At 43.5% G+C, this 72,089-nt stretch overlaps 1 protein-coding gene and 1 long non-coding RNA gene across 2 annotated transcripts; both read left to right on the top strand.

The window, feature by feature from the left end:
* The first annotated feature begins 27,236 nt into the window (after positions 1–27,236).
* Positions 27,237–28,896, top strand: LOC310776852. Its single transcript, XR_014552710.1, has 3 exons — positions 27,237–27,344; positions 28,396–28,500; positions 28,801–28,896. It is a non-coding gene; the product is annotated as an uncharacterized lncRNA (long non-coding RNA).
* Positions 28,897–29,079: 183 nt separating this feature from the next.
* LOC310776315 (adhesion G-protein coupled receptor G7-like) lies at positions 29,080–58,139 on the top strand (the record flags this gene model as incomplete). Its single annotated transcript, XM_083636517.1, has 13 exons — positions 29,080–29,106; positions 29,155–29,295; positions 31,130–31,206; positions 37,984–38,132; positions 39,500–39,613; positions 42,190–42,374; positions 44,141–44,293; positions 44,758–44,870; positions 46,957–47,306; positions 48,282–48,363; positions 49,203–49,361; positions 51,489–51,657; positions 57,602–58,139. The coding sequence occupies 13 exons, from the start codon at positions 29,080–29,082 to the stop codon at positions 57,701–57,703; spliced, it is 1,821 nt and encodes a 606-aa protein (XP_083492643.1). The 3' UTR covers positions 57,704–58,139.
* Between the last annotated feature and the right edge of the window lie 13,950 nt (positions 58,140–72,089).

Here is a 72,089-nt window from a genome sequence, read left to right as displayed (position 1 = left end):
TATTTTATTATTTTTTGAGATGGACGCCCTGAGCATACTCTACTCTTTCTACTCTTTTTACTTTTGATTTATTTCTTATTTTTTATATACTTCTCCCTTTTTTTTCTCTCTTTTTTTTTTTTTTTAATCTTATCCTCCTATATGGACTTGTCAGTTGCTCATCACCCCCCATGCGACCTATGCCTGATTTGTGTGTTATTATGTAGACACACTGTTTTGTTAGTTTTTTTTTTGTTTTGTTTTGTCTGTTTGTTTGGTCTGTTTGTTTGTTTCATTGTTGTTTTAGTTTTCTTTCTGTTTGTGCCTTTGTCAATTTGAGATTGTATAAGAAAAGGTTGTGCTCCAGTCTGTGACTGGTGCATCCCAAGAAAAAGAGAGAGAAGAAATATCACTGCTCTGTGTGTACCTTGTATATAACTTTGCAAAATTCCAATCTCAAATAAATATATTATAAAAAAAAAAGGAACACCATACTAATAATAAAAAGGTATCAGCTTTCAACTCAGTCTCAAACCGCTACCAAAGTGACATCTCGTTTGACGTACGTGTTGCTTTCTGAGATACTTTTCTGCTGACCAAAGTTGTTGTTTTTCGCACCCTTCTGTGTAAATTCAGCAGTTTCAGAAGGGTTGGTGCTAGACGAGCATCTGGTCACGGTCAAAGTCACTTATGGTGTGAGGTGCATATGTACAGTAAGTCAGTTTGTTTGGCCATAGTAACCACCCGCAATGCCAGCATTGGTAACATTCAACATAATTGCTATAATCAGAGCGAAATAAATTAGAAACAATATAAACACATATTGCATTATACCACGAATTGGGTCAACAAACACTTTGATGACGTCATCTTAGACAAACCGGCGCTCTGAAATGATTCCCACATTTCCTACCTGTAATTCCGACCTCGACAACCATTCAGTTCACTTTTTTACAAGAATAAGCTTGTTTTTTTCCCCGAGTTCCAAGGTGTCTTGAACGGAGCAAAAAACTGAACTTGTGTGAGCTTGTCAAACATGGACTGTGCCGTTAACCCGGGGAGAGTGGGTTTGTTGAGCAATTAGATAATAATAATAATAATAATAATAACAATAAAAATAATTATTATAATAACAATAATAATAACAACAATAATAATAACAATAATAATAACAATAATAATAACAATTATTATTATTATTATTGTTATTATTATTATTATTAATAATTATTTTTATTATTATTATTAATAATAATAATAATTATTATTATTGTTATTATTATTTCTATTAGAGGACAGTTTTTGTCCTATCGACTTCCATTCAAACATGCTATCTTTGGGCCTCCAGCTATTTACACAGAGCATGCATTGCCAAAAATCATGCTGTCACCCTGCAAAGACTTGGCATAGAGAAATCATGCTGTCACCCTACAAAGACTTGGCATAGGGATCTCATGCAACCTACATGAAATGTGAAATGGACATGGATGCTTACTGAACGGACCAATGATGATGCTGTGACTAACGTTACATTTACTGCCCTGCAGTCAAAGCACTTTGTCATTTATATCATTTGCCCTACAATAATGCCTATAATAAAAATAAAAAAACACGATTTCAGACGGCAGCCCGTCTTTATTGTCACACGAACACACTACAACACATGCATGCGGCCACTACACACACTCATGCTGACGGTGGCCGGTGAAATATGTCCTCTGCATTTGACCCATCCAGGTTTGTCCTTTCCTCCAGGGGGCAGGCCAGGAGCAGTGGTCGCTATTTCTTTCCAGCGCCCGGGGACCTTCATTGGACCAACTTCAGATGTTGTCGTCACTGGTCGGATGACGATGTTCTGCATGTTTTTAGTGGGGGGTTATGTACAGAGGAACCCCCTGGGGGGTACGGGGAGAACATGCAAACTCCACACAGAAAGGCCCTTTCGACAAGATAGCCCACCTGGGCAGTAGGCACTGAAGATAGCCCACCTGGGCAGTAGGCACTGAAGATATGGGGGGGTCACAACTCCAGCGCCCACAGCATCCCAGGTGGGAATCGAACCCAGGACCTTCCGAGCTGTGAGGCGACAGCGCTTACCACTGCCCCACCGTACCTACATACATGTAAGCTTGCCTTTACTTGATGCATTGTCGTGTGGGTTGGGGAGCATTTCTAGGAAATGCCTGCAGGCTTCTATGAAACAACAGCAGGTCACATGCTTTATTATACTTCTGTGTTTCTCTAAGAAGTGTGACACCACGAGCTCTGATACTGCATATATGCATATGAAACCTCATCCTGTTGTTTAACACCATTTCTCCGTATCGCTCACTGGTTTCTCACGCACGCACGCACACACACACACACACACACACACACACACACACACACACACACACACACACACACACACACACACACACACACACACACATCACACACACACACACACACACACACACACACGCACGCAGTGTGTGTGTGTGTGAGGTGGGCTGTTATGAGGTGTGAGGTCTCCGAGCAGCCGAAGCTGGTGAGTTGTGCCTCTGGCTGGAGGGTTATTCTGTAGGCCTTAGAGTATCAGTCAAATATTTTGGGCCAGAATCCCATCAGTGAAGGGCAGAACCAGAAGGCATGAGACAAAGTGCCCTCCGACACCTGTGAGACAGAGGTGAAGAACGTGTGCAACTTAGGCTGCATGCTTTTGATATGCGACAAATCATGCTAGTTGAAAATCACCTTTTCAGTGAGCTCAGAGAAACGTTCCACTATCAGCAGACAATTGTGGAAACAGCCTTCTAGAGAGGGGAGAGACTGAGGGAGAGAGAGAGAGAGGGGGAGACAGACTGAGGGAGAGAGAGAGAGAGAGAGGGGGAGACAGACTGATGGAGAGAGAGAGAGAGGGGGGAGACAGACTGAGGGAGAGAGAGAGAGAGGGGGAGACAGACTGAGGGAGAGAGAGAGAGAGAGAGAGAGAGAGAGAGAGAGGGGGAGACAGACTGATGGAGAGAGAGAGGGGGGGGGGGAGACAGACTGAGGGAGAGAGAGAGAGAGAGGGGGAGACAGACTGATGGAGAGAGAGAGAGAGGGGGGGGAGACAGACTGAGGGAGAGAGAGAGAGAGGGGGAGACAGACTGAGGGAGAGAGAGAGAGGGGGGGAGACAGACTGAGGGAGGCAAGGGCAATAGGGCAGGCAAGGCCACACAGCAGCCGGGGGGCATGGTGGCGCAGTGGTAAGCGATGTCACCTCACAGCTAAAAGGTCCTGTGTTCAAGATTCAAGATTCAACATTTTTATTGTCACTCCGTAGTACAAGTATCACATGTGAAATTCTTGTGCTGCGGCTCCGTTACAACATAGTGCAAATAACAGTATAACAGTGCAAAAACAGGGCATATAGATGCAGTAAAACAAGAGAACAACAAGCAATAACAGTAAACTTTTCCTTTTCTTTTCTAGCGTAGACACCTTGTTTAAACATTCTGTTTGCACAGGTGCAAATAACATAGGCATAATTATCATATGTAGCCTAATGGTAGCAGCTGCTACATGATTGTTTATTTGTGTGTGTTAAGGAGTCTCGTGGCCTGCGGGAAGAATCTGTCCCTCAGGCGATTTGTTCATGCTTTTGGGACCCTGTATCTCCTCCCTGAGGGTAACAGGGAGAACAGGCTGTTGTGGGGGTGGTATGTGTCCTTGATGATCTTCAGGGTCCTCCTGAGGCACCGCTGATTGTACAGTTCCTGCAGTTCTGGTAGCTCACATCCTGTTACGTGCTGGGCCGCGCGCCTCACTCTTCTTAGCGCCCTGTGGTCCATGGTACAGTTCCCGTACCAGGTGGTGAAGCAGCCAGTCAGCATGCTTTCAATGGTGCCTCTGTAGAAGTCCCTGAGGATTTTTGGCCTTAGCCCAAATTTCTTCAGGCGTCTGAGTCCGTGTAGTCGCTGTTGGGCCTTTTTGACAATTCGATTCCTACCTGGAACGCTGTGAGCGCTGAAGGAGTGCGTGCCCGTCCGCATGTCCTCGAGTGCCCACCGCCCGGGTGGGGTAGTCAAAAGGGCCTTTCTGTGTGGAGTTTGCATGTTCTCCCTGTGCCCCCCTGGGGGTTTCCTTCATATAGGAACCCCACACCAAAACATTCAATATCCTGGTTGCTGAAGTGGTGCCTCCTCTGGTCGTTCGGGGCGCCTGTTCGGAGGGAGGGGAACTGGTTGGAATAGCGAGATCCTCCCACGTGCTATGACCTACCGGTGAAGCTTCCCCTGTCAGGTGAAAAGAAGCGGCTGGCTACTGCCCATGTCTCGGAGGAAGCATGGAGCCAGTTTCGGCTCTCATCAGATCAGCAGAGGGTGGAGCAGCAACCAGGATAAATAAATTAAATTAGCACAAATTCGCACTAATGGGGGATAACAATGGAATAAAACAAATCTGGGGGGGAATACAAAAAAAAAGGGCCGAGCTGCAGGCAAGGCAAGGAAAAAATGTTGCTTTTGCCTTTCTGAGCTCGACCCTGTTCCTCAGTGTGGTAAATAAACACCTCTCATGGTCCACCTTATTCTTGAGAGCATCTTGAGAGCATGGTCCCTTTGCTTCAGAAGTGAGCATATTTCATCATTTAACCATTTAGTCACTTTGACCTGGTCCTGACTAGGGATGTTCATTTTGAAAAATTTCCATAATCGAAAATCGGGGAAAATGAACAATCAATTATCGATTATCGATCATATTAATAATAATAATAATAATAATTTAATTATTATAAAAAAATAAAAATAATATATATATATATATATATATATATATATATATATTTTTTACAAAATGAATGCCTATGGCAGAAAATACGAAAGACAACGTGTTCTCCTCAATGAACTCTTTATTTCAATGTGTCTCCTCTCCAACACTCTGCTGTCCCCGGCGCATGCCGGTGTGAATTCTCCATGTTTAAAACAGTTTTGTTGGCACAAAGGCCCATGCCCAGGCAGAAAACTAGAGACTATATGAAGCTCCACCTCACGTTAGTCGGCTGTGAAATGGAGTGGGGCGAGGAGGAACGAATTCCACCCAAACCTAGTCCGCAAAAAAAAAAAAAAAAAAAAAATTAACAATAACAAAATCGATAAAAATTCCACATGATCGATTCCATTCTTTAACGATCAATTATCGATTTTCGATAACTGATGAACATCCCTAGTTCTGACGGCTTGCTATCTGAGTTCTATATGACTTCTCTATTTTCCCCATACAATAGCCTAAGTAACTCATTCAACTGTCAAATCCAACACATGTTGACATTTATTATGTCTAATGGTGTGTGTGTGTGTGTGTGTGTGTGTGTGTGTGTGTGTCTCTGTGTGTGTGTGTGTGTGTGTGTGTGTGTGTGTGTGTGTGTGTGTGTGTATGTGTGTGTGTGTGTGTGTGTGTGTGTGTGTGTGTGTGTACTTCACTGAGCTGTATTATGATCAGTTAGTGTCTCCGTTTGTTGACCACAGAAGTGCAGACAGTCAACAAGTTCCTCTTCAAGATGACGTCCTTCCCTTCTGTCTCTTTGGTTCAAATCGAACCAAACAAGGCAGGTGTGAAATGTTCTTAAACTGGGTGACTTCCCAGCATGCATTGTGTCATGCATGTTAATGATGTAAAGAGGAAGGAAACCTGGCCCTTATAATCAGTTAGTGTCTCTGTTTGTTGACCACAGAAGTGCCAAGTTCTCCCCTTCAGGACGACGTCTTCTTCTCTCTTCTGTGAGACTCTTTATATTGTATTGTATATCCTAGTTTAGATCAACTGATAGACTTCTCATGTTACAGTATGTCCAATCTGCCTGCTGATGTGTTTGAACGTCTCTGCAGCCTGGACAGAGGAGAGGACCAGCTATGAGTGTCACATCAGCATATAGTGGATTTCTTCTCTTCCTTCTGTCTGTGTCAGGTAATTATATCATTACATTACATCAGTGGAATAATCTTCACAGTAGTCATGTCAGCTGTTCAGAAAGATCATATCTTGTGCGTCCTGGTAGCTCACCTGGTAGCATGCATACCATGAAGGCTCGGCCCTTCGCGTGGCCGACCCGGGATCGAATGCGACCTGCGGTTCTTTGTCATCCCCTTTCTCTCTCCCCACCTTTCCTGTCTGCCTACTGTCCTATATAAAGGTGAAATGCCCCCCAAAAATATAAATATAAATATCATTGCCTGATGTAATACGTGTCAGAACAAGTTCTGAAGTTATGGACTTTAAAAAAATCCACTATTACTTGATACGTTTTGTTGTCAATCAGGTGTTTTTTCTTATGCTGGATTTCTCATTGTTTTTATGGTGTTTCGAGGGCTTGGACCCAAATGGACATAAGTGTGATTTTGGGCAATATGAGTATTATATATGTCAATTGAAAGGTCTTGATGAGATATTTTCTGTGTCAAAAGGACACAACTGAAATCATGACCCATAAGTTTTAATTACACCAGAGCGTAAAGCCGTAACAGTAAAAGTAGGGTTTTGTTTGCTGCTAAAAGTAAGTAAAGTAAAGTAAGTAAAACTGTATTTATAGAGCGCCCTTCACAGCACTAATGCACAGAGTGCTTTACATCGGTAAGAAAAAGCAATACAGTGCAATAAAACAATAGATTAAAAAAACAACAAGGTAGAATAAAAGCATGGGATAAAACAACAAATATGACAAGTAAAACGTAAAAGCAGTGATTGTTTATCGATTGCCAAAGGCCTGTCTGTAAAAATGTGTTTTGAGCTGTTTTTTAAATCGCTTTCTGATGGGATGGTCCGCAGGGCCAGGGGGAGGGCATTCCAGAGCCTTGGGGCCGTTACCCCAAAAGCTCGGTCCACTTTGGTTTTGAGTTTGGTCCTGGGGACCAGGAGCACCTGGTCGGATGACCGGCTGGAGGAGTATGGGAGGATGAGGTCTGAGATGTAGGAGGGGGCGTGACCATGGAGGGCTCTGTGAGTGAAAATGAGGAGTTTTTGTATTCTGAAGTGTACAGGGAGCCAGTGCAGGGCGGCAAGGATGGGGGTGATGTGACATGATTTCTTTGACTTAGTGAGCAGTCTGGCAGCGGCGTTTTGAATGAACTGGAGTTGGTTGACAGATGATTTGTTGAGACAGGTGAACAGTGAGTTACAGTAATCGAGTCTGGATGAGCAGGCCCGTATCCATCGGGCGCCGCCGGAAAAAATGTGAGGGTTTTTCCCCCCCTTTTTTAGCCATATTTAGAGTAATATATAATTTTGTCATTATTCAGTATATTCTCTTTCATGTCACCACCTGCTCAGCTCTCCTGTCAACATAATTGTAACTAACAAACACAAACTGTTTTAGCCAAATTCATATCAAAATGACACCTACAAACACAGGTGTACACAACCCAAGCCGTACACAACACACAAAGTCATCATCGATAATAAAAAAAAAACATACAGAGGGACCTGTTGGCTGGCAAGAACATGTATTTATTTTCATTGACCAAAAACAATAATCGGAAGGGATGAGAAGGATGTGAGGGTGTCTGAGTGTTCTTAGGCTTCTGCAGTCAGTCAGTCAGTCATCATCTGTTGGCCCACTGAAATTAAATAGAACAAAGATAAGTTATAATGATCATTCAAGTGTAATTGTAACAGTATACAAATAACATGAATTACCTTTTCTGTGTGAGTGTACTTTGGCTTCTGCAGTCAGTCAGTTTCGAAATAAAAGTGATCCCGTGTTTTTCATGCTTTTCCATGGAGCTTTTTTAATTTTTTCTCTGAAATATTAGGGGAGGTCCGGACCTCCCTGTCCTCATAGCTAGATACGGGCCTGTGGATGAGATGAAGGCATGTACAGACATTTCCAGTTCGGTGTGTGATATGATGGACCGGAGTTTTGCAATGTTTCTGAGGTGAAAGAAACAGGTGCGGGTGAGGGATTTGACATGCTTGTCCAGGTGCATTGATTGGTCAAAAATGACACCCAGGTTTCTGAGGTGGGTGCCCACGTTTTCCTTAAAGGCCCCCAGGTGCGTGGAGACTCTGGAGGCGATGTTGTCGGCGGCTATGATTAACACCTTGGACTTTGCAGCGTCTAGTTGAAGGAAATTTCTCCCCATCCAGTTTTCAATGGCGGAGAGACATTCCTGTAAAATTGTGAGTTTCCCCAAATTGTCGGGCTTGAAGGAGCAGTACAGCTGGATGTCGTCAGCGTAGCAGAGATACCAGGGGATTTGCTGATGAGAAAGGCCAGGGGGAGCATGTATAGTGCGAAGAAAAAAGGCGCAAGGACGGCACCTTGAGGCACGCCACATGAAAGGGCAGAGGGGACGGACTTAAAAGGGCCCACAGCCACAGAGAAGCTTCTCTCCCTGAGGTAGGAGGCACACCAGATATGCCCACCCCACTCCCTGAGTCTATCCAGCAGGGTGGCATGATTGACCACGTCGAACGCTGCGCTGAGGTCCAATAGGACTAAGATGGAACATTCACCATTGTCAGCTGACATCAGGAGGTCAGTGCGTAACTGCACTTACAGTTGTTTGACACCTACAGTGTCAAAACCTCACTTTTGACACTGATCAAGCCTTACGGGCAGAGGATTCTAACAGCACTTAGGTCAGCTCAACATGCAGGCTGACATAACACCCACCTATAGGTGATGCACAGCAGCCATGTGCAGAAGGCTCAGCACACCTCAGATATGTAGAGAGGACATGTATGCTGACATACGTAATAATAATAATAATAATAATAATAATAATAATAATAATAATAATAATAATAATAATAATAATAATATTGGCATATGGGCTCATCCACTCATCTCATACACCCCCAAAGTGTAGGTGGTAACAGCAGCTGATCTAGGTGTTGTGGCTCTACTGTAAAATCTACTATAACAGACTTAACCCCTCTGGCTCCATGCCCTCAACCTGCTTCACTGGAAGATAGAGGGAGAGAGAGGGAGGGAGGGGAGAGAGAGGGAGGGAGAAAGAAAAGGGAGAGAGAGGGAGGGAGAGGGAGAGAGAGGGGGGATGGAGAGAAAGAGGGAGAGAGAGGGGAGACGGTGGAAGAGGAGAGAGAGGGAGAGTGAAAGGGGAGAGAGAGTGAAAGGGAGGGAGAGGGAGAGGGAGGGAGAGAGAGCGAGGGACGGGGAGAGGGGAGAGAGAGGCAGGGAGCGAGAGAAAAAGGAGAGACAGAGGGGGAGAAAGAGGGAGAGCGAGGAGGAAGGGGAGAGAGAAAGAGGAGACAGTGAGAGAGGGAGGGAGGGGGAGAGAGGGACGGAGAGAGACGGGGGAGGGAAAGAGATAGAGAGGAAGAGGAGAGAGTGTGGGAGGGAGCAATAGCATTTTTGGGTGCGCTTGTGCCCACCCAAAAACCATCTGATCCCACCCACAAAATACTCGACATCCAGACGAATCCATAGGTACATGTTGTGCTAGCTCGCTGGGAAGTCTACTCAAGACTACTAAATTGGGTCCCTTGACCTCTCACATCAAGATATCTGAATGAAACTGGGCTAATTAGAACCACATGAGTCTTACTTTACAGCCATGTCTGACATATGTCAGCTACATAGGTTATATGAGCTCCAGGGTCCTAAAGACAGTTTCTGCAAGCAGTGAAAATATGTTATTCTTGCCTTTTTTTGTTTCCCTATTTCTGCACACTGTGGTGCCAAAACAGTCATGGAATTGTATAATTTGGGTATGAGTCCTGTGAATCCAAAGAGCCCAATCACATGAATGTGTGGTGCAATATGGACTTACAGTAACCATTTCAAAATGTGATGATACAATGTTTTTTACTTCTGTGTTTTTTTACTGTGAAAAATGACCTATTGTGAGCTCTAGGATAATTTCATCCTGAATATTTACAAACAAAGTTAGGAAATTCCCCTTTTGTTATTTTATTATTTTACTTTGGTTTATGCCTACAAAGCAAATGTTACTTTGTACTTGAGTTCTCCCCTGGAAGTGAGTTTGGTATAGTATTTTATATTGTATTTAAGCAAGCAGTATTCTATCTACCATTATACTTGTATGCAGAATATATATAGCGAGACGATTATTTTTTCATCATTGTAAAGCAACAGAACAGTAAAGAGGATATTAATGTGATGTGTGTAGTTCTTCAGAGATGTAGCCTCTTCATTTTGCTCTCAAAGTTCACCAGATGGATTCATTTTTACTTTAAAATGTAAAAGATTTTCTCCCAGGGGGCATGCCCCCAGACCCCCCTAGGGCAGTGATACTCAACTTGCGGCCCGGGGGCCAGATGCGGCCCGCGACAGGGTGCAGAGTGGCCCCCCGGCCATTTTCTAATAATTTCACGTTAGTTTTCATTGTGAATTTGAATCTAATTCACAATAAAAACTAACGTGAAATAAAGTTTGACTGAGCTCCAGCTAAATTGTCAAATACCGCCGTCTGCTCACTACCCAGGCACATGTATGTACTTAACCTAACTAACTTAACCTAACTAACTATCCGTGTGCACAACATTATCAGACTAAACTCCAGCTGACACTAGGCATGGGTCGATTTCCGGTTTGACCGGTCCGGTCCAGTGTACGAGCCGGAACCGGTTTGATTTCATGCAAAAGGCTTCAGACGGAGGTAGGGGAGGAGCTTCAAGGTTTGAGTGACAGATTGAGGGCGAATGGCATTACGAGAATGACTCACAAGCTTGTTTTAATGCTTTTCCATTGGTTGCATTTTGTAAAACCCACACAGAGACGTGAAGGGTGACCAGTGGCATTTGTTTCATTCTGCTCCGTCTTGTCTCTATGACCCTACAGAATGGACGGTTAAAGCTCTCTTTCTGACTTTAAAACTGTTATCAACAACATATATATAACATAACATTCGTTCTAGTCTAGCTGGTCTAGCTGCTGATCATGAGGATATCCGACTTGTGTCACACTGTTATTGTTCCCCGGAACAAACTAACTAGCCCCCCCCCCCCCTAGCCTAGGCATTGGACATGTCATTTCAAAGCAGCAGCAATGTCCTTTACACTTTAATTTGTTTATTCATGCAGGCTACAAACATGTTTTTTTTTTTTTTTTTTTTTTACTTTTTATTGACAGATTATTATACATACTTGCATTGTATACATTGTAGATATGTACTGCCATAGATTTTTTTTTTGTAGACAAATAAAATAAAAGACAAAACCACAACAGCAGCAACAAAACAAACAAACAAAAACAAAAGACAAACATACAAAACAGGGAGTCGACTTTTCATTATACATTCATCTTGGATCCAAAAAAATAAAATCTGCCCTAATGGGTATTATATATTGAACCCAGCATTCCCATCTTGAGGTAATTGTTCTACTTTATGATTGATAACAGCAGTTAGTCTTTCCATCTTATATATATCCATCGTAATATTCATCCATTCTTTCACTTTAGGGCTTTCCTGTGATAACCACTTCCTGGTGAGAACTTTTTTACCAGCTACCAGCAATATATTAATCAAATATCTGTCTTCTTTCAACCAGTCTTCCCATATACCGAAATACATTGTTTTACTCTCTAGGGGTATTACACATTCGAAAACATCCTGTATAGCTTCGTGAATCTGTTTCAGATAACCCATGATAACAGGGCAGTCCCAAAAGACATGATAGTGATGTGCTATTTGACTTCCACAGTTTCTCCAGCAAGAAGATGAGTTATTATCATAGTGAGCTTTCTGAGATGGTGTAATAAAATATCTAATGATGCATTTCCATATGAATTCCCTCCATATTTGTGATCTGGTAGACTTCCATTCAAACATGTTGTTTTAATGTGTAAAGGGTGAAATAAAGATCAATCAAGATATTCTTATATATATATATATATATATATATATATATATATATATATATATATACATATACATATATATATACATATACATATATATATACATATACATATACATATACATATATACATATATATATATACATACCGTATACATATATATACCGGTATATATATATATATATATATATATATATATATATATATTAGAATTGTCGAATTAGAATAATCGTATTGGACAGTCGAATCCGAGTCGACTTGCAGAATCCTGAGTCGAGGACAGTTACGTTATGTGACAAAGGTCCTGGGTCGGATTCAAACCCACAACCTCACAAACATTTTCAAAGCAAAGTATTTAACTCTGCTTTCTCATATCAACATGATGATGTTATTATTGTGTATCCATACTAAACCCTACCAGGTCACTTTATGATGCTCTCACATCAGTGTGCCATCTCCATATGATGATACTACTGAGCCTTGGAGTCCTCTGTACTGGGTGTGATAGGTGTCACCTGATCAGCATCTATTAACAGTTGTGTTTGACACTGCGCTCAGCAGCAACATGTGTTAGATGTGTAACACGACCAGCATTATGGCAGCTGGTGATCAGCACTTGTCATTCTGAGGAGTTTGAAGCTTAACCACAAAATCCACTTTTCCTCTTGGTACTAATATCCTCTCTGTTTGACTTCACAGTGGAGCTGAGATGATGCAAATGTCAAACTGGTTACAGTATGGGAAGTGTAGTCCAGGGGCCATATCTTCCTAACTTGAAAATCCTATCTTAACTGTTTGGCAACCATGGTAATTAGAGTTGGGACCTGATTTAGGAAAATACCCATTACAGATGAACAGTTCGTAAGTCAATATCCCCATCCTAATTTAAGATAGGAAGAATGTTTTACAGAAGCATCCTAACTCCCCAAAATCTTCAAAAAGCTCTTCTAACTTTAAGATACCCGCTAGGCCAGGGATACTCAACTTGCAACTAGCGGATTGTAGGTGTCAGACAGAGTTTAGTCTGACAATGTTGTGCACACCGGATAGTTACTTAGGTTAAGTACATACATAAGTGCCTGGGTAGCGAGCAGACGGCAGGATTTGACAATTTAGCAGCTAAATCATAGATTATTGAAAGGTATTCCATATTCCAGACTGAAATGCTATAACAGAAGTGGAGTATTGGCCAGAATTACATGAACATTTGGACACTTATTCAGCGGGGTATCTTCCATGTTGCGTTCAGGTGCACTGTAAAAAAAATGCAATTCCATCGCGGGCCACACAGGGGGCACCCGCGGGCCGCATGTGGCCCGCGTGCCGCCAGTTGAGTATCACTGGGCTAGGCTGTCCTAACTTCAACTTGAGCTTTATAGTTAGGCTAACTGTTTGGCGTTTTGCTAACTTGAGTCTCTAACGTTATGGCTGTGCTTTTATTACATTTACAAAACCAACAAAATGTCAACAGGCGTAACTTGCCGAAAGGCTCATGCTGGACCCGAATGGTGTGCTGACAAAACGCTCGTTAATAGATACTTACACCGCTAGCTGGGCGCTTCTTGCTCATACTGAGCATTAGCGCCCGGCGACCATCAACGCATTTCCAATCAAACAATCGTGCCGCTCTCACGTCTAGGTATAAAAAACAACCCTTACCTGAACCAAACACGTGAAGTGAAGATGCTATCCGATGGCCAACATCCTCTTCTTTCAAATACATATAGTTGCCGCTTCCAAATTGTTGCATAAAATCCACTTTTCTGTCTTTGAAAAACCAAAAATCATTAATCTGGAGCAACCGGAAGTGTAGGGGGCATTAGTGAGTAAACAGTGAGTCGTATTTCCGGGTTGCTCCAGATGAATGATTTTCGGTTTTTCAAAGACAGAAATCCACCAGTTGAGAAATAAGGAAGTGGTGCCTGTTGCTAGGTAACAGGCATAAAAACTGATGTTGGATTGGGTACTTAGGATTTCCTAACCAGACATAAGATAGGATTTAGTAAGATAAGATAGGATTCCCTTTTTTATCAATTTTTCATTGAGTCTGTTTTTTTTACAAGAAAAAATAATACAAATAACAAAACAAAACAAACATTTACATAAAACCTATATAACCACATACACAACCAGATTCACTCAGAACCCCCCTCCCTGCAGGATGCCCCACCCACAAAACCAGCAAAGATATTAGCTCACAGTACAGTATAATATATTAGATAAGATATGATTATATTAGATAAGATAGGATTCCTAAAGTTAGTTAGGATTTGCTTCTGTAATACGAAATCAGAAAAAATCCTATCTTAACACATTCAGTGCCAGCGACGCCATATGGCGTCATTAGAAATTTACCGTAGAGTGCCAGCGACGCCAAATGGCGTCAATAACTCGAATTTTTTTTTTTGACGGGGGGGTGTCGATCTATGCCTCTTACATCGCCTCTTACAATATTCAGAGGTATTGAATGTGTCTAACCTATTTTACAGAACCCTTAGGTGGCGACAGCGCTCTCCAGATGAGAGAACGTGGAGTGAAACACACAGAAGAAGTCATTGGGGGGAAGGAAATCGCATCGCATCCGTCCGTATGCAGCGGCTTCATTGAAGCAACGTTTAGCTGTGCCCCTGCAGCAGCCAATCTGCTATCACAATTGAGCACCTCGGTGTCCGCTGCAACAGCCTCCGTGTCCGCTGCAACACATGATCAGCCGTGGATTTGTTATTATTCTCAACTCGAAGCATGGGAGCTGGTACACGCGGCTGTAAAAAAGCAGGATCTAGCGGACTTTTTCAGTGCTGAGCACAGGCAGAGAAAACAGCAGAGCAGAGAGACACTCCTCCCACAACGGGGGGGGGGGGGGGGAGGAGGAGGGGGGGAGGTGGGCACGCAGAGCCAAGTACACAACACAGACCCAGACAGCAGGACAGGGTTGGCAAACGCAAGCCAGAATATCCGATGCCCACCAGCAGCAAAAGATCAGCAAGAAGCTGCAACCAGCAGCGCATGCAGGCGCCAGCGCTGCTGGTTTCAGCTAAAAATATTATTCTTCCAAACAAAATTCCCTTGCCTTCACTGTTTTATTGAAGGAAATTATTTTTGAGGTGTGACTACATCAGAAAATTAGCTTCAGAGTCAGTGATGTGCTTGAAATGTTTAATTTCACAAAAGGCTCATTATCTCAGCTCGTAGAAAAAAAGCTCTGTTTTTCGTTCAATCAAGCTATCTTCTCCGGCTCATAACTAAAGAACGGAAAATGGGATCAATAAACTTTTTTTTGCAGGTGATAGAAGAGAGTCTCATCGTTATTTGTGCGTGTTCAGTGTTTACATAGTAATTATTAAAGAAATTATATGACTGTTTTAAAATGCATTGCGGCCTATGTGGCACAGCAAGCAACCTTTTGCCCAAGGGCCGTGGCACTGAAAGTGTTAAAGTAGTCCTATCCTAACTTAAGACTTGTTTCTGTAATATGGCCTCAGGTCTCTAGCAGCTTTACATACTGCAGCAGTTACACTGCAGATGAAAGTCTGTCCTGTCATGTGAATGTGATGTGGTTTGTGAAGTGCTCTGTGTTACAGTGGTACAGCCCTATCCTGTAATGTGTTTGTGAATGTGATGTGGTTTGTGATGTGTTACAGTGGTACAGCCTCAGGATGACTGGGGAGTGACTTACACTCCTACTGAGATCTGTGCCATCAAAGGATCTACAGTGGACATAAGCTGCTCCTACACATACCCAGCCTACCTAGATCACCTTAATGTCACGGTTAAGAAGACGCTGTGGTTTAAAGAGGAGGGTGGTAAACCTGTGGATGTGACAACAGACTCAGAGTATGCCGGTCGTGTGGAGTATGCTGGTGATCAGAGGAACTGCAGCCTGAGAATCACAGACCTGAGAGAGAGTGACTCAGCTGTGTACAAGTTCAACTTCACAACAAACCATCCAGCTGGGAGCTATACTGCTTCACCTGGAGTTAATCTGACTGTTACAGGTAACTCTTTGATCACACCATGTGTTACTTCAGTTACAAACAGCTCCACAATCAAGTGACTGAGGGGACAATTATTTCTATATAGGAAAACCCTTATTGTAAATATAGGAAAGCCATACTGTATATCCCCTGAATGCCCTACTGTAGGTCAGGGAATACTTTATCAGAGGTTTTCAAAGTGGGAGGCAGGCCTCCCCAGGGGGGCTCCAAAAAGTTTCAGGGGAGGCTCAGTGAATGAATGGAAGTGAATAAATATTACTTTAGTTATTACAAAAGGAGATGACTTAGAATAGCTGAAATGACCCCTTTGAAAATGGCTATGGCAGTTTTTCCCTCGCTTAGCTTAGCTTCACTCTAGCTTTCAAAATGTGCCCGGTACAGACCACCACCGCTGTGGTGCCCCCAGTTCCAAATGTTTGTGTTTGAGAGAGAAAGTAAGTAAGTACATTTTATTTGTATAGCACTTCTCACAGAGAGGACTCACAAAGTGCTTCACAGGTTAAAATACACACAAAAAAATCAATGCAAAACTAGTAACAGTAAAATACAGAAGACAGCACTGTAACAGTCAGAGTTACAGAAATTCAGCCAACACAAGTCTAAACAAACGCCTGTCTAAACAGAAGCGTTTTTAGCTGCTTTTTTTTTAATGTCCACAGAGGCTGCAGCTCTCAAATCCCAAGGAAGAGCGTTCCACAACCTATAGGAGCTACAGACTCAAAGGCTTTGTCACCTTTGGTTTTGATCCTGGTGCGGTGCGGGGAACAACCAATAGGCCCTGGTCAGCAGACCTCAGGGACCTGCTGGGGACATGTGAGTGGAGCAGGTCACACAGATATGTGCCTGACCATGCAGGGCCCTCTATGTAATCACCAGAACCTTGAACTGGATCCTGAAGTGAACAGGAAGCCAGTGCAAGGAGGCCAAGACAGGAGTAATATGACATGTCCTACTTGACCTGGTCAACAATCTGGCAGCAGCATTCTGGAGCAGTTGGAGGCGATCCAGAGATGCCTTGCTGAGACAAATAATAAAAAGAGAATTGCAGTAGTCCAGACGTGATGAAACAAAGGCATGTCTGATCATTTCCAACTCATGCTGGGATACAACAGATTTGAGCATTGCAATATTTCTAAGATGGAAATAACACGTACGGGACGAGGACTTGATGTGTTTGTCAAGGTGCACATAGCCTGATGGAAGATAACAGCAGGATTTATCAGGTTGGAGCACATTAGAGTTAAGGGACCCAATGCACTGCTATCAGCAGAGACAATCACAACTTCAGTTTTCTCAGCATTTAGCTGAAGTTACTGGGCAATCGGCATCCAATCCTTAATTGCAGACAAACAATCATGCAATACCTAAAAAATCTCCAGTCCTGCCAGGTTTAAAAGAAAAGTACAGCTAAATATCGTCAGCATAGCAATGGTATGAAATACCCTTAAATTTGCTGAGAGAGAGCGAACGTTTGTCTGCTCTATAGGGTGAACGAGCACTGCACTCCTAAATGCTGGAGGTGTGTGTTTGTCTGCTTTATAGGGTGAACGAGCACTGCACTCCTAAACGCTGGAGGTGTGTGTGCAGGGTTCAAGTTATCATCTGAGATAATTGTGAGGGCCCCTACAATCTGTGGCCATTTTTCTCAAAGTGTTGAAGCCAGATTTAGAGCAATATCTCGTTTTAAATTAACAATAGGATTAGATTAGATTAGATTATTAGTGATGTCATTATTCAGTCTTACTCTTAACCATCAATATTGGCTCCTTTTCTCACTCACCTTCTTTCAAGTATAGTGCTTTAAAAGTGCTTTAAACAGGCTATGGCCAGCCTATTCTCCAACAACAGATGTGAACACATCACATGACATGTTTATGCGTTCCAAACACAATAACAATAAAGTTAGTTGTCTTAGTTGTTAGTTGTCTACTTGTCTAGTAGAACAAATATACTGAACCATAGTAGGCTGGCTACAAAATGACTGGCTGATCTGAACAAAACATGATGTTACAATAAGAGCACTAAGGAGAAATAAAAACATTGGATTGATAGCCTAATTTAATGTTCTTTGTAATAGGCTATATAGCAGCAGAGTGTTTAGTGAAGACTAAATAGCCTATCAAAGACTGGATCCTGCTGAGAAAGATTTGAGGCTTCAACTGTCTTCAATTGTGCCAATTAACATCTGATAGCTTTGTGCAAAGATGCAGGCTGTCAGAGAGAGAGAGAGAGAGAGGGGGGGGGGGGGGGGAGAGGGAGCGCGCGAGAGACAGAGAGAGAGGGTGCACGCGAGGGAGAGAGAGAGAGAGGGTGCACGCGAGGGAGAGAGAGAGAGACAGAGAGAGAGGGTGCACGCGAGGGAAAGAGAGAGAGAGACAGAGAGAGAGGGTGCGCGCGAGGGAGAGAGAGAGAGGGTGCACGCGAGGGAGAGAGAGAGAGAGGGTGCGCGCGAGGGAGAGAGAGAGAGAGGGTGCACGCGAGGGAGAGAGAGAGAGACAGAGAGGGTGCACGCGAGGGAGAGAGAGAGAGAGACAGAGAGAGAGGGTGCACGCGAGGGAAAGAGAGAGAGAGACAGAGAGAGAGGGTGCGCGCGAGGGAGAGAGAGAGGGAGCGCGCCAGGGAGAGAGAGAGCGTGCGAGAGACAGAGAGAGGGGGGAGGGAGCTCACGAGAGAGGCTAATTACACCCCCCCACACCCCCCCCCCCGCCCCATAACTCGAACCGTGTGTCGTGTGTGTGTGTGTGTGTGTGTGTGTGTGTGTGTGTGTGTGTGTGTGTGTGTGTGTGTGTGTGTGTGTGTGTGTGTGTGTGTGTGTGATTGAATGTTTAGTCTATATGACATTTTTGTTCCATGTTCCCATATCAGATCTCCAGGTGGACACATCAACAGTCAGAGGTTGGGATGTAGATGTGAAGTGTGTCAGCAGATGTCTTCTAGCTGCTCCTCCTTCCTACGTCTGGTACAAGAATGGACGCAGACAGAGTGAAGAAACTTCTTCTGTAACAGTCCTCTTTCATCCTGCAGACAGCTATTCCTGTGCTGTAAAAGGACTTGAGGAGTTCCGCTCTCCTGCAGTGTGTGAGTTTACTCCACAGTGTGTCACTAACATAACACCACCTGCTGGACACCTTTACCTAATTCACTGTAGCATGACTGCACGTATTTAAAAGATGTCATTCTAACAGTGATGTTTAAAAACTCTTTCATCTTTCAGGTGTCGACGGAGGTCAAACTTGCGACAGAGTGACTTACAGCAACACACACATCTGTGCCTTGAAGGGCTCATCAGTGAACATTTCCTCCACCTACAACAGTTGGCAGGATGTTGAATCTACATTGTGGTTCAGTCCCTCACATAGTGATCGATGGCAGGATTCCTCAGAGCCTGAGGACCTTAGTGAGGACTCAGAGTTTGCAGGTCGTGTTCAGCTGATTCACACAGAGGAGACAACAAAGAGAGGAAGCTCCACTCTGACAATCACTGACCTGAGAGAGAGAGACTCACACCAGTATCGCTTCACATTCATATCACAGACACAGTACAGTTCTCTTGACTGGGGAAAAGATTTTCCTGGAACAACTCTGAGCGTCACAGGTATGTTGAACACAAACTGATATATACAACAGCATGGTACATTTAAACTAACTGATGACATCTGAATGTGGACAATACTGTTGAATATGGTGAGAACACTTTCATGTCAAATTGATAGAGATTATATGAATTTGTGTTCAGCTCATTCAGAGATTAGTTGGACGATCAATTTAACTCACTAACACTTTAAGCCCAATTTATGCTTCGTCTGCCGACACTTTTGAAACGGTCGCCGACAGAAATGACTTAAACGACACTTTCAAGTGTCTGCGAGCAGCAGTGTCTGCTACCTGGTGAAATGTCGAGATACATCTAATTGCAGCGCCGCAGAGCCAGCTGGCTACGCCTCTTGACACGGTCTGGCTACGCCTCTTGACACGGTCTGGCTACGCCTCTTGACACGGTCTGGCTACGCCTCTTGACACGGTCTGGTATACACATCACCCTTCAAAATAAAATACTCGTTATTTTTCTCTTGATTTAAAGAATTACAAGAACAATTATGCTTTCTATCTTCCACACTGAGCGTAGTTAGGCTCGTTTTCAACTCACCCAACACATTTTGTTTTTCATACTGTATATTTTATGGATTTGGAAAATGTTTCTAAATCATTTTTAAAGGTTGTAGACAGAGTAGAGTTTTGCTATACAGTATTTACATTTCTGTATAAAATATTTGGTCAAAATAATTACATTGTTCATTAAAAATTTTAAAAATTTACCTTCAATGAATATTCAAAATTTGACAGTTTCAAGTATAAATGGTGGTAGTGCATCAATGCTATATTTAATCCATAAATAAAAATAAATAATATAAAAATAAATAAATAAATACATACATAAATACAAAATAAATGAATAAATCAAAATAAATAAATAATAGGCTACAAAAAATAAAAAATAAAAATACATAGCTAAAAAAAAATCAATAAGGTCTCTGCCTTTATACACTGTTCTCAAACTTTTTCATGTCAAGGTCCCCTAAACTAAAACAAATTAGACCACATGGACCCTCATTCGATCATATTTGATCAGGGTCCCCCATCTGATATTAGATGTTTTATTAGGAGATAGTGTGTGGCACCCATGGCCAACATTCTGTCATTGTCAACACAAAAACAGCCCTATATTGCAGCAGACAGACAGACAGACAGACAGACAGACGGGGATCACAGACAAAGCTGTCTGTAGCAGGGCTGAGCAAGTGGACCTGGCTGAAATATCAGTTCTGGAATGAAGGTGAGTAACGTTATTTCGGTATGTTTTATGTTTGTCATTTTTATGTTGTCCTCTCCATGTGGCCATGCTTGCAAACTTATATCAGCTATAACAGATGTGTATGTACATTAATGTGCTTTCAACAGGTAGACAGACAGTCAATATCCTACTTTCCGACTTTCTGTCTGTCTGCTCGACTGTCTCACTGTCTGCCTGTCTACCTGACTGACTGTTGTCAGACTGACTGCCTGTCTACCTGTCTGTCTGTCTGCCTGACTGTCTCACTGTCTGCCTGTCTACCTGACTGTCAGTGTCTGAACTGACTGTGTGTTTCACTGTCTGTCTACCTGACTGACTGATGTCTGTCTGTCACTGACTGACTGACTGTCTGTCTGTCAGACTGTCTACCTGACTGACTGACTGACCAACCGTCTGTCTGTCTAATTGTCTGCCTGACTGTCTCACTGTCTGCCTGTCTATCAGACTGACTGCCTGTCTACCTGACTGTCTGTCTACCTGACTGACCGTCTGTCTGTCTCACTGTCTGCCTGACTCTCTCACTGTCTGCCTGTCTACCTGACTGACTGTCTCACTGTCTGCCTGACTGTCTGCCTGTCCCACTGTCTGTCAGTGTCTGAACTGACTGTGTGTTTCACTGTCTGCCTGTCTACCTGACTGACTGATGTCTGTCTGTCTGCCACTGACTGACTGACTGACTGACTGTCACACTGGATGTTATGTAATTTAGTGTATAGCTTTGTTGCTTTGAATTTGACATTAGGCCAGGCATGACAATCAAGGCCTCTTTTAGGGCTGTGATGTCTGACCCCTTTTGTTTTTGCCCATCCTTAGTCGCCAGCTTTCTGCACCGCCCAGCCACCGTCATGGTCTAAGTCACCAGTGTCCGGGCCGGCCTCCTGAAAGGTTCCGCCTGTGTCGTTGGTGTAGAGGGCGTACAACAGGTGTAGAGGGCGTCCGGGAGGCAGGGCCGAAGGGTGGAGCAACCCTGGACAATGGCCCGGACACCAACGACACAGGCGGAACCTTTCAGGAGGCCGGCCCGGACACTGGTGACTTAGACCATGACGGTGGCTGGGCGGTGCAGAAAGCTGGCGACTAAGGATGGGCAAAAACAAAAGGGGTCAGACATCACAGCCCTAAAAGAGGCCTTGATTGTCATGCCTGGCCTAATGTCAAATTCAAAGCAACAAAGCTATACACTAAATTACATAACATCCAGTGTGACAGTCAGTCAGTCAGTCAGTCAGTGGCAGACAGACAGACATCAGTCAGTCAGGTAGACAGGCAGACAGTGAAACACACAGTCAGTTCAGACACTGACAGACAGTGGGACAGGCAGACAGTCAGGCAGACAGTGAGACAGTCAGTCAGGTAGACAGGCAGACAGTGAGAGAGTCAGGCAGACAGTGAGACAGACAGACGGTCAGTCAGGTAGACAGACAGTCAGGTAGACAGGCAGTCAGTCTGATAGACAGGCAGACAGTGAGACAGTCAGGCAGACAATTAGACAGACAGACGGTCGGTCAGTCAGTCAGTCAGGTAGACAGTCTGACAGACAGTCAGTCAGTCAGTGACAGACAGACATCAGTCAGTCAGGTAGACAGACAGTGAAACACACAGTCAGTTCAGACACTGACAGTCAGGTAGACAGGCAGACAGTGAGACAGTCAGGCAGACAGACAGACAGGTAGACAGGCAGTCAGTCTGACAACAGTCAGTCAGGTAGACAGGCAGACAGTGAGACAGTCGAGCAGACAGACAGAAAGTCGGAAAGTAGGATATTGACTGTCTGTCTACCTGTTGAAAGCACATTAATGTACATACACATCTGTTATAGCTGATATAAGTTTGCAAGCATGGCCACATGGAGAGGACAACATAAAAATGACAAACATAAAACATACCGAAATAACGTTACTCACCTTCATTCCAGAACTGATATTTCAGCCAGGTCCACTTGCTCAGCCCTGCTACAGACAGCTTTGTCTGTGATCCCCGTCTGTCTGTCTGTCTGCTGCAATATAGGGCTGTTTTTGTGTTGACAATGACAGAATGTTGGCCATGGGTGCCACACACTATCTCCTAATAAAACATCTAATATCAGATGGGGGACCCTGATCAAATATGATCGAATGAGGGTCCATGTGGTCTAATTTGTTTTAGTTTAGGGGACCTTGACATGAAAAAGTTTGAGAACAGTGTATAAAGGCAGAGACCTTATTGATTTTTTTTTAGCTATGTATTTTTATTTTTTATTTTTTGTAGCCTATTATTTATTTATTTTGATTTATTCATTTATTTTGTATTTATGTATGTATTTATTTATTTATTTTTATATTATTTATTTTTATTTATGGATTAAATATAGCATTGATGCACTACCACCATTTATACTTGAAACTGTCAAATTTTGAATATTCATTGAAGGTAAATTTTTAAAATTTTTAATGAACAATGTAATTATTTTGACCAAATATTTTATACAGAAATGTAAATACTGTATAGCAAAACTCTACTCTGTCTACAACCTTTAAAAATGATTTAGAAACATTTTCCAAATCCATAAAATATACAGTATGAAAAACAAAATGTGTTGGGTGAGTTGAAAACGAGCCTAACTACGCTCAGTGTGGAAGATAGAAAGCATAATTGTTCTTGAAATTCTTTAAATCAAGAGAAAAATAACGAGTATTTTATTTTGAAGGGTGATGTGTATACCAGACCGTGTCAAGAGGCGTAGCCAGACCGTGTCAAGAGGCGTAGCCAGACCGTGTCAAGAGGCGTAGCCAGCTGGCTCTGCGGCGCTGCAATTAGATGATGTTGGAAATGTCTAGTGTCGCTGACTACGTCATAGTATCGCGCAAGTGTGATTGGCTATATAGACGGCACGCGCTTGACTTCCTTGTTTTGGTTTTCACTCGATTGAAATGAATGAACGTGTCTCCGCTATTTTTATCAGCCTGTCCTTGATGTATGACTTCGTGAAAATCACAAAGAACATTGTGCATTTCCCAGAGAGAGAGAGGAGGTGAGTTGTGTGTCGTTTATATGCGGCAGCAGTCAAGTACGTTACATCTTGCCTCCGTGGTGGTTTTACAGTGCATTACCTCTCTTCTCTTGGCTGTCAGCATTTAATAGCATTCGAGTGTCACGTGACCGTTGAATAGAAGCGAACGTTCACTGAAGTATAAAAGCAACACCATGAACGACACCATGTGCTGAGCGACACTTTCTAATAAGTATAAATTAAGCTTTAGTCTACACTAGATAGATACTGTGTAGAGTCTATACACACTACAGTATAACATAATGGTATTTTGACTCTTGTGTGTGTGTGTGTGTGTGTGTGTGTGTGTGTGTGTGTGTGTGTGTGTGTGTGTGTGTGTGTGTGTGTGTGTGTGTGTGTGTAATTGAAGGTTTAGTGTCTAATGACATTCTGTTCCATGTTCACATATCCAGATCTCCAGGTGCAGGTGACCAGATCCCAGTTCTCTACCCAGGCAGAGCTGAAGTGTCACAGCAGCTGTCATCTAGCTGCTCATACTTCCTACCTCTGGTACAAGAATGGACAGAAAGTTATGGGAGAAACATCTTCTTCTTATCCAGGCAACTTTGGTCCTGAAGACAGCTATTCCTGTGCTGTAAAAGGACTTGAGGCTTTCCCCTCTGCTTCAGTGTGTGAGTTTACTCCACAGTGTGTCACTGGCATAACACCACTTGGTGGAGCCAGATAAAATACATGATAAAACACATGCTTAATCTAAACAGACAACAGACAACAAACAAACAAACAAGCAAACAAACAAACAAACATCTTTAATCTGTCAAATTATTTTAACCATTATTAACCAGGGAAAGGTTTAGCTGAGTATATATATTTTTCCTGCTTCACTTTCACAACTGGGAGCTTCCCAGTACAACCACAGTGTGTGTCTGTAGTTCACTGAGCAGCTCCACTGCAGCACTTGGAGATGAAGTGCCTTGCTCAAGGGCACAGTGACAGTAGATGTTGAGGGACAGGAGAGCGTTACATATTCACTCTTCAAGATCTTCCCAGCTGTTCTGGGGATTCAAACCATCAGACTTCCAGTCACAAGCTGACTTCCAAATGTTCAGATGCTGCCTCTCACATCTTTACTACTAATTGTTTAATTACAGTATGTGTCATTGTTACAACACATCTTATTTCATTAATCCATGTTAATCCATGTTAATCCATGTCCTCCAGATGGTCCCAGGAACACCTCCGTGTTGGTGAGTCCCTCTGGTGACGCAGTGGAGGGCAGTTCAGTGACTCTGAGCTGCAGCAGTGATGCCAACCCAGCAGCTACCTACACCTGGTACAAGAAGAATGACGCCTCTCCAAAAGCATCAGGACAGACCTTCACCATCACTGACATCACACCTGAACACAGTGGAGGATATTACTGTGAGGCCCAAAACAGCAGAGGGCGCCATAACTCCACCTTACAGCTGACTGTTGTGAGAGGTAAGGTCGTCCATTCACCTACCTAACACACGCGCGTGCGCCTGCATCTGGCAACACTGGTAGTCAAACTTGTTCCTACTCCGCCTGCCCCCTCCCTGCCGGACAATTGTGCTGGGTGAGACGAAACACATCAAGAACTCTGCGCCGCACGCTAACCCTAACCCTAACCCTATTTGTCAGAACGTGTAGCCACACCCTGCCAGTAAAAAGGACCTGCCTCTATGGGACTCTGCTTTTAATAGAAGTTGTATGGTATTTAAATGAGGTATTATACATACATTAGATTGGCCCTTCCCCATATGCAAATAAACCTCCCAGTCCATCATTGACAGTCTTGTCTTACATCTTAGCAGTGTTGGGGGTAACTCATTACAAAATGAGTGTAATGTAATATATTACTTTTAGCAGTAACTTATTACTTATAGGATTTCAGTAATATTATACCAGTTACTTTGTCAAGTAACTCAAGTTACAAATTGAGTAATAAAAAAAAAAATCAAAGCACATATTTAACACATTGACTGCCAGACGTTTTTTTTTGCTGTAGGTAGCTTCTGCCAAGCCGTTTTTTGAGGATTATGGCTCATTTTATAAGAGCCGAGGATTCGTTTCAGCTTGGAGTTTGTGAACATACAATATCTCAAAACTACTAATAGAATGTGTACTTTCTCTGTCTAAAAGAGTTAGTTTGTAGAGTTAGTAGTTATGTAAGCATTAGCAGTTGAATACAGCATGGTTTTAGCGTGAAAAAGAATATTCAGAGATAAACGGCTTTTTGTGAAATTGGATGGAACTGTCACTTTAACCATTCATTTTTGGCTCTCTCTCTCTCTCTCTCCCTCCCCCTCTCGCTCTCTCTCTCTCTCTCCCTCCCTCTCGCTCTCCCTCCCTCTCTCTCTCTCTCTCTCTCTCTCTCTCTCTCTCTCCCTCCCTCTCGAGTTGCTTCAACTCCGCCCTCCGTGGGCGGACAAGCTTGTCACCAGTCAGTGCTTTGCTGCTCTCCTGTGCCTGCATGTCTGGGCCGCTGTTTGAGGAAGTCGGGATGGACTCGCTCGTTTGGAGTTTTGGTTGAGAGAAGCTTTTGCGATTCTGGTCATATTTATGCTGCGTGTTTCAAAGTGTGTTCCTCCACCTGTAATCTATCACCCGATCATAGTAGATCGGCTGAATCTATTATGTAAATTTGCAATCCCGCATCGCCAGCAATCAGCGCGAAAAGGAGAATGGCTGGGCTGAGAATGGCTTGACAAGTTAAAAAAATGCTTTCCTTTCTCTAGCCAGGAGAGCACTGTTGCCACTTAGTGGGTCGGTGGAATGGGTTGTAAACGTTCGGTGGCTCCAATAATTATATAAGAGATGTAAAAGGCTTAGATGCACAACCCACCGTCAAAAAAAAAAAATCGATGCCAAAAACGTGTAAACACGTTGTTGGCAGGGAACAGCTGGATTCTGAAAACGTGTTCATACGTTGTTGGCAGTGAATGAGTTAAATAAAGATACAATTATTTCCTAATCAAACTGTCTGTTTTTTATGCAAATAACCACTACAGATGACAACAACAAAGGAAAAGAATAACATTTAGAATTTTGGATTGTTTACACTGACTTCAAGGCGGTTGACATTATTTTTCGGGACGGTTGCGGGGCAGCGATGTCATTCTGCTGCTGCTGTTGTTTTAGTCAAAGTAATACAAAAATAGTGTAATAAGTAAAAATGTTACTCTACACAGACAGTAATATTGTAAAGTAACTTATTACTTTAAAATGAAAGTAACTAGTAATATGTAGTATATTACATTTTGAAAGTAACTTGCCCAACACTGCATCTTAGTAGCCTACTATCTACCATTATTGTTGATTAGCTTCACGCTGTTCAATCTAACCAGTTCATCTGCATTCAAATGACATCTGTTTTCTTCCTGGTTTGATTTGACGTTCTGCCGGCGCGCCGCGTTTCAACTTCTAACTCGCATTACGTGACATAGTAACTGATATATTACTGAAATCCTATTGGTAATGTGTTATATTATTGTGTTCCCTGTCATTAACCTGGACTTCCACAACAATTTACAGTGTTCCTTACTGACAAAAATCCCACTTTCCCAGCAGCTAGCACCAAAGCCACTCCCACTCCCAAAGCCACTCCCACTCCCAGCCCCCTGGTTTGTGTTCATGGAGGACAGCTGCTGGCTGGTGTCTGTATCTGTCCTGATGAATGGACTGGAGAGACGTGCTCAGCAGGTAGGGATGTGTGTGTGTGTGTGTGTGTGTGTGTGTGTGTGTGTGTGTGTGTGTGTGTGTGTGTGTGTGTGTGTGTGTGCCTGTGTGTGTGTGTGTGTGTGTGTGTGTGTGTGTGTGTGTGTGTGTGTGTGTGTGTGTGTGTGCCTGTGTGTGTGTGTGTGTGTGTGTGTGGGGGTGTGGGGGGGTGGGGGGGGGTTAGGGGGGGTATTATCCATAATTGCATTGGTTCATTCTGACCAAAACAGGGTTTGTCCGTCCTGTACTTTTTAATGTTCTGATATTTAATTCAATGTAGAACCATTATGAAGATAAAGAGTTCTAGTAAGAACCCTTAAAGGAACACTCCGCCGATTTTCAACCAGCTTTGTATCATTACAACATCAGCAGTAATTAATTAATTTTATTTGACAGTTTTTGTTGAGAGTTGATTTGAGTTAAGTTGTGGACCAGTGATGACATTCATGCACAAATAATGTCATCACTGGTCCACAACCTAACTCAAATCCACTCTCAATAACTGTCAAACTAATGAATGATTGCCAAACTGTTTACAGTTTTCTGATGTAGGCTACTGCTGATGTTGTAATGATATAAAGCTGGTTGAAAGTGTTCCTGGCTTAATAGATGGTTAGCTAGAACCTTTGAACCTCCTGTATTAGGAATCGTTCCATAAAATTCACCACATAACAAAGGCTTTATTTAATTCAAATCTGATGAAAGCCCAAAACAGCACAAATCTAATTTTCTCATAAAATCATGTTTCTATACAAACACGCCAGCGTGACATCAGACTCATTTTGATGGTTTGGTAGAGGATATAGAACCTACGGTTCGTTTATAGAACCCTAATGAACCTTGTGTGTGAGTGTGCGTGCATTGCAATAATAACAATTAATAACATTAATTGTTATGTAATAAGATTGTCCTCCTCTTCAAGAATATGACTTTAAGATATACAAAATATTAAAAAGTTTGTTTACATTTGAAGGACCCTAAAAAAGTTGCATAGTATACCTTTACTTGTTTAATTAATCATGCCTTTTCCTCTTAGAAAATTTCTGCCACGCGAAAAGAATCGGCATATTCAACTTCCCACGCACCCTTATCGGCTCGTTTGGATATGCTGAGGAAGTTTGTCCTAAAGGAACAAATAGTGGTAAGTTGATCTCAACCATGACACTGTAGATACCTACCATCCATCTATACAGTAGATCTACCATCTATTCACCCATCTATCTATCCATCCATCCATCCATCCACTCATCCATTCATTCACCTATTCATCTACCTATAATCTAGCTATCCATTCACTGACCCAATGTGTCAATCTATCCACCCATCCATAGTTTTACTTTTCAGTTCTTCTGAAATTATGAATAGAATATGAGGTTCTCTCTCCCATATTGATGATTAAAGGGTATTTCTTTGTGTCCAACATGTCACCTTCCCTGTCTAGCTGGCACCCCGCGGGCCTCAGCAAGATGTACAAACCAGAGAGGATTCCAGAGTTTTGAGGAGCTACACCTTCTCCAGTGTGACCTGACGCTCAGTGACATACAAGAAGATGTGAGAACACATGATGCTCTCCTCCCTTAAACCCTCAAATACCCTCTTGCTTAACCTGTACTGTTCCTGGCCATCTACTGGCAAAAACAAGTGATCAAATCCCAAAACAGACAAAACTGTACTTCAAGTGATCGCACTCCATTGGCACATTTCTTTTTCATGTGTTAATATGAGAATAAATCACTTGTTAAGAAGGGTAATTTTTGCACATCTCTAAATAAAACAAATATCCTTCATCTCTCAGCTTACCAGCCAAGCCGATTTAGAGAAGTTAGCGGCCAGCACTCAAATCCTGACCTCCAGACCTGATAGACTGATTGCTGAAGACGTCATCACTGCAGTTGAGATCGCCAACACACTCCTGCTGTCTCCTAAAGTCACCGAGGTATGAAACACCTCTTCCACCTGCACATTATTAGTGGTTCAAGAGGGGCTAACCTCTTGTTTTTCAACCGGTTTGTTTACCGTCACTATTTAGGGGTCCAAGCACCGTGGACATCGCCAGACCAATTCGCAAATGCAAGTGCATCTGCAGAGCAAATAGAAAATGATCTTGCAGATTCGTCAGGTTCCCAGACTACCATGGAGATTATTTTTCTGGGCTAAAAGTATCTGCACCTCAGAAAATGTGAGCCCCAGAGCAACCACATTTGGCAGGTGGTTTTCCCCCACTACTCAGGAAAGGCAATAACCCCATGCCGACCAGATGGTGGCGCTATTCCAACTTATAATGTGATACCATATCTGGTGACTTCTAGCAATTTTCTGAGCAGCCAATTATGTTTTCCTTGGAAAAGATTGTCCAATCATCACAAAACTCGCTGAACATGTTCAGATATCAGTGATCATGTGTGCAAAACTTAGATTGAATATTAGTAGGGGCACCGCAAATGCCAAAAACATATATATTTGGGATTGAGTCATGTCCTCAAAACCACATGCCAGGCTCAGCACCATAGCTCCTGCATCACATCTCTAGGTTGCTTAGTCCTTGGATGGCAGACCACTAGTGCTAGAGACTTAAACCCCAGGGGAAGCAGGCAGCTGTGAGCAGCTAACACAAGCTAACGCTAATGTGCTGGTGTTGCTATATTAGGTAACGTTAGCTTGCTAACTAATATGTAATATAGATAATCAATTCAACACCCAGAAGGTTCGCTAACGTTGCCGTCTTGTGTGGATAAGGTAATAGTCGTAAAATATGCCTAACGTTACTTCCGTTATGCTTATGGAACATTGTTTTGACTGCAGTGCATCAACTTAGCTCACATCAGCCCCAGGCATAGACTGTAGGATGGTGCGTCTATGTGCCGACAGCCCACAAGCAGAACCAGCTGAGCGAGGCGGCGTGCAGCGTGTCGGTGGACCAGCTAGAGCTCCTGCACGGCTCCAGCATGGTGGGCTCCAGCCCTAACCCCTAACCCTAACCCCTAACCCTTGACCCTAACCCCACCGGGCTGTCAGCATTGCGGGCTGTCGGCACTGCGGGTGGTCGTCATAGCGAGCAGACCCTGACTGTAATAGGCCCTGTAGCTGGCAGTTAGCTCCTGGCTCATGCTAACGTTAGTATCCACCATTTCTCCGCAGCCAATGCAAGCCAAAACATGACCAAACATGCCACAATAACATCTGCTAATTTGTCGACACAAAATGGCCCCCAAAGGGTCTATCGTGTTGCGAGACCAGGCTCCCTAAGTGCACGTTCACACCATATGCAAAAGCCACGCAGTTTCAATTCAGCGTCTTGTTAACAGGCGAGTCCGTTCACACCGGCCGCACACCACGCTGACGCCACGCCAAGGCCACGCTGATCCAATAGTTTCAGCTTCTGTTCTATTTTCCAAGCGTGCTGCGCGCTGATCCCGAGCTGCCAGGCAGGCAGTCAATGCAACTTGTGAGGGGTGGGGGGGGCCTGTGAGGGGTGGGAGGGGCCAGAGCAGCAGCTCCGAGCCGGCCGCTGAGGAAAAGAGACTGGTGTGACCTCTTTGGTGTCGGATCAGCTTGAGTCTGCTTCAAGCTTCAGTTCGGCTTTGGCGTCTGGTGTGTTCGGCCACTAAGGATAACACTTTCACAGCCTCAATTCTCAATTTCAGAGATCAAGCAACAGTTTTTTTTTTACTGATATTGGTTTGTAAATTAACTCAACTGTATTTTTATTGTGGGAGTACAATGCTTTCTATGCTGTTCTCTATCCTCCTATGCTAATGTTTGTGTTACAGAGAATTAGGGTGGCAGCAATAGCTACAGTCAGCCAGTTGCTGGATTCCAGTGTTCCGTCTGCGCCTGAACATCACAGGTACGGGTTGGGCTATAGGGTTTAAAGTGACATTGAACTTCGGTAGTGTCTTGGACTGCGTAGCTTTTGTAACAGCCCAGGCTCAGTGGACTGTACAAATGAGGGGAGACCACACATGTTTTAAAGTCATAACCAAAAGTATTTATTATAAACTAAATGAATTAATCAAAAGATAAGATTAGATGTGTCAGTCAGTAACGTCAGTAGTGAATGCAGTGTGTGGATGAGTGAGAAGTGTAGTGTAGTGTAGATGTTTGAGATGTATGAAAGTAAGATCCAAAGAGCCTGAGCTCAAAGCAAACCAACAAGGTGGAGAGAGGAGGAGAGAGAGAATGAGAGTGAGCAGCCAGCTCAAATAGGGAGCATCCAGGTGCTCCAGATCAGCTAATCAAGCAGCCCCAGCCTCTGCCCAGCCAGGACCTGCAGACTGAAACAACCAATCAGTACAGTGAACCCACAGCACATATTGAGGGCTGCCACACCCCCCCCCTTAAAAAACTGGGTACCACCTAAATCCCAAACGAATAGAAACTGTACGAATAATTTTAAATACATTTACCATCCCATTTTTTTCCCCCATAAGTCCCCTGTAACCCCTAATATGAGGCTACACCAATTGGAATCTATATACAAGACATACATTACCAATAGGCAGTAGTTAGCTCAACTGAAAACCAAAGATCTCCCAACACCCCGTCTACCATCCTTTTCTCCACCTCAGCAACCTGGTACCTAGGAGCAATTTAAGAGGAGGAGGAGGACAGAAAACAAGAAGGCAAAGGAGACCAGGATTAACAGTGAAATAAACTGCTTATGGCTCAAAATCCCCGAGACAGAGCATCAGCCATCACATTATCTACGCCTTTAATGTGGCGGATGTCCAAGTGATATGGCTGCAGAAATAATGCCCATCTCATAAGCCTTTGGTTCGGGTTTTGTAATGACCGCAAGAAAGTGAGGGGATTGTGGTCAGTGTAGACCACCAACGGAACAACGCCACCCCCCACGTACACGTCAAAGTGTTGAAGACCCAAAATAAGAGCAAGCGCCTCCTTTTCAATCACAGAGTAATTCAACTGGTAGGAGTTGAACTTCTTGGAAAAATAGCCAATTACCCGATCAAGGCCGTGGTCATCAGCCTGCAACAGCACTGCCCCTGCTCCAACATTACTGGCATCCACCTGAAGCTGGAAAGGGTGGTCCATACGTGGCGCAGCCAGAACCGGAGCAGAGCACAAGAGTGTTTTCACGTTCTCAAAAGCAGTTTGACACTTGGAAGACCAGACGTATTTAGCTTGTGCCTTCAACAAGTCTGTCAGTGGCGCGACCACAGAGGAAAAGTTTTTACAAAAACTCCGGTAATAACCCACCATACCAAGAAAACGCTCAAGGTCTTTCTTGGTAGGAGGTGGTGGAAACTGCTGAACTGCTTCCACTTTAGCTTGTACTGCTCGCACTTCACCGTGACCCACCACTTTACCGAGGTAAGTCACCGTGGCTTTCACAAATTCACATTTTGCCAGGTTGATGGTTAAATCTGCCCAAACCAACCGGTCAAACAACGCGCGCACCCGCTGAACATGTTCTTCCCAGGTATCACTGTATACGACCACATCATCTAAATATACAGCACACCCGTCCAGCCCAGACACGACCCGATTCATAAGGCGTTGAAAAGTGGCTGGCGCGTTTCTTAACCCAAATGGCATTACTGTGTACGAGTACAAACCAGTAGATGTAATGAAAGCACAAATCTCACGCGCTCTCTCAGTCAACGGGATTTGCCAGTATCCTTTTAAAAGATCAAATTTACTAACATAACGCGCAGACCCCACCTGATCCACACAATCCTCCATTCTAGGAAGAGGAAAGGAGTCTGGCTTAGTTACATTATTGACCTTGCGAAAATCTGTGCACGGTCTAAAGGTCAAATCTGGTTTTTTAACCAAAATGCACGGCGAAGCCCAGCTGGAATGACATGGTTCAGCTATGTTATTCTCTAACATGTACTGTACTTCAGATTCGAGATGTCTCCGTTTCTCCGGGTTGACCCGATAGAAACGCTGCCGGATAGGTTTTGCATAGGTTTTGCATCCCCAACATCCACATCATGTTCTATCAGATGGGTGCGTGACGGGGTATCTGAAAAAAGAGAAGGACAACTCTCAATCAAACTGGCCATTTCCTCCCTCTTAGGACCATCCAAATGCCCCAACACCACATCCAAGTTATTGAGAGCTTCCGAATTTTTCAAACGGCCCCGCAAAACCCCCTCATCCGGACTCACTGCTTCATCCCCCTCATATGCTGCCACCATATGAGATGAGATCACACCCTCAGTACATGTTAACAGAACCGGTCGAACCCCTTCTGCTGTTTCATCAGGGCGTTCAGGACCCTCTGCTGAAGAAACATAGTAAGGCTTTAACAGGTTAACATGACAGAGCCTAGTGGACCTCCTGCGTTTTGGTGTGGCTATCAAATAATTTTGTTCTGAGATTTTCTTCACCACAGAAAAAGGGCCAGTGTACTTAGCCTGGAACGGCGACCCCACCATAGGCAACAGAGCCAGAACTTGATCCCCTGCAGTGAACTGCTTTGGCTCTGCACGGCGATCATAAAGGCGCTTCATTTTACCTTGGGCAGTCTCCAAATTGTTTTTTGCCATTTCCAGTGCTGAATACAGCCTATGTCTAAAGCCATTGACATAACTTAATAGATTTTGGGGAGGTTGAGGTGATTTCCATCCATCAGCCAGCACAGCCAACAGACCGCGAACCTTATGCCCAAAAACCAAGTCATTAGGGCTAAACCCCAAACTTTCTTGTACCACCTCCCGCACTAACAGTAACCATGGCAACCCTTCCTCCCAGTCACCCCCCAACTCTGTACAGTATGAGCGCATCAGAGACTTCAATGTCTGGTGGAATCGCTCAAGCGCACCCTGGCTTTGAGCATGATACGCCGACGCCTGGTTGTGCTTGATGTGAAGTTGTTTTAACACTTGAGCAAATAACCGAGACGTAAAATTGGAGCCCTGGTCGCTTTGTACCACCCGTGGTATGCCAAACACTGAAATGAACTGTGTCAGAGCCCTGAGCACAGATTTGGCAGTAATAGTACGGAGTGGATAAGCAGCAGGGTAACGGGTTGCTTGACACATCACTGTCAACAAATAGATGCTCCCCGACTTCGACCGAGGCAACGGACCGACACAATCGACTATTAAGTGCTCAAACGGCTGACCAACTGCTGGAATGGGAAAAAGAGGTACAGGTTTTAACACCTGGTTAGGTTTACTGGTAAGCTGACATGTGTGACATGTTTTTATGTAGCCCGAAATATCACGTTTTAGGCGAGGCCAAAAAAAGTTACGCAGCACACGGTCATAAGTCTTACGGACACCCAAATGACCTGCCACGTTGTCATGTGCCACCTTCAGCACGGCCTCCCTAAACTTCTTCGGTACCACTATTTGCACAATGGGATCCCCAATAAACTCCTCTCCCTGGGGCAGCCATTTCCTTACCAGCACCTCATCCAGGAGAAAATAACCCTGGGCAGCAGTTTCCATTTCAGCCGCCGTCAGAGCACTGTCGCAAAGCTCCTGTAGAGACGAATCAGCTCTCTGCTCCTTAATCAAATCAGAAGGAGAAACAGATAAGAGCTCGGCAGGCAAAGACAGTTTTACCTTATTAGAATGTTCATGTGTCGTCTCCTGACCAGGCACCACTGCAGCCCGACTCATAGAACGAGTCACTGCACAGGATGTAAATACCTCAGGCAAATCTGAGACACCAGGCTCCTGAGAAGGAGGCCCTGTAACCGGCACCTGTGTCACAACCAGTGGAGAACCGTCCACCCAGACCCGGCCCCCTGCCAGATCATTCCCCAGAATGACATCAACGCCATCCACAGGCAACTGAGGACGCACACCAATCATTACTTCTCCCTCCACCAGACCAGAGACAAGTTGTATTTTGTGCAGAGGAACAGCCAGAATTTTCATCCCCATTCCCCTTACCAATTTTGAGTTTCCAGTATCCGAACCAGCTGAAAACGATAGCACTGATTCCCGAACAAAACTGTCCAAAGCCCCCGTATCTCTCAAAATCCTAACAGGGAATTTCTCATCACTGCCCACAAGTGAAACAAACCCCTGTGACATGAATGCAGCATAACCATTACCACCCTCCTGATGCGAGCCCACTGAGTGTACTTGCACCTGAGGAGACACAACTGGACATGGTGCAGCACAGGCAGCTGGTTTTACCTGTGACCCATTTGACTTTGGCTTCGATTTCAACATGGGACACCAGGGACACTCATTTTTCCAATGCCCAGTGCGCTGGCAATAATTACAGACAGTATTACTGCGGTCACTTTTACTAAATGCTGGCTCCGGAGCTGCCTTGAAAGTTCTCGAACGTCCATAAAAATCCTTATAGCCCCCCTCACCATCATTACGCCGCTCTCCAAAACTGCTCTTATGCGTTAAGACAAACTCATCGGCCAAAACCGCTGCCTCACAAGGAGTCTTGACCTTCCGCTCATTTAAATATACAAAGAGGCAGGCAACGAGTTTCTTAGCTGCTCCAGAATGACCAGATCACACAGCTCATCAAACGTCCCCACACCCGATGCAACACACCAATGGCCGAAATGAGACACTAAATCACGTGCAAACTCTGAATAGGTTTGACGATCAGTTTTCCTCCAGGCTCTAAACCGCTGGCGATATGCCTCCGGTACCAATTCATACGCCTTCAAAACAGCCTTTTTCACCTTGATGTAATTACTAGCATCAGCAGGACTTAAAGAGGAATATGCTTCCTGTGCCTTCCCTGTAAACACACACTGAAGCATCAAAGTGCGCTCTGCATCAGGCCACGTACGTGCATTTGCAACACGCTCAAACAGTGAGAAGAAAGTATCTGGATCCTTCTCATTAAATTTTGGCAACAACCTCAAATTACTGACAATGTCAGAATTAGTGGAACCCCCACTCCGACTGGACAGATCAGACAATTTGCCCTCTTTAACCAAATCCAGTTTACACCGTTCCACATCCAACCTTTCCTTTTCTACCTGAAACTTTTCCACCTGAAACTTTATTTTTTCCAGTTCCAATTTGAGTTCCATGTCTTTTTGCTGCTTCCATTCCTCATGTTGAAGCTGCATTTTCAACAACTCTCTTTGCTGCTCAAAATCTAAACCCACAGCACCCACAAGATGTTCTTTTTCTGCCATCTCAAGGATTCCAGCCTCCACTAATTTTTCCCTTAAAGTGGCTTTAATTGTATCCAATTTGACCCTTTTATCAGCTATTTCAACCTGATAGTGCTCAGCTATCTTCAACAGCTGTTCTTTTGAACACTGATCAAGCAAAAGATCACAAGGAGACTCAACAAACTCCTCAGCAGAAGCCATTCACACAACCTGACAGACTGACAAGAGAACAAACCAAAAAACAAACCAAAGGCTACCAACACAAAGCCAAGTAGCTCATTTCCACAAATGTTGACCTTACTGTTGTGAACTACCAGACCAGGATAACCCAACCACATAAGGAGAACCCCAAAACAAATATAAAATCTTCATGCAGTTTGGCGTTGGGCTTTTTGAACACTGCTCCACTAAGAGCCCTTTACACAGAGTACTAATAACTCTGCACAGAGAAACAGGAAGGCCCCCAGCTATGCTGATAACCCCCCTGGAGCTCTGGGTGTGTCCCCGAGACCCCCCGTGGGTCTTTCTTGCCGCCCTGCACAAAAACAACAAACTAAAACAACAAACAACAAACAAAGAAAACGGGGAATAACTCCGAAACTCAAGATTATCCCACCCAGCATTCACAACTGTAATTCAACATACAAACCTAGATTACTCACCAAGAGCAACACTACCAACCTGGGACCAAATGCACTCTCCTCAATCCACCACAAACCAACAACCTACAAAGAAAAACACATGTGTGAATCTCCCCCAACAATGCCTCAATGCAACATACAGACAGAGTAACAATTTCCACCTTACCACTCTGCAAAAGACCAAGGCATCAATACAACAAAACTAAGTTGTTAATCACAACTGAGCCAAACTCCACAAGATCTCCTAAAGACGAGCCCCCAGATGTAACAGCCCAGGCTCAGTGGACTGTACAAATGAGGGGAGACCACACATGTTTTAAAGTCATAACCAAAAGTATTTATTATAAACTAAATGAATTAATCAAAAGATAAGATTAGATGTGTCAGTCAGTAACGTCAGTAGTGAATGCAGTGTGTGGATGAGTGAGAAGTGTAGTGTAGATGTTTGAGATGTATGAAAGTAAGATCCAAAGAGCCTGAGCTCAAAGCAAACCAACAAGGTGGAGAGAGGAGGAGAGAGAGAATGAGAGTGAGCAGCCAGCTCAAATAGGGAGCATCCAGGTGCTCCAGATCAGCTAATCAAGCAGCCCCAGCTTCTGCCCAGCCAGGACCTGCAGACTGAAACAACCAATCAGTACAGTGAACCCACAGCACATAGTGAGGGCTGCCACACTTTCTCCTTGATAAAACGTTATAGGGTTGTACAACAACCCAGGATTTACAATTGAGAACGAGGATTTGCTATCGATCCATGCATGAATTCTATTCCATGCACCACTTTAACTTTACGTCCCTTGCAGACATTTAGGGAAGGGAGCAATTCAAACATTACATGCTGTAAATTTGTGGTAAAGAACACGCCTTGTCTGGTCCATGTCTGATGCATGTGTCCACTATCCCCGCCCAGCATCACAGAGACCCTGGAGCAGCTCTCTCTGATGCAAAGTGTGGATCTGAACACGTCTCAGTATCAGGTGGTCCAGCCCAACCTGGTCATCCAGTCGGCCCAAATCCCTGCTGAAAGCACACGGGGAGTCCAGTTCACTTCACTCAAAGGTGAGCTACTGGTCCTATAGCCAATCACATCACACGTTAGTCTCTCTCAGAATGGAAAAGAACATGCTCCATCAATTTCCCTGTTTATATACGTTGGTTTAGGTGTAAATACGTTACACCCAGGGGTAGTGGTAAATACAGGGTGTAGTGGTAAATCCTGAGGTGGGTAAACTATCCAAGGTGAGTAGTTTACCCAGCTTGTCCCTCCTCATTGATTGATACAGGTGATTTGCAAATACTGTAGGCGAGTAAACTCTTTCCCTCATTTCAAAGAGGAGGGTAAAAAAATATGTTGTGTTTGGCCTCCACTATGGACCCTTCTTGAACTAATCTTCTTACCCTTATTAAAAAAATAATAATAAATAAAATCAACAAATGCTACCTATTCCTTTTGAAAGTCTTAGCTGTATAGACGACTGTGATGCACAGTTAGTTTAATTGTACTGTTGACAAAATGTACTATTGTACAGTAAGTTGCTTTGGACAAAAGCATCTGCTAAATGACATAATGAAATGGAATGTAATGTAATACATTGTCCAATCTGATTGGACAAGTCGAGTGAGCGAGGAATCTTTTTTCTCTCTCATGATCCATAATCTCATTTGTGAGATTGACTTACCGGTAAATTTTTTCCACACCAGACAAAAGAGCTGAAACACTCAAATAAACTTGGCATAAGAATAATAACTCCCATGAGTCATTAGTCAATAGTCATCGACTAGGCTACTCCCAAAATGTAGTCGACTATTCATGGGAGATATATTGAATTGTTTCCACCCCAAAAAAAAGATAAATTCACATCAAAAAGGTCTCAAAACAGCCAGGGTTAACTCATATAGGCAGGACCAACCTGGAGGTATGTGAAATAGCAGAGTCCTGATTGGCTCTGAGAGGCTGTTCACAAATGAGCCTCTAATCCCCAGCAACTTGTCTGAGCCTGGAGGCAACTGGAGTCGACTAGTCGCCTACAGGTTGACTAGTCGACTCCAGTCTGTGAAACCTCTAGTAATGGCAAAAGCTTTCTATGATCATCTAATCATGACCATCATCATCATAGCAAGTGGACTCTGTGATTTTTGTCCCGGAAGTGATGTCACTCAACTGGAAGTGATGTCATCAGTGATGTAACTTGTGCATTCTACATTGTGACATCACTGATGAGGTCATCGGTGATGTCATAAGACCGATGTCATCAGTGATATCATAAGAGGAAAATCATCTTATGACATCAGGCACTGATGTAACATCAGTTAAGGCTCCTTAGAACAAATTGCCGAATCGTTGACTATTTGGGGTCACCCCTAGTAATGCAATGTAAATAAAGGTTATGGTAATAATACTAACAATTCTGATTCCCACTGTTTAGGAACTACTGGCAGTTTTGTGGAGGACCGAATTCAGCTGAACACCAATACTTCCGAAATTGTGGTGGAAAACGGGTCCCTAGTCGATGTCCTGATATACATACGATTCCCCCAAGGTGAGAAGTTTTCCCTCTATTTGGAAAAGTCACAACTTTGTCATCCACATTTCACAAACCATCCTCCCACTGCAAAAAAGACACATCAGACTTTGAAAACTACTACTACTATTAAAAAACAACAATATATTATTACATACTGTAGTTTCTACTGCTAGTGCTTCTATCACCACAGGAATAAGTACCAGTACTACAGTATTATTATTATTATTATTATTATTATTATTATTATTATTATTATTATTATTATTACATTGTTATTATTGTTATTGTTGTTATTACTAGTTTGGTGGGACTCCGGCCCCTTGTTGTGTGTGTATGTTGTTCTTGTTGTGCTGTGTCAGTAAGGAGGGTTAATGTCGTATGAGCTGGCGTGTTGGGTTAATATCATATCAGCTGGTGCCTCGGGGGTTATGTCGTATGAGCTGGTGCCTCTGGGTTAATGTTGTATGAGCTGGTGCCTCGGGGTTAATGTTGTATGAGCTGGTGCCTCGGGGGTTAATGTTGTATGAGCTGGTGCCTCGGGGGTTAATGTTGTATGAGCTGGTGCGTCAGGGGTTAATGTTGTATGAGCTGGTACCTCTGGGGTTAATGTTGTATGAGCTGGTGCCTCTGGGTTAATGTTGTATGAGCTGGTGCCTCGGGGGTTAATGTAGTATGAGCTGGTGCCTTGGGGTTAATGTAGTATGAGCTGGTGCGTCAGGGGTTAACGTTGTATGAGCTGGTGCCTCGGGGGTTAATGTTGTATGAGCTGGTACCTCTGGGGTTAATGTTGTATGAGCTGGTGCCTCTGGGTTAATGTTGTATGAGCTGGTGCCTCGGGGGTTAATGTAGTATGAGCTGGTGCCTCAGGGTTAATGTTGTATGAGCTGGTGCCTCGTTGGTTAATGTTGTATGAGCTGGTGCCTCGGGGGTTAATGTTGTATGAGCTGGTGCCTCGGGGTTAATGTTGTATGAGCTGGTGCCTCGGGGGTTAATGTTGTATGAGCTGGTACCTCTGGGGTTAATGTTGTATGAGCTGGTGCCTCGGGGGTTAATGTCGTATGAGCTGGTGCCTCGGGGGTTAATGTCGTATGAGCTGGTGCCTCGGGGGTTAATGTCGTATGAGCTGGTGCCTCGGGGGTTAATGTCATATGAGCTGGTGCCTCTGGGGTTAATGTTGTATGAGCTGGTGCCTCGGGGTTAATGTTGTATGAGCTGGTGCCTCGGGGGTTAATGTTGTATGAGCTGGTGCCTCGGGGTTAATGTTGTATGAGCTGGTGCCTCGGGGTTAATGTTGTATGAGCTGGTGCCTCGGGGGTTAATGTTGTATGAGCTGGTACCTCTGGGGTTAATGTTGTATGAGCTGGTGCCTCGGGGGTTAATGTTGTATGAGCTGGTGCCTCGGGGTTAATGTTGTATAAGCTGGTGCCTCGGGGTTAATGTTGTATGAGCTGGTGCCTCGGGGGTTAATGTTGTATGAGCTGGTACCTCTGGGGTTAATGTTGTATGAGCTGGTGCCTCGGGGGTTAATGTCGTATGAGCTGGTGCCTCGGTGGTTAATGTTGTATGAGCTGGTACCTCTGGGGTTAATGTTGTATGAGCTGGTGCCTCGGGGGTTAACGTTGTATGAGCTGGTGCCTCAGGGGTTAATGTTGTATGAGCTGGTGCCTCGGGGGTTAACGTTGTATGAGCTGGTGCCTCTGGGGTTAATGTTGTATGAGCTGGTGCCTCCGTGGTTAATGTTGTATGAGCTGGTACCTCTAAGGTTAATGTTGTATGAGCTGGTGCCTCGGGGGTTAACGTTGTATGAGCTGGTGCCTCGGTGGTTAATGTTGTATGAGCTGGTGCCTCGGGGGTTAACGTTGTATGAGCTGGTGCCTCAGGGGTTAATGTCGTATGAGCTGGTGCCTCGGGGTTAACGTTGTATGAGCTGGTGCCTCGGGGGTTAATGTTGTATGAGCTGGTGCCTCGGGGGTTAATGTTGTATGAGCTGGTGCCTCTGTGGTTAATGTTGTATGAGCTGGTGCCTCGGGGTTAATGTTGTATGAGCTGGTGCCTCGGGGGTTAATGTTGTATGAGCTGGTGCCTCGGGGGTTAATGTTGTATCAGCTGGCACCTTGGTGGTTAATGTTGTATGAGCTGGTGCCTCGGGGGTTAATGTTGTATGAGCTGGTGCCTCGGGGGTTAATGTCGTATGAGCTGGTGCCTCGGGGGTTAATGTTGTATGAGCTGGTGCCTCGGGGGTTAATGTCGTATCAGCTGGCACCTTGGTGGTTAAGTGGTCATTTTGACCACTAGATTCCAAACTCTATAATCTCTCATGATAAATCCTCAATTGAGAGATTCAATGTCCTATGAGCTGGCATTTCGGGGGTTAATGTCGTATGAGATCATAAACAAGTCAGAATATCACCAAATTCACTATGCAGGCTTCTTGGACTTACCTTTTAAATCAAAAGCAGCTCAGGAATCTGCTTGTAATACTACGACAACCACCACTACTGCTACATCAACTATCATTCATTACTATTACTACTATACTAATAATAATAATTTACATTCCTCTCTCTCTGTCTGATCTCTTGCGTGTGAAGAAGCTGTGGCTGGACAGCGAAAGCCATCAAACGTCTCGGTGGGTTTTGTTCTCTACCAGAACGATCGTTTCTTCACATCCCGGCTCTACAGGAGGCAGCAGTCCACCTCCATCAGGGTCCTGTCAGCCAGGGTCAAAGGTCATGACCGCGCTGTGGATTATGTGGAAATGCTGTTTACACCCACAGTAAGATAACTAAACTGTCATCACCTTTACACTATATGGATATTTTATCATTATTCAAAGGAGCATATCTGAGCCTGACCCTGTCCACTTCCAACAGTGTAGGACTGTAGCAATATTACAGTTGTTATGGAATTATGAATTACTAGGCATCTCGCGCGCTATGCACGCTCGTTTATTATTATTATTATTATTAACTCATTGAGTGCCAGCCACTTTTGGAGAACGGACGCTCCCAGTGCCAGAGTTTCAGAGCGTTTTCAGTGATTTCTCGAGGCCCACAGAATATTGTGTGATATTACTATGTAAACACTGAACACGCACAAAGAACGATGAGACTCTATTCTATCATCTGCAAAAAAAAGTTTATTGATCCCATTTTCCGTTCTTTAGTTATGAGCCGGAGAAGATAGCTTGATTCATCCAAAAAAAGCAATTTTTTTCTAGAAGCTGAGATAATTGGCCTTTTGTGAAATTAATCATTTCAAGCACATCACTGACTCTGAAGCTAATCTTTTCTAATGTAGTCACACCTCAAAAATAATTTCCTTCAATAAAACAGTTTAGGCCAGGGAATTTTGTTTGGCAGAATAATATTTTTAGCTACAACCAGCAGCGCTGGCCCCTGCGTGCGCTGCTGGTTGCAGCTTCTTGCTGGTTTTGATTTGCTGCTGGTGGGTATCGGATATTCTGGCTTGCGTTTGTCAATCCTGTCCTGCTGCCTGGGTCTGTCTGGGTGTTGCGTGCTGCTCTGCGTGCCCCCCCCCCCCCCCCCCCCCCCCCCCGCCCCGCCCCGCCTCAACTGCACACTCCTCCTCCTGTCTGTGGTGGCTCTCTGCTGAGTTTGCTGTGCGCACAGTGAAGGGTGCGGAACAGCCAGGCTTTTTTACAGCGTTCCGCGTGTGTTTGTCACCGGCAACGATGCTTCCAGTTGGGAATAATAACAACTCCACGGTGTGGATGTGCGGATCTGCTGTCGCAACCGACACGGAGCGGCTCAATTGTGGGAGCAGATTGGCTGCTGCAGGCACAGCTGCAGTAACGTGCTTCAGCATATCGATGCATACGGATGCGATGCGATTTCCGTTTCCATAACGACTTCTTCTTTGTTTTTTCCTTGCCTTTCTGTTATGTGGAGAGCACTGTCGCCACCTAAGGGTTCTGTAAAATAGGTTATAGACCTCCAATAGCTACAATAGTTGTACCAGAGATGTATCAGGGATTGATCCACGTCCCACCGTCAAAAAACGCAATTGACGACAACCGTCGTCATTGGCACTCTACGTCAGTATTTGAATTGACGACAGCTGTCGTCATTGGCATTCAATGAGTTAAAGGGAATGAGAGATGGGAATCTGATTGGTTTGATTGATGTAACGCCCAGCCGGCCCATGGCTACACCTGTGAATAATTCTTAAGCATGCCCATTCAAAGCAGGTTCCTCTTACAAATGCTCCACGTCAAGCATGATCCGTCAGCTGACATTCAAGGCATATACGGGCCTCTGGGCCCGGCTGGGCTCCTGGTTCAGCACTTCTCAGATGACATCACAATGCAGCAGCTTATATCTGATTTTATTTAGTTTATCATGAAAAAAAGGGAAGATGACCAAACACATATCCCACAAACGTTCTTTTGTTTTAGTATGTGCTGGAGTAAAGTATAATTGTAAACACTGCTGCTTTTGTCGAAGTACACAGTAGTGTATCAACATTAACCTTAATGTCACAGAACCCGGCAACATGTATTTATTGTTGTTGATGTTTTAGATCATCACCAATGCAACGCTGTATGACTACGCCTGTGTGTTCTGGGACTACAGCCTGGGTGACTGGAGCACCCACGGCTGCACCAAGGGCAACGCATCGGATGGAGTTCTGCGATGTTTCTGTAGCCACACCACTAACTTCGCTGCACTCATGGTAACTTGCTTTGGCTCTATTACTACTACTATAAATATGATTTTTTTTTCTTATTACTGGATTGCAGATAGCACCAAAACTGTTTGCACCAAGGCTTTTTTGTTCAGCCTTTATAATGGGACTCTATGGAGCCAGCCTTGAGTGTCTCACTGTTAGCAAGGCTGTACTTTTGACTGAATTCACTCAATTCCAAAAATTGTAACAGTTAAGTTACTGGTGCAGTGGCACCCAGAAGTGCTGTTCTGTTGTCGTGATGTCACACTGATTCCTCCTATAACGTTATCTACCGCTAAGTTTGCAGGACAGCAGAAAATGTGGACTAAGCATTACTGCCTGCCTGACCTGAATTTATCTTGTGATGAAAAATGGGATTTTGACAAATATAAAAGTAACATACTTTTAATGTGTAGAGAAATCACTGTTTGATTGTTTGATTCTGTCCTCTGATTTTGTTTCTCCAACAGATATTCAGGGAGAATTACAAATATGCAGAAGCCCTGAGCTATATGTCCGTCATTGGACTATCTTTCTCTATCATTGGCTTAACAATAACAATCATTCACCACATTACGGAAAGGTAACAGCTTATTTTCCTCCACATGCAGAAATTAACCTGATCTCAAGACACAGACATTAGGACATTAAGACAAGGCATAACAGAAATACTGAAATATAGCCACATGTATATATATATATATATATATATATATATATATATATATATATATATATATATACAGTATACTGTATATGACCGTTACAGGAGGTCTTTCGTGTCCACATCTTTGCATCGGCCTATGAACTGCGCCCAACGCCAGACGCAGCGCAGATTAGGGGGCTTGGACCAGCGCACTCGATATTTTGGTATCGGCGCTACAAGCAGCCTTAAGCATTATAACCACGCCTTTTAAGCGTAAAATTATGCACAATCTGCTCATTGGAGAAGTGCAGTAAACAAATCACAATCTTCCCTTTTAAGCTCCAATTCCACGGAGCGATCCAGTCCGGTCAGAAAAGCGCTCTGAGCTCCCCCTCCCTCCCTTTCATCCCCGTCTGTCTCATATATTATTCCATATTATTATGCTTCTCAAACCAATCGAACTGCAGTTTAAATACTGCAAGCATGTAAATACGCTACACTATAGCAAGATCAAAGTGAAAAGAATGTTCTAAACACATTGGCATGTGGCCTATGTCATGATGAGATTAGATTGGTGAAAGTTTGTCCAGATTAGAATGATATCGTTTTCTCTCGCTACCTTTTCTTCTCCAGTGCTGCAGATGATGCACATAAATATAGCCTACATTATGTAAAAGTCATTGCATAAATGTGTTTTTATTGTAAAAGTGAATGTGAAGTAGGCTAAGCCAAGTCTTGTTGGAGCGGAGATCACAGTAAGACATCACAGTAGAACCGTGTTATGGCTGTCACTCATCTCTAAATCACGTTAAATCTGCGAGCGATATTTATACCACCTGGATTACATATATGTTTCACATTGGGTTGTGTTTGGATTTCTGTTTTATTTTCACCAATATTGAAATGTTCGAGAATTGCATCTTGTGTGAAGAGAAACATTATTTCTATGTACCACTTTAGGCAGTTTAGGCTGATTTGGTTGATATTTCCTGTCGAAATGGATTAGCATCAATGCATGCTGGGAGATTTCATATGTGGCTCAACAGCCTCTGAGGGAGTGAGAGAGAGAGAGGGACTGCCTGATGCGCGAGAGAGAGGGAGTGTGAGAGAGAGAGGGGGAGAGAACAGCCTCTGAATAACAGGGGCTCAAAACTACGATATAACAACTTTTTTCCATTGGTCTTTGTGCCTGTCTGACGCACGAGAGAGAGGGAGTGAGAGAGAGTGTGAGGAGGCAGAGGAGAGCTGTGCGTAAATACGCACAGAATATCCGCGGCGCACTGAATAAGGCCTGGTTTTGAAAAGCGCTAAATTAACGCCAGGGGGGAAGATATCGTTAGGCCGGTATTTAAGGCCAAAACGCCCATTCTGGCCTTTTCTGGCACTGCGCCACGCCTCTTTGGCGTAAAGCGCATTTCTGGGCCTAAAACCATGTTGCTATCTTCTCGAGGCAGGCGCAAGGCACGTTTTTTGCGTTTAATGCCAGTTTTTGCGCCTAAGGCCTGTACCAAGATAGGGCCCACAATCTGCTGTGGTAGTTTTTCTCCAACCTGGCATAATTACATATCAGAATTTGTTATATTCACAATAATACAACCAATTGTACTTTATTGTATTGTACTGTATTGTCTGTGGTAGTTGGCCAATCATGCAAATTTGGATGTGGGGACGTGGTAGAAAAGCAGCAGCCACCAAAGTAAACTGAGCACTGCTAAATAAAAAAAAGTACCAAATTGACTATTTTAACTGAAATGTGATAGCTGTTCACTAAAAATGTTAAATGCAGCGTGATTGTTATTGTGTTGACGTATTTTAATCGCTTTTTGGGTTTAGCTGTTACAGTTTGCTTTGGCCATTAAGGGTATGGACAGTGTTCCTGACAAAATGGAGCTACGTCAAGCTCTACAGTGGCTTCACTGATTTGTTTTAACACAATCAATCTTTATGATGCTAGGTCAATGATGCCCAGGAGGTTCAAACTAACCAGAAATAGCCTTTAAGGATTGCTTTTCAACTTCTTCAGTTTTCAAGGAAAAGCTCAGCAGAGCCGGACCACCACAATTGTGCTGGTGAGTATCTGCATCAGTCTGCTGGCCTTCAGCATCATCTTCCTCTCCGGAGTCAACAACCCCAATGAAGCAAGCAGCACCCAGGTGGAAGCCACCAGCACCCACACCACCGTCCCTGATTCAGACCTCCATGTTGAGCCAGATCAGGGCCGCTGCACGGCAGTGACGGCTCTTCTCCACTTCTTCCTGCTGGCGACCTTTGTGTGGAACGCTGTGTTCGGCACGCAGTTGATGTTTCTCATCCACAAAATGCGCCGCAGTCTTCCACGTGCCTTCACCCCCCTCAGCATTACTATTGGATGGGGTATGAGATTCAACATTCAAATATTTGAAATGAATGAAGATTAGGAGCACAATGGTACCGCCAGAGTTTGAGATATATATATATATATATATATATATATTTTTTTTTTTTTGGGTGGTGGACAAAATCTATGAATGGCCCGGGAGAAGCTTTTTTATTTTATTTTTCCTTGTTTGTTACATTACAGTGTTTGATTTTCATCATAATCTTGTTTTCCATAATAATAATAATAAGTTCAGTGTTTATACTTTACTTTATTGGTTTATTGTGACGGGACAATGCACATTAATGGACATGTTCAGAAATACAGAAGCCTCTATATACGAAAACATGTAAATATGCCGGAGTTAGCTAATGCTAATTTACATCCGTAGTCCCCAATAAATATCAAAACAATCACTCATTACATTCATTCAACGCACAAACTGAAATATACATGTAACGTGTCATCGCAAAAGATACCACAGCATTACAGACATCAAAATTACAGCAAAACACAGACAGGATGTACGCAACAAACTGATATACCTGTAACGTGTCATCGCAAGAGATACCACACATTACAGACATCAAAATTACAGCAAAACACAGACATGCCTGTGTTGCTGTCTGTTGTAGTGTAAAACGACTAAAGGGAGAGCAGGTGGTTACATGAAAGTGAATAATGACATCACAACAGTATAATCCTAATGTTAATTAAAAAAAAAAAAAAAAAAAAATCTAAATATGGATAAAAGTCCAAAAAACATCAAATTGTCTTCGACGAGATTCCATTCCTTACAGCACCCCCTTTCTTGGTTTATTGCTTACCTTGACAGAATACAGACCATAGTAGCATAAAAACAAACATGCTAATTCATATAGGTTGTTTATTTAAAAAGTATCCTAGGTTGTTGCAGCACGAATCCTTCTTCAGCGTTGTTTATATTGAATTCAAGCCACCTGTAACTAGTTTGATTTCCTGTGTGATTTTAGGAGTACCAGCTGTCATCGTGGTGATCACACTAGGAGCTACCTACAGTGTCCACACACCTTTGGGATACAGACGGGAGGAATTGTGGGTCAATTACAGTATTTCATTGTCTCTCTGCACTCATCTCTTCTGTCTGTCTCTCTGCACTCGTCTCTTCTGTCTGTCTTCTGTCTGTCTCTCTGCACTCGTCTCTTCTGTCCGTCTTCTGTCTGTCTCTCTGCACTCGTCTCTTCTGTCTGTCTTCTGTCTGTCTCTCTGCACTTGTCTCTTCTGTCCGTCTTCTGTCTGTCTCTCTGCACTCGTCTCTTCTGTCCATCTTCTGTCTGTCTCTCTGAACTCGTCTCTTCTGTCCGTCTTCTGTCTGTCTCTCTGCACTCGTCTCTTCTGTCTGTCTTCTGTCTGTCTCTCTCTCTGCATTCGTCTCTTCTGTCTGTCTTATGTCTGTCTCTCTGCACTCGTCTCTTCTGTTCTAACAAATAGGTTCCCTTTGGACACATCAAGCATCGCCAAAAAGGGCAATAAAAGTGCTAAAAGCACAAATATTTTGCCTTTATTATAGATGTTGCCCTTCGTTAGTTTGTTAGTCACACTGTAACGTCGACTTTGTGCCGCTATGGGGGCGGCATTGACAATGAATGTGACTGATCCAAGAGTGGAACTACGTCAATGCTCGGGGACAACATGTTTAATTTTCTTACATGTTTATGTTTTTCCTTTTCACTTTGTGATTTTAAAGATCACGTGACGTCCAGATATTTCCAGGAGCTACAGTGGAGTTTGATATGAGAAAATGTTTCATGATGTAAAACATCCGCGGTAAACGTCCGATTTTGGTGTCACTCAGAATCAAAGAGCTCTTATTAATTTTACTGTACTGTCACTATTTTATTTTTTGTTTTATTTTTTATTTTTTTACCCTCAAGTTGCTGGCTTGCAGCTCTGGACAGCGACGGACGCTTGGACTTTGGGAAACCAATGTTTTGGGCCTTCCTCCTTCCAGTTGGCCTGGTCCTCATCTACAATGCTGTACTGTTGTTTTTCTTTGCACTAAAGACATGCAGAACAAATCCCAACCTAAACAGGTAATGTTGGACGCAGATTGATCCTGATAATTCTCTTTAGCTAACTCTTGTTTTAAGGTATCTTATTGCTCTGTTTGAACCACTCACCTAAATAATATGGACAAACCACACTATCTTTTGGACTCAGGTTTTCACGTTTTTGGACTCAAAGTGTTGTGAGTCGCCATCATGGTGTCCTTGCGCAGCTTACGGGAGATGGGGGTTTCCCATGAGCCGCAGCTCCGCTCTACTATTGGTCCATGATCGGCACGCTGCGCGACCTGTCAATCACCCCCTTTTATATTGTCTATTTTACTCCAAACGGGCGAGTTATATAAGAAATTAGAGAAATACGAGTGGGAGGGTTAGGGTTAGAAATACGAGTGGGAGAACATGGGACTCTATCGTTGCATCGGCCTATAAACTGCGCCCAGCGTCCAGCGCAGCGCAGATTAGTGGCCGTGGACCAGCCCACTCCATATTTTGGTATCGGCACTACACGCAGCCTTAAGCATGCTCATTGGAGAAGTGCAGTAAACGAGTCACAAGCTTGCCTTTTAAGCTCCAATTCCATGGAGCAATCCAGTCCGGTCAGAAAGCCAAGCGCTCTGATCTCCCCGCCTCCCTTTCATCCCCATCTGTCTTATTTTATTCCATATTATTATGCTTCTCAAACCAATCTGACTGCAGTTTAAATACTGCAAGCATGTAAATACGCTACACTATAGCAAAATCAAAGTGAAAAGAATGTTCTAAACGCATCGGCTAGAAAAATATAGCCTATCCCTATGTCATGATGAGATTAGATTGGTGAAAGTTTGTCCAGAATGATATCGTTTTGCTACCTTTTCTTCTCCCCTGCTGCACAGGTAGGATGATGCACATAAATATAGCCTACATTATGTAAAGTCATTGCATAAATGTGTTTTTATTGTAAAAGTAAATGTGAAGTAAGCCTAATCATATTGGAGCGGAGCGGACATCATAGTAGAACCGTGTTACGGCTGTCTCTCACCTAAATCACGTTGTATCTGCAAGGGATATATATACCACCTGGGGTACATATATGTTTCACATGGGTTGTGTTTGGATTTCTATGTTTTATTTTGGCCAATATTAAAATGTTCGAGAATTGCCTGTTGTGTGAACAGAAACAGTATTTCTATCTACCACTTTAGGCAATTTATGCTGATTTGGTTGATATTTATTCTTGAAATGTATTAGTCTCAATGCATGCTGGGAGATTTGAGGGAGTGAGAGAGAGAGAGAGGGGGGCAGAACAGCCTTTTTTCCATTTGTGCTGCGCAGGGAGTGAGAGAGAGAGAGAGAGGGGGAGAGAATTGCCTCTGAATGACGGGCTCAAAACTGTCATGTTGTAAAAACTGTCATGTTGTTATACTACGTACGGTATAACTACTTTTTTTTCCCATCGGACTTTGTGCCTGTCTGAGCGCACGAGGGAGGGAGTGAGAGAGCTAGAGGGGGACAAAGTGTGAGATCAGCAGAGGAGAAGCTGTGCGTGGAATATCCGCGGCGCACTGAATAAGGCCTGGTTTTCAAAAGCGCAAAGTGCTAATTTAACGCCAAGGGGGAAGATATCGTTAGGCCGGTATTTAAGGCCGAAACGCGCATTCTGGCCTATTCTGGCACTGCGCCACGCCTGTTTGGCGTAAAGCGCATTTCGGGGCCTAAAACCATGTTGCTATCTTCCCGAGGCAGGCGCAAGGCACGTTTTTTTTGCATTTAACGCCAGTTTTTGCGCCTAAGGCCTGTGGGAGAATAGGGCCCATGATGTGTGAATGGGGGAAAGGGGAGAGAGGGGAACAGACACTGCACTAGTTATATAAATGTGTCACAAATTTGATTACACGTAAATATACTTGAGTGTCATCAGCATAGAATTCAATGCTGTCTTCTGATGATATAACCTAGAGGGAGCATACATATTTAAAAAAGAAGGCCCCAGTAAGTAACTGTCACTAGTAGTCATGTAGTCATATTTTTAATATTTTTGTAATCAATATTATCAGCATCGGACAACAATTATTGATAATTATTAGCCATCATACAGTATCAACTTTTTATGTATTTATCTGCAATGTTTTACTCCAAAGAATAACGGCCAATCCTACTCTTTCTGTTGTGCAGTACAAAGCAGACAAAGTCTTTGGGGAAGAAGTTCCTCACTAGTTTTTCAGTGGCTGTGTTACTGGGCCTTTCCTGGATACTGGGTTACATGGTGCTCAGTACCAACCATGAGCAGGGAGTGGCCCATCTCATCTTAAGCATCGTCTTCTGCCTCTGTACCACCACACAGGTAGGTTACAAGAATACAACCACTTTGTGGTACAAGGTTAGTTAGACCAGAGGTTCTCAAATGTTTTTGAGCCAAGGACCCCTTATAAGATAGAAAATATACCCGGGGACCCCCTCATTCTGATTTGTGATTTCGGGCTCAGCTTGTTTCCACGCTAACGTGCTTGACTTAAATTGATAGGTTTGTCAGATTAGAATGCAATCCACGAACCATTTTAGATTTAAAAGCATAACATATTTTCGTTGAACTATAAGCTTTTGCACACACAAAAAGCCCCCCCCCCCCCCCCCCCCCCACAACTGAGGGTCCCCGGACTCCCATTTGAGAACCACTGAGTTAGAGTACCTCTCACTGGCTTCTGGTTAGTTTTAGAATTGATTTTAAGATTTTATTGATTACTTACTGTATAAAGCACTAAATGGCCTGGCTCCAGAAGATATTTGTGAAACTCTATCTCCCTCTTTACTAATTGTTACATACCAGTGCCCAGTTATAACAATATCCATATTCTGGCTCGTATTCTTCTGTTTCTGGGTGTTAACTGGCATCAATGGACAACATTAGAACCAATTGGAACCAATTGCCTGAAGAAATGTTTGGCTAGCCAATTAGCCATATCTCTTTTATCCCTTTGCTTCCTGCTCATCTTCTTTGGACCAACTTTACCGTTTCTGTGTAGGTGTGTCACAGAGAAACAGGCACTGTGTTTTGCTAAAAGTATCATAACTCAGAAGGTTCGATACATTTACATGTATGTAATGGCTTTCTCTTATGGTGCTTGCCTGACAACGCCACCTAGGTTTGTTTTAATAGAGCCTACAGTAGGAACTCCATTAGAGAAGGACCAAAATGTACAATGTAGTACAAGGGAGAGCAGTGTGAACTAGACCCAAGGACAGAGACGGAAACAGCTGTACCCAAACAAATACCATTTATTGGCTACACTATATATATATATATATATATATATATATATATATATATATATATATATATATATATATTAAAAACGGGGCATTTCAAACAGAGATAAAAATGGGGTTAAGGGCTTTAAAAGCCAGCTAAAATACAGGGAATAAAATGGGATAAAAATTTACAACTAAAAAGTCCAGGCAGAGTCCCGTGTGTTCAATAGTCCCAGCCAAGTAGACGTGCCCCTCACTTCCGGGCGGGGTCCAACCAGCCGCCCAACAGCGCCGCACCAACGTTTAGGCAATCCTTCAAACACAGCGCTCTGGCTCCGTCACGTCTCGGTTCCGCCGTCCACTCCCTCGGAGGTGGCCTCTATAAGAGAAAAGGCGGGCGAGTACGTGTTGTCGCGGTCCCACAGCAGTAGCGCTATAATACTGCGATTGCAAATTAACGTAACTTGGTTGCTCTATTTCAGGAACTCCCGGCTAGGCAGACAATCACTATAACAATCGTGAGATACTCACAGTGCCCTGGACCAGGCTTCAGCCTCGTCCAGTAACGGCAATCAGGCCTGGGTTATAGTGTGTCAGTTCCGGTTCCTTGCTCCTCCTCAGCCGGGGTCCTGGGTCGCTGTCCTGGGTCACTGTGGTGGGGACATGGCTGGACCCCGTCGGCTGCTGGCGGGGACGTGGCTGTCTCACTCGGCTACTGGCTGTCTGTCTGTGGCTTGCTCTCCTCTCCCGTCCTTTGCATACTCCTGATAAAGAAGAAATGTTCCCCCCGTTCTGCTCGCCTATTGGCTCCCCAGTGTCAATTCCCCTGCCCCAGGTGTCTGTGATTTCAGCAATCAGTGCAGGCAGAAACTCCCAAATACAAAATCAAATAATGCAAAAGTAATCAAAGCACACTTTAACCAACACACATCGAATAATTAAATAAAGTGCACATCTAATGAAAAATAATTAAATAAAGAAGACATCTAATAAGAAATAATCCAAAACAAATGAATCAAAATAGGGAGTTTTCTGCCCTGTGACATATGAACTTGATACATTTACATGTATGAACTTGATACATTTACATGTATGAACTTGATATATTTACATGTATGAACCTGATACATTTACATGTATGAACTTGATATATTTACATGTATGAACTTGATACATTTACATGTATGAACTTGATGTGAGGTCTCTAGACCATATTTCAAGCAGAAGGCCATTCGTGCATAATCTAATCCGATCACCCCCTGACGTCAGTCAAGTTCTAGTATGACGTGGTCAGTCAAAGTCTTAGTATGACGTCTGTAATGACGTCAGATATGACGTCAGTTAATTCTCATATATATAGCAAGGGTTCTACGTCACCTCTCTCTCTCTGGCCGATCATAGCAGCAGCTAGCTTCACGGCAGTCCATCTCCCCTGAAGCCGTCCTCCGAAGCGTTGTTTTGCCCCACCCACCTCCCCAGTCCGCCACCAACGAGTCGTGACTCCTGATCCCCCACTGGGGGGGGATCTCCTAGCCTATGCAGATGCCCTCCTCTTGCCTCAAGAGCAGCGCCACTGGCTAATGGAGTCATGCGCCAAAGTATTTGCCATGCATGCCGATTGCTAAATAAAGTTTGTTAAATCCTACCAACTGGCCTCTCATGATTGAAATATTTACATGTATGAACTTGATACATTTACATGTATGAACTTGATACATTTACATGTATGAACTTGATATATTTACATGTATGAACTTGATACATTTACATGTATGAACTTGATATATTTACATGTATGAACTTGATACATTTACATGTATGAACTTGATATATTTACATGTTTGAACTTGATACATTTACATGTATGAACTTGAATGATCCGGTTGTTTGAAAAGAATGGGCCTGTCCATCACTAGCTTCACCTGGTGGCCACTGATCACCTCCACTGGAGCAGTTGGTGGTTATGTGCCTTCCTCAAAGGCACGTCAATGATCATTTCTAGGGAACAGCAGAGAGTCACTTTTTCATTTCCTGAGCCAAGAATCAACTAGAGCAATAAGAAAATAAGAGTGAGCCTAACCACTTTCTTCATGCTCACTCTCCAGGGTTTTCAGATATTCATCTTCTTCACAGCAAGAACGCCAACCTTCAAGAAAGCCTTCTGCAGGGCCATCAGGCATACCACTTCTGCCAGCACCCAGAGCAAAGAGAAAGAAAGAAAAGAACAAGGAACGCAAAACACTGGCATTCATTTAACTCTAATCAACTCGAGTGCACCCTGCCCCCAAAATGTCTGTGCATTGGATGCCACTGATACAGATGTTGGCATAGATGCCGCAACCGTGGGTGCCCCGGGGCCCGAGCACCCACAGAAAGAGCCGAGCACCCACGGGGAAATGGGGGGAGGGAGAGAGAGAGAATGCAGAGAGAGCGGGAGCGACGTGTCTGTCTGTCCCTAATAGAGAGCCCCAGGGATGACGTATTTTTGTAGTCGGAACGCGGACTTCCTGGACTTCCTGGTTCTGCCTATGGGATTTTTGAATGGGTTTTTGCCCAACAAAACGCAAGCTTAAAGGAGAATTTTTTTTACACCACAGACCTTATTTCCAGCTTAACACATTCACTGCCAGCCGTTTTTTTTTTACTGTAGGTAGGTTCTGCCAGAGGGTTTTTTTGAGGATTCTGGCTCATCTTTCAAGACCCGAGGATTCTTTTCTGCTAAGATTTTGTGAACACACAATATCTCAAAAGAACTAATAGAATGTGTGCTTTCTCTGTCTAAAAGAGTTAGTTTGTAGAGTTAGTAGTTATGTAAGCATTAGCAGTTGAATACAGCATGGTTTCAGCGTCAGAAAAATTATTCTGAGATAAACGGCTTTTTGTGAAATTCGATAGAACAGTCACTTTAACCATTCATTTTTGGCATCAGTAAGACGTCAGACATCTAAACAATAGTTTTGAACAGTAATTTCCTCCATAACAGCAGGAAACCCCCCTCTGCTTCCAACTCCTCCCTCCGTGGGCGTTCTCCTCCGCCCTCCTTGGCTCTGCAGCGGGTCTGTGACAAACGAGTTGCTGCAGCCTGGCTGCTGCCTGGCAGTCTGGATGGGGCTCGCTGGATGGGTTTCGCTCGTTTCTTGGCGGTCCGGTTGAGAGCTCTGATGAAGCTCTTGCGATTCTGGGCTTATTTATGGTGCGTGTTTCAAAGTGTGCATCCAGTCTATTCTTGGAACCCCCCACCGTTGCCACCGCTGTGCATCAGCGCGAAAGTGAAAGCGTTTTCGCCATCAATTTTACAGTATGAGAACGGCTTCCTCGCGCTTTTCCCTCCAGTTTTGGGTCGCCTCTTTCTACTGTGGAGAGACATGTCGCCACTCAGTGGGTCGGTAAAATAGATTATACACATTCAATACCTCCAATTCTGGTATAGGAGACGTAAAAGGGTTAGATCAACGTCCCACCGTCAAAAAAAAAAAATCGAATTTTTTTTTGCGTAAAAACACGTCATTGGCAGTGAACGGTTGGATTTTGTTTGACGTAAAAACACGTCATTGGCAGTGAACGTGTTAAAATATGATATTTTACTCACCCAAATAGCTTTGGTTTCATTCGGATGTCCACAGAAGATTTTGAGCTCGGAGTAGCATCCTCAAACAGGCTATAACGGGAGCAAACTGGGCAAGGTGCATGCGCTCTGTAAATAACACTTTTTCTGTCACGCCGCGGTCCATATCCTCATTATATGATACATAAATACACGTGAGGCTGTTTGTACCAGGTTTGTACATCCGGGCTGTTCTGGTCTCCTCATACGGGGTCTGTGAATCCAAATGTCGTTCGTCCCGTTCAAGTCTCGTGAGAGTTTCCACACCGGCTGCTCTGAATTTACAGGAGCCATTCCCCTTGTGACTATTGTGACTTGTTCACAACAACTTGAAGATGGCCGCCCTTATGGATTTGAGCCAGAGTATATGCTTGAAGAGTTGGCCGAAATTGAAGAGCGGACGAGGAAAGAGAGGGACAGCAGGAATGAACAAGCCGCTGCACGTGCACGGCCGAGAATAAATGGTGATTGGTGGTGTTCATGTGGACGCTGTAACTCTCACAGTTCACAGACCCCGTATGAGGAGACCAGAACAGCCCGGAGGCGTACAAACAGCCTCACGTGTATTTATGTATCATATAATGATACATGAGGATGTTTTTCCACATCATACATTTTACAGTGCACTCCTCTTATAGTGATCACCTTGGGACGGGTCAAATTGATCACTATAAGCGGATGATCATTATAACCGATTTTTTATTTTTCTTTATTTCTCATGCAGATTACCATCTAATTGACATGTGTATATGTATACATGAATGCAGTACATATAAAATCAAGGAATGTTATTGACTTTAAAAATCCATACAGTAAGTCAGGGCCTCCAGCTGTTTCAAACACAGCGGTCTCGCATAGACAGACATCTCTGCACAGACAGAGATGGTGGGATCTCTCATACAGACAGACATGCACCGAGTATTGCTCTTGTATCTCATACAAGATACAAGATGTTTATTGTCACACGGATGTACAAGTACACACGGTGAAATGCTTGAGCTGAGTTATGTTCCGTTACAGTCATCATCGTCATCGTCATCAACATTGTCATCGTTATTGTCATCTGTAGTAGTTACAAGTCTTTGTCTATATATTGCGGTTGCCCATAAATAAATCTGTACATAACATGTTAGCAGCTGGTCATAATGGTGGGGTAGATCTCTTTATTGTTTATAGGAGTCTGGTGGCTTTGGGGATGAAGCTATTTCGTAGTCTGCTTGTCCGGGTTTTGGGGGTTCTGTATCTCCTACCAGATGGTAGCAGGGAGAACATGTTGTTGAGTGGGTGGGTTGGGTCCTTGATTATTTTCCTGGTTCTTGAGGCAGCGCTGAGTGTAGAGGTCTGCCAGTTCCGGCAGCTCGCAGCCTGTTACATGCTGGGTCACGCGCCTCACTCTCCTCAGCGCTTTCATGTCTTTTATGGTTCTTTCCTGTAGGCCGTCTCGTCGCCGTTGGAGATCAGCCCCACCACTGCTGTGTCGTCCGCAAACTTCACGATGGTGTTTGAGGTTTGGGTTGCCACGCAGTCGTGGGTGTAGAGGTCATACCAGTAGGGGCTGGAGACACATCATTAGCTCATTTTTGGCAGTTTGTAAAAAATAATAAAATTACTGTAGTTTTAAACATGTTTTCCATTGTTCTCACGTGGGACATGGCCCAAAATGATCACTGTAAGTGGAGTATTGATCACGAGAAGCGAGTTATAGGAATGATTCAGGATGAAGCTTTTTGATCAATATAAGCGGTTGATCACTATAACCGTGATCACTATAAGCGGATTCCACTGTATCTATTTTTTCTATTTTATTTTTGGTTATCCTGTCATTTTCTCCTGCTTTGTGTGTAACAAAGTGAATGTTTATTCTCCTATCTGCTTACTGGCCATGATTAAGAGAGCATTGTTTCTAGTACAATACATAACCCTGAAGAAGACTTGTGTCAAAATGTTGTATTATTTTTTACCATTAAAAGAATATTCTTGCATCGTGGCTACGAGTGTGACCCCCCCCCCCCCCCCCCCCCAACACACACGCACACACGCACACACACACACGCACACACACACACACACACACACACACACACACTAGGACAATACATTAACCATCATTGTGGCACGTCTCTTACAGTAAAGATGTCAAATACATTTAAAATAATAAATAATGGCTATAATTCTTAATTACAAAAGTTCACCACCAGGAAAGTCCTGGAAACCATCTCCCCGGGTAGAATTGTGCTGGAAATATGCATGGTGGTGTGTTATGATCCAGGGAAGGTCATGGGCAGTGGTGCTTACTGTGCAATCTAAAGAAGAGCTGCTCTCAACTTTCAAGATGTCTAACACACATTCAGGTTATTCCCAAATAACTTAACATACACCATCGGCAAACAAGCTAAGCAATACAATTCAGTCCACCTTGTTGTCAACAGCTAACTAGCTATTTTTCAGTGGAGGCAGAAGAGAATTAAAAAACTAAGGGGTTAGGGGTAAATAGTGGAGCAGATTAAAGACAAATCATCCACATCTGGAAAGAATGACCAAAGTTGGCACACATTGACACATACCTTGTGGATTGTTATTTAAAAAAAGCCATGCAAAAATCAAGATTTTTCCAAGATGGCCCTATTTCCATCCTGGAAATACTATTTTGGCGACAACTTTGTGTAGAATTGTCCAATATGAATGATCTTGCTATCAAACCAACATTTATGACCACAGAGAAGCCAGACTTATTCCACGTAAATTTGTATTTCTGCCATTTTTTACATCAGAATGTCACTGTCCAATGCGATTTTGATTCTTCTGGTGTCAAATGGCAGGTTTTTAACTATGGGAGATTCAGAATTATACATCAGAAATCATTTTTATATCTCCTTCTGCCATTTACTCTGCTTATTTTTGCTTATTCTGCCTGCCGCCCTACATCTTGATGTCACTTGAGTAAATAATTGCGATGTTATCAGGGATGTCACTTGAACAACTGTGATGTCATCAGTGATGTCACTCAAGCGATTGTGATGTCGTCATTCTATGATGTCATAATGTCAACACACACTTGGATGTGGATGCAGATTAGAATGCCAGGGAATGTGCAAATGCTACAGCTTTGGTCCTGATTATGCACAGCACTGTGTAGATACATTTTCACATTGTATTTAGCACTGCAGGTTACAAAAGAATAGACTGTTTTTCATTTATGTCTGGAAGAGCTCATCGTCATTAATATCACTTGAGCAATTGCGATGTCATCAGTGATGTCACTCGAGCAATGTTGATGTCATCAGTGATTTCACTTGAACAACTGTGATGTCATCAGTGATGTCACTCAAGCAATTGTGATGTCATCTTTCTATGATGTCATAATGTCAACACACACTTGGTCCCTTCATAAAGCCTTCTGTTTGAGACGCATTGTACACACAGAGCTGAAGGAATGTCTGCTCTAGCAGGGTATGAGGACTGGCAGCTCCACAATGCTGCCAGCTTAGGAGACCTGGACACACTGAGGAGCCTGTTGCAGGAAGAGTGCTTCAGAAGGTGCATCAATGAGCAGTATTGGTGGAGTGGGAGGAGCCCTCTGCAGCACGCAGCCTTGCGGGGTCACGCTGCCTGTGTGGCCTACCTGATCACGCAGGGAGCACAGGTAAACCTAGCTCACATCGACCGCATGCCTCTCTACATGGCCGTGATCAACGGTCACCTGGACTGTGTCCGGATCCTCCTGGAAGCCGGGGCCGACCCTAACAGAACCCGTGACGAGGCCTCTCACCTGCTGGAGGTGGTGCTGAGGCACCGGCGAGACGCGGCCTTCGTCCAGCTGCTCTTGGACCACGGCGCCGATCCGGCCCTGGTGACCTTGGAGCAGGAGCTGGAGGAGGAGGTGGATCCCAAGGCGCTCAGGGTCTTTCTGGAGGCCAAGAGATGTCCTCTGAACCACGTGTGTCGTATCCGGATCCGCCAAGCGCTGGGAACACATCGTCTGAACCAAGTCCACTCCCTCCCACTAACACAAGTGATGAAGGACTTCGTGTTCTACCAGAACTGACTTGAAGGACGGTCACTTTATGGCATTTGTGGCTTTATTTACCGAAGACTGCATCTCAAACCTGGGACGTGTATAACAAGGCTTCCGATGTTTACAGCAAACTCAGCCGCAGTATCTACCAACAATAGCTGATGTCCATGTAAAGATCTTGGAAAACTTGTGGTCATGATTAAGGGTGCGCCGATCACGTTTTCTGCCACCGATCGCCGATCGCCTATAGGAAATATCTGCCCGACCGATCACCGATATATAAACTCCTCAAAAAAAGTTTGGAAACGTTATTTTAGGTCGATTATTTCTCCCCTTTAATAATACCAATTGGCATTGTATTTTATATCGTTGGAAAGCCAGATTAGTGATAGGGCTTTTTTTTATAAAAAAAATATATATATATATATAAAAATATCTGCAATCAGCCGATCGCATATTTGAGGTCAAAATCGTCCGATACAGATTGCTTGCCGATCGATCGGTGCACCCCTAGTCATGATGTATGACAGGTCTAGTCCAGCTGATGCTGTTGATGATGTAAGTAAGGCTGGACATGTTTGCTCGGAAGCAGAGGCCATATGAAGTATGGGTGTCAAAATGTATCGTATAATCGATGCATCGCGATGCGGACGTGTGAATCGAATCGAATCGAATCGTTGACAGATGAATTGTTGAATCGTTTGTTAAAATTTCTATTGACATTCAGATTTTAAAGCACTTTCTAAGTCGAAAAGGCAGTTGATATTTATCTGACTGCTTGTATTAACACGTTCACTGCCAATGACTTATTAATCCGTCAAAAAAAATCCAACGGTTGACTGCCAATGACGTATTAATACGTCAAAAAAATGTTTTTTTTTTTTTGACCGTGGGATGTGCATCTAACCCTTTTACATCTCTTATATAAGTATTGGACGTGTACAACGTGTACAACCCATTCCACCGACCCACTGAGTGGCGACAGTGCTCTCCCAGACTAGAGGAAGGCAAGCAAAAAGCAGTGAGAGGAAGCCATTCTCGTGAAAATGGAAACGCTTTCGTTTTCGCGCTGATTGCTGGCGGTGCGGGATTGCAAATTTGCATAATAGATTACGGGTGGAACACACTTTGAAACACGCAGCATAAATAAGACCAGAATCGCAAAAGCTTCATCAAAGCTCTCAACACAAACCACAAGAAACGAGCGAGCCGATCCAGACTTGCACAGCGGCCGCCAGCAGACAGGCAGCAGCAGCAGAAGCAGTGAGCCTGGTGACGCGAGGTTACAGCAGCAGCAGCAACGAGCTTGTGACATGCCCGCTGCAGCCAAGAAGAACACAACGGAGGGAGGAGTTTGAAGTAGAGGGGTGTTTCCTGCTGTTATGGAGGAAATTACTGTTCAAAACTATTGTTTAGATGTCTGACGTCTTACTGATGCCAAAAATGAATGGTTAAAGTGACTGTTCTATCGAATTTCACAAAAAGCCGTTTATCTCAGAATAATTTTTCTGACGCTGAAACCATGCTGTATTCAACTGCTAATGCTTACATAACTACTAACTCTACAAACTAACTCTTTTAGACAGAGAAAGCACACATTCTATTAGTTATTTTGAGATATTGTGTGTTCACAAAATCTTAGCAGAAAAGAATCCTCGGGTCTTGAAAGATGAGCCAGAATCCTCAAAAAAACCCTCTGGCAGAACCTACCTACAGTAAAAAAAAAACGGCTGGCAGTGAATGTGTTAATTGATGAAAAAGTAGTCATGTGCAGTAATAATACAGAAAATTAAGGATGTGATACGTGGAGCTGCAATACTTTGAGCTGTATCGTGATGCATTGTGGAATCTAATCGAATCGTTGACAGATGAATCGTAATGGAATCGTGAGGCCAGTGAAGATTCACATCCCAAGCTGCTCTATCTACTTCAGCATGTAAAGCCTGCCCGATCACACGTAAAACATCATAGCTGTGGCCGGCACAAAAAATGTAAACAGACAGAACAGCAGATGAGAACATTGCCCACATTGCCAAATGTATATAGATAGATTAGTAGATATATAATATAATAATATACGGTAGATTGCATGGTTAAAACAGCACATTTTAATTTGATCTGAAAAACAATGCAGGTATCCTCAGTGGAAGTGGTCCCTGTGAAATTGGGTTTGATACACAGTGGTACTTGGTCTTAAAGGAGAATTTCGTTTTTTTTTTAACCTGGAGCCATTTCCTGGCATTAATTATGATTTGGCCACTCACCTAGCGATGTCTGCAGCGTTTCTGGGCGTCCTAGCGTTGTTTTGAGATCAATATCGTCCAAGTCAGTCGTAAAATGGAGTTGATTTGGGGCCAAGTGGTAGCCTGTATTTCCTGCATCTAAATAGCTATTTTTCTTCCCGTTTTCGCCACATATCGCCGTAATCTGATCCGTCAACATCCAGCCGAGTGTTATTTCACCCCAGGCTGTTTCCTGGAGTGCACAGGGATCAAATTACCTCAAACGTGATCTAGGTCACCAAGTCTCGTGAAGTCCCGCGATACTTTCCTGTCGACTGGCCAAATACAGGCAGGACGCTTTGCGGTCGTGGTTTTAGCGTAACCTATGTGGGGTTTGGCGTAACCTATGTGGGATTCGAAATAACGAAGGTTATGCCAAACCCCACATAGGTTAAAGGGAAGAAAAATAGCTATTTAGATGCAGGAAATACAGGCTCACACTTGGCCCCAAATCAACTTCACTTTACGACTGACTTGGACGCTATTGATATCAAAACAACGCTAGGACGCCCAGATACGCCGCGGGGATCGCCTGGTGAGTGGACAAATCATAATTAATGGCAGGAGATGGCTCCAGGTTAGAAAAAACCGAAATTCTCCTTTAAAAGTTACTCCTACTACACTACTACACTACTCCATATTAGTTTTCTGTTACACCAAAGTTGTTGATTGCCTCTTTTTACCTGAAAACAAGCAGGATAATTGGGTTCCCTCCTCTGTGAAAGACGGGGGAAACCAAGCGGTGTGGAAAGCCAGTGTTCTTGCCATCATTTCCCTGCATAAAATAGCAAATGCTTCCACCCAGAGAGTCAACTTTTCTGCCATTTGTCATCTAGTTGAATGAGAGAGAAGGAGTTGCTGTGTGAGCCAGAGCTCATTCAGACCACTTTGCTCTCTCTACTCTAATGATGAAATATGTCTGAGTAGTGCACATGTTCAAAAAGGTTTTCTCTCAAGTCATCATGAATGAGATGGTGAGGTCAGTGTGCTCACATCATCAGCACTCCAAACCTCCAAAGCTTTTGAAGACCTTTTCTGAACGTTTGAATGACGACTATAGGAACATGACAAGCCAGCGGTGACAGGCACAGTTGGCTAGGACTGTTACTGCACATTCACACCAGGGTGGGTGGGACAAAAGCTTCACTCGTGCGAGTTTGCTCACGAGAATTATTCGCTGGAGTTGAAACTTTTAAACTTGAAAATCGTGTCATTCGCCCCACAAGAGTATGGATCACGGGGTGAAATCACATCTACTCACACGTTTGCATTGACATTGACTGCAAAAATCACCCCGGTGTGAACGCACAGTTACTAGTGTCCACCAGGCACGCGCACACATAGACATGAAAGGGGGCTTGAGCCCCTGCCTTTTTTTCAGTCTGTAAAAAGTGCCTTTTTTTTTTCTTTTTCTTTTATTATAATACATTTTTCATTTTCATTCCAACAACACATGAACAAAACAAACAGCTGAGACACATGAAAAAATAAAATAAAAAGTGCTCTTTCCTGACCATGAATGCATTTCTAATGGTGCTTTGTATGGAAATTGCCCTTTCCATGCCGTCACTGAAGGCAGCATTCAAAGAGAAATGCCTTTTCCGAGCTCTCTTGGCCTTGAATGCACCATTTGTAATAGGCCTCTGCATGGAGCAGTGTTTTTCTAAACCGCCCCTGAAGGCACCAACCCAAAAATGAACCCAAAAATGAATGAATAAATAAATACATAAATAAATAAACCACCCAATAAATAAATAACCAAAATATAGGGAACAAATGCAGAATTGTTGCTCTTGAAAATATTTTTTACTTTACACTATTGGAAAGGGATGTTGTGTTGTTGAATCAGCAAAAAATAAAAAATAATCTAATACACCTTATCTAAATCTTCTGTCTTGCTTTTTAGAATTATGGTTAAAATGCATGGTATATTACAAGCCTCACTCAGTATCGTTCAATGTTTCTGCCTGTGTTGCTATCTGTTGTAGTACAACAACCTAAAAGGAGAAAAGGAGCAAATAAATATTGATGCTTAAATGATTTCACAACAGTATTGCAACAGCATGCAACTTTTATATACTAATATTATTCAGTTATGGAGTTATAGTCTCATCCTAAAATGAGATATTCCTCTAAATCTGGTTAAAATCGGAATATTTAAAATGAGTTATACCCCTAAATTGGCCTTCAAATTGCCTCAAATTTCCGGCTGTAGTGCCCTTTTATGAATTTGAGCCCCTGCCCCTCTAATGTTCTCTGCACGTCCCTGGTGTCCACTCTCACCAGAAGCGTTGTGAGCTACAGAAGCAGCCGGCAGGAAGGGGAGGAGCTGGCGACGAGACATGTCGAGACATGAGAGGTTGTCCTCTCATCAATCCGCATAAAGTTGTTGTATCCAGATTGAGAGGACACATTGCATTTACACTTGTGTTCAATGTGTACACAATGCATCCCTGACCACCTCCGGAGGTGGTTTGGCCGATCAGATTGCAATCCTTCTTCAATGCGTTTTGGGGGTGTTTACACCTGTCCTTTCAAGTGATAAAACACAATCTGATCACAGAAAACGCATGTTAACGCCAGGTGTAAATGGCCTCAAACATGAAATGTACTTGTCAAATGTATGAATGTAAAATTCATGCAGGATGTAGTTAAGCGCGCCTCAACCTCTGCAGCCCAGCAGGCTGGTCTGGTGCTTCTCAGAAAAGGCAAACTTACGATATAGATAATTGGATGTAATCGAAAAGGTACGGGAGCACACAGATCAAGTGTATAATGAAGTTTTTATTCAACGAACGTTTTGACACTACTGTGTCTTCATCAGAGTTCAACAACAGCGCTTTACATTTGTCTTTTAGAACCTCCTCCCATAATCAGAAGTGATCCAGCTCAGGCTGGAGGGAGGGGGAGGAGGTGATAAGTGGAAGATTGCATTATTGCCATGTAGACATTATTAACATGACAGAGATAGAATTCATGTACATATAATAAATTACATCAATGCATTTCACAATGGATAAGTCAAAACAAAAAGATAGTTTTAGAAACATACAATACAACAATGCATCCCCATAGAACATCCCTCAATAGAAAATTCTAGGAGGAGGGGGTGGGGGGGGGGGGGGGTACGATGAACCATTCAAAGCCGGCCATGTCTCCACCTAGTGGGCAAGGAGAGGGAGGGAAATGGCAACTATTGATAACAGTTTATGTGGTGCTGCATTGTCACAGCTCAATGCATGATCACATTCAGTAGCCTACATTACTATGATGCCTGGAGAAGTATATGTATGCCTGCCGTCTCTCCACCAGCAAAGGCTAAACACCCTGTGCTATCAACACTAAAACAGTGACATGTCAAGTGTGCCATGTGGGACTCTTGCTTTCATATTTACCTCAGTAGTAGTACAACATTATGACTAATAAGTGACTCCAGCTGCTTGACTTCAGGGACTGAGGATCATTAGCTCACCTGGGTTATTTCAGATAAGCACATGTCTCTGGCATGATGGCTCCTTATCATCACAAGGTTGCCAGTTGGGAGATGTAGCCTGGGTAAACCCAGCCCCCACGTGACCTGCTCGTGAGCAGGGTCAGTCTGAGAGCAGGTCACTGGGGGCTGGGTTTACCCAGGCTATGGGAGATGGGCATCACTTTTCTTGCATAAACATATCTAGCAAAACCAGTTAGACACTTTAGTTAAGCCTTATATTGAGTCACCTGAACTCTGCTGCTGTGTCAGACAGAGCTGACACAGCAGCAGAGTTCAGGTTGAGTTCAGGTGATTAGAGGAGACAGATCAGACTCCTGCCTCCACTGTGTCCTGTTAAACAGATCAGAGATATTCAGAAGAGGACTGATTGCTATCTAGGAGGCTTTTTAAATGACTATATTCAGTTGAACTCAAAGATAATATAGGCTGTGCTGCACCTCTGCAAATTATTTCACTAAAGCTAATATTTACAGTGACATATTAAAGCGACATGATATTAAAATTACATGTTCGCTCTGTCTCCTGACCTGTCTCTCTCACCTTAGCAGTCTGTGTGTGTGTGTGTGTGTGTCTGTGTGTATAGATGTGTGTGTGTCTGTCTGTCTCTCTCCTCTCTCTGCAGTCTGTGTCCAGGATCAGTCAGGCAGAGTCAGTCCTGAGCCTTCAACCAGTCAGAGGATCAGGGACTCCGCTGTGACCAGCAAGCCATCATCCCTCACCTACTCCTTAAGGTGCTCTTATACTCGAGCAAGCTCCGTGGGGGTGGAGCTCCGCGAGTCTCCGGGAGTCACCGTGCAGACCTCGTGCTGGGGCTGATGCTATTATACTCAGAAAGTGATCAGCATGTATTGTACAATGGTAATAGTGAGAACAGCCCGTGAAAAGTCGCAATGAAACGCTATTATGTGCAGTACTGAGTGCGCTTTCACTCTCAAAAAGGAATCACCAAACTTGTTTTTACTGAAAGCCGTTTTACTTCTCAGCCCTGATTGCCTACTCTGTGCTGCTTTTAATCTCTCTCAATAATGCTCTCAACACAACACATTTACTTGGTGAAATGACTAAAAACGAGCAGTTGCAAATCAAAGTTTATAGCCTACCACATGGGTCAAGAAATGTGGCGAAAACACAGCTCAGTGTTCAGGGCTCAGTGGCTTGAAAGCGGCCATGTTTGGAGAGAAGCCGTGCGCTGCTCGCGCTGTGAGAAAAAAAATCAGGCACACGGCGAGCGCCCGACGGAGGTAGCGAATAACCACACCCAACAAATGTACGTCATTTGACGCGCCCGGCCCTCGCTCCACCCCCGCGCCCTTCACGGCAGGGTGAGCATAATACCACCTTTAGATGTGGCCCACGGTGTCAACACCAACAGCCTGAAGGTGTTTGGCCGGGAACCTTCAAGCCACCTGCCAAATATACTGGTATGTCTAATTGATATTGGCAGCATAGACTTTTGGTTTGTGTGTTTTCAGTGTTCTAACTTTCAGTTAAGTTAAGTTCAACAAGGCTTCGTTCATTTGTATCATTCCCATGGCCAAAGCAAAAGATACACTCATAACATGATGCATACTGTATACTAGCCTGGGTAAACCCAGCCTCCACGTGACCTCTATCTATGTGCTCTCAGTCACAAAGACTGTCTAGTGACTGAGAGCTCATAGATAGAGGTCATGTGGAGGCTGGGTTTACCCAGGCTAACTGTATACAACTCTCATATTTAAAATTAAACAATCGAGAACAGAGGTGCCCAAATTCTTCCCTATTAAGCGACAACAGTAAATGGATGGATGGGCCGTGGGCTAAAAGTAAATGTTGACGTTATCTCAAATTACATTACATTTTTATTTTATAGACAATCTACATTCTAAATCTAAAATATGTCTTCTAGTTTATGGTGAAAGTATCACCATGTTGTTTCCTCCTTTCAAAACCATGGAGGGCCAGAACAAACTGAGCGTCATCCAAGTTTGGTCCCTGGGCCCCAAATTGGTCAGCCATGATCTAGAATGCTTTAAATAGAACTAATAACACCTCTGTCTGTCTGTCTGTCTGTCTGTCTGTCTGTCTGTCTGTCTGTCTGTCTGTCTGTCTGTCTTCCTTTTTCATAGGAGAGCTGCTTGGTGTTGACTACCTGCTGAGTCAGCCTGGAGCCCCTGAACATGAACCCTGACTCAGAGGGATGTGGATGACAGCGAGGAAGAAGACGACGAGGGCTTGGAGGAAGATACTGTGTCCAGCCGAGCTTCTCTGTCTCCTCCCAGGCTGGGCATTGGGAGGTTCAGGTAAAGAGAAAGGAGTTCACTCCAGGGGTGGAGAGTGTGAAGAGGCACTCACAACTACTGCCCCGCTTCCCCAGTGGCCAGATTGAGCGCTGTTGAATTTTTAAAACGCCGTAATGTACATGCCAGGTCGCTAGGTGGTAGTGTGATCACCTTATTCTTTGCCCATACAAGGACGCTTCTGCCTGACGTAATTTCGTAATTGTCTTTCCGGTTTTAAACGCTTTCCGCAGTCATTTCGACTTGCCAAAAAGCTTTTTTCAAGCTAAAAAAAAAACCCAAACTGTTTTAAAGCTTTAATATTTGTTGGGTGAGAATGTAACATATATGTGACCAGTTTATCAGAATAATGCCTATTGGAAATCTTTAACGAGCAGCGAGGACCGGGAGGAGCGCTGACTGTGATCTGTCAAACCCTACTGTCGTTAGGCTACTGGCAGTGAGAAAACACTGTCGATGTGCTTTTGTAACTAACGTTAAATGCCGACCGGGTACAGCCATCGGCTCCTCGCAACGTTATGAACATGTAACTGAAGTTGGCCGCAGTGTAGCTTAATTCTGAATGTTGCCAAACTTCATTCATACTGACGTTTTATTTGGTTGCCAACTCGCGCACGGCTATGGCGTAATCGCGTGTGCAGGCACGTCAGAGTTTCTGAAATGTGCCGTCTTCAAGCGATTACATGGAGCCCTCAGCGGGAAGCGTATCAAACAATTCCACTCTGGAAGGTGGTTCCAAAATGTGTCGTTTCCTAAGCCCAAATTCGCCGTTGCCGTCTAAAAGGGAGGCCCCGTCACCATAGGAAACCGTCCTCGTGTAAAGGGCCCCTGAGACCATCTTCATCCGGCTCTGTGATCTCCACCACGATCCCAAGACAAGAGGGACAGACAACTTGAAAGTTGTGTGTAGGCTGCTTCCTCTCTCTCCTCTTCTGACTCCAGTGCAGCATTATATCAGTACCCATTTTAAATAGTGAAACATTTACTTCATATAGCAGCACAAATTAAATGTAATTTGAAGTAGTAATGGTGTTCTCTCTCCTCTTGTCTGACTCCAGTGCCGTGTTCTACCTGGCAGTGATGGGTGAAGCCCCTGCTTCTTGGTCATCAGTGCTGGCCTCGCTCTTTCCTGCAGCAGTTTCCACCTGGACGGTATGAAATGCTGACACTCATGTTATTGCTAATGCAGGTTTTGCTTTACCGTCCATATATCCTCAAAAAGCCCAGCTTAGCACAAAAACACTGGTGGTTGGCACGCCTGGGTTACCAGGAATGGGGTTCAAATCCCTACAGTGTCCTGCTTATTGTTGTGGCAATTTGAGGAAATCAAATATTGTTTTCTCTTAATTAACTATCTAAAAAAATCAACAATACTGTCTCAGTTCATGTACATTTGTATGGTTAGTTTTAAATTCATTCGTTTTAAATTAATTACACATAATTACACACTATGTGTGTGTGTGTGTGTGTGTGTAGGGCTGGGTATCGCCAATGACTTCCCGATACGATTCCGATACACAAGGTCCCAAGTCGATATGATTTCCGATACAATACGATTCGATATCGATATTTTAGTTACAATACCAGTTTTGCTTTGATAATGGAAGAGATTCTCAAAGAACTAATGCTGTAAATTGTACAAGGAACCCTCTAACCTGGTGCATTTTTAAAAAATATTAATATTTACATAAAGAATTAACCATAAAGCAAGCAGTTACATCATGTAATTCTTTTTTATTTAAACATGACCAACATAGTCATTCAACATCTTATCTTTCTTTACAGTCTTCTGTCTCTTTCTTTAGTCTTCTGTGAGAAGCCAAACAAATTTAGATTTCCACTATACAACAGAATCATTGAACAGCAGCATGTTGTAAACAGTGTTTCATAAAGTATAAATGCTTTGTGAATCAAATTAAATCAAATTAAATACAGCTCATGAACATTTCCAGTTCACAAACATTATAGTGCAAACACATTTGAGGTCTGTACATCTGGCTCATGGTGCATGCACAATACACATGTAGCCTACAGTATTTATGTTTTTGTTTCAACTACAAACATAAATAAATGTCAACTTGAAACTATGTTTTAACTACCACACACAGCCTATAATATTATAGCCTATGTTTATAAAAATAAAAAATAAAATGCATTTTGAAATATCGACACTGGGATTTATGTATCGATACTTGTTCCTTCACATGAATATCGATTCAATATCGATATATCGATTTTTTTTTTTCCAGCCTGTTCGGAGGGAGGGGAACTCGTTGGAATAGCGTGACCTGCTATGTCCTACCGGTGAAGCTTCCCCTCTCAGGTGAAAAGAAGCGGCTGGCTACTGCCCATGTCTCGGAGGAAGCATGGAGCCAGTTTCAGCTCTCCTCAGATCAGCAGAGGGTGGAGCAGCAACCAGGATAAATAAATTAAAATTAGCACTAATGGGGGATAAAAATTAGATAAAAAATGGGGGAGGGGGGGGGGGTTTAAGTCAACGACTTTGCGATCAGGGAGGACCACCCACCCTAAGACCGCCCATCTAACCCACCTGGTTGCCTGGCTCCTGCAACATCGAGCATTTTGAACCACTCTCTCATTGGTGCTATCACCTGTCACTCATTCAATTTCAAACCCCTAGACCCCGCCCTCAGATAGCAGCTGTGGCTGTGAAGTGGCACATTACTCATTTATGTAGTATGCGGAGCGCAGCGATTCAACGTAATATTTTAGTCTGGAGAGAGACTAGTGACAACCTAACTGCCCATAAGCTTCAGACTGACAGCCAATAAGACAAATCCCTGAGCTAGGGTGACCGTGACACTTAGGCCCTAGTCGTGTCACGGTCAGTGTTGGGTGTAACTCATTAAAAAAGTAACATATTACATGTAATATATTACTTTTAGCAGTAACTCAATAATATAACTAATTACTTATAGATTTCAGTAATATTATACCAGTTACTTTGTCAAGTAACTCAAGTTACAAATTCAGTTACATTTGATTAAATCAAAGCACCTATTTAAAAAAGATACAATAATTTACTAATCAAACTGTGTGTTTTTATGCAAATAACCACTATAGATGACAATAACAAAGGAAAATAATAACATTTAGAATTTGGGATTGTTTACACTGATTTCAAGGCAGTTGAAATTATTTTTCGGGATGGTTCCACTGCGGCGATGTCATTCTGCTGCTGCTGTTGTTTTGGTAAAAGTAATGCTAAAAGTAGTGTAATAAGTAACGAGTTACTTTACACAGAAAGTAATATTGTAAAGTAACTTATTACTTTCAAATGAAAGTGACTAGTAATATGTAGTATATTACATTTTGAAAGTAACTTGCCCAACACTGGTCACAGTCAAGGGCTCAAGTAGTCTCTTAAAACAGACGGTTGGCTCCCGCAATTTTCAAATGCTTCCACTTACTTTACTTCAAGCTGGGAAAACCTGGTCAAAATGGAAAGGGAAACTAATACCACGAGCGAGTAAAATAATGCGATAGGGGGACGTCCCGGATGTCCCACCTAAAGGCAGGTGATTGGTGATTGGTTCAAACTTCCTCCGGTCTGAAGCGTCCCCCCCCCCCCCCCCCTCCCCCCACCAACTGCCTTTGACCAAGCTCACAGTGGGTGTGAAGTACAGACTGTATATGCATTCACAGAATGTAGAAGAGGCAGTCTGGCACATTGATATTGTTAAAGGAGGGGAAAGCGTTATTTGTTCTCTTTCACCATCCAGATGTGTCCAGCTGTTTGCTTCTCTAATTAGGATGGTAATGGTTTCCCACATGTTGTTGTGGTGACAGAAAACATGAGGGTGTTTTCAGCTGTGAGCGGTATCTCCATTCTT

This window comes from Poromitra crassiceps, assembly GCF_964638095.1.
Source record: "Poromitra crassiceps genome assembly, chromosome: 5".
In the NCBI taxonomy this organism is placed as follows: Eukaryota; Metazoa; Chordata; class Actinopteri; order Beryciformes; family Melamphaidae; genus Poromitra; species Poromitra crassiceps.
This window is presented reverse-complemented; position numbering and strand designations above follow the sequence as displayed.